Below are 71919 nucleotides of genomic sequence, written 5' to 3'. Positions count from 1 at the left end.
ATTTTTTCTTACTAATACTTTTAATTATTAAAAAAATAAATTCTATTAAAAGACCAATTAATTATATCACATTATTGAAAAGATCAATTTAATTAACTACAACTTTTTTCCTAATAGATATAAATAATATTTGGACATAACTTGTGATAATACAAAATATTACATTTTACTTCTATTACCAAAATCTCTATTGTTAGCTAAATTGATTAGAAACATTAAATCCTAAATTCATAGAATCAAAAAAATTTATAATTATAATTAATAAATTTAATCAATTACTTAATTAATTAAAATTAATAATAATAATCAATAAATCAAAAAATAAATCTAGTAATTAATTTTAATTAATAATAATAATCAATCAATCAACCAATTTAACTAAGAAACTTCAAAAGAATAAATAAGTTAGCATGTATATAATATTCAACCTAAACCATCGATTTATTCATTTTTAATACTCACAAGCCAAAAAATCAATTTAACAATAATTTAAGTTTAATCAATATTTTTTGTTTATATAAATGGACATCAATATTGTGAATACAAATTAAAAAATGATATCATCTTCTTGTAATCTCTATCATGATCTTAACAACAACCAACATCATTATCACAACCACATCTTTTAATAGAAGCTTTGCTAGTTGTAGAATGTTAACAATAAATGTTAATGATAAATCTTTGCAACAGTTATTGTATACAAAGCTAATATGTTAAGACCTCAAATCTAGATATTTTCAATAAGTCTTTTAAGCTTAGAAAATATAATGATAAAAAAATCTATTTTTTTCTTAAAGAAACCATGATTTAGATTTTTAAAAATCCTATTATTAGTACCTAATTTTATAGCAATCATATACAAAGTGCAACACCTACTAAGGCTTAAAAAAGCATAGCCAAAGACTTAATATTTAAAATTATATAATAAATTAATTATTATTTGATTATTTCTTTTAGTTTACAAAAAAATAGAATTAACTTATCCTTCATCATTAAAGACTATTACCTTTTTTCTTCTGAAAACATGTACACAGCAAATTTTATAGTTATAAAATGAGAGATTTCAATCAATAACAATATGGTTAGAAACAAAGCCAAATTATGATTTAGACATCACAAAAATAAACTTCTATAGATACTCATAATTTAATAGTTTCTTGCCTTGTGGTTATCAACTTTGTTACATGAATAACCTCTTTTAAAAATTAATGTTTAGATAGACATGTTTTTATCAATACGAAAACTCTGGAATTTTATTTTTATTTCAATTACTTCTTTGTTAGAAAAGAAATATAGATAGAGATCTTTTTAACAAACAAACCATATATAATCAAGAAATCTACACAATATCAAAAGAAATTGGTTTGCATAGAAAGGACCTCTATTTCAACTACCTCTTAAAATTTTATAATCTTATAAATGTAGATACTAGTGATCCACATTTATTATTTAAATAAAAGATTATAAAATATCAAGGCCTTAACTTGCAAAAAACTCTTAATTTATTTACCATATGCCTTTATACATGCTATAATAGGAATTGCAAAGAATTCTTTTGACCAAATTCATGCAACCTTTGAAGAATACAATTCTGAGATTGGCCAAATAATTTTATAATTTTTTTTTTTTATATTTCAAATCTAAATTACTAAATAGAAAAATATTATGTCTAAATTTTTTTGAAAGACAATTTACATAGAATAAGACTAAGAAAAAAAAAAAAAAAAAAAAAAAACTATCTTGATTTGGCTCATATGGCATAAAAAATAATTGAAAAAACTTAGTAGCAAAAATTTAAAATTTCTATTGATTGTAAATATATGCTTTGAGTCTTAAGAATAAGAAAAATTATTTTTTATTCATTTTGAAAGTACCACCCAATTTAGAGATTATATGAATGGCATACTAGTCTCCTTACTAATGATATCTTTACTATGCAATCTATAGTCCTTGATATGTACTAAAATTACATGAAGACTTTTACAATGATGTAATTTTTTAAATAACAAAAATAAAATTTTTATAACTATTAATTTTTAATTGTGGTACCATGCTTCTAGATAATACAAGAATAGTTTTATGCTAAAATCCTCAATGATAAAATATGATCCTTAGAATATATTTTTTCTAAAATCCTATAGATTTTTTTTCTAAAATCCTCAATGATAAAATATGGCTACGTTATCACAAAGAACTGCAGAGATTGAAGGAGTGGTGGCAAGGCTTCATAATGATGGAGTATCTGGGATAGCACAATCTAAACTGCACCAGCCTCAAACTTCTGCACTTGGAGAAACAACTTTACCTCAGGTTCGACAAGAACCACTAGTTCTACAACATAAGGAACCTCGAGTTAGCCTTCCAGATAAGTTCGATGGAACACGTTCCAAGTTTCGAGGATTTGTCAATCAAATCAGGTTGATAACATTTTTACAGCCCGAACGATATCCAATGGAGGAATCACGTGTTGGACTTGTTGGAACCTTACTTACGGGAGAAGCCCTATCATGGTTTGCTCCTTTATTTGAGAAACGATCATCCATATTAAACAACTTCGAAACCTTTTTGGAAGCATTTGTGGAAGCATTTGGTGAACACGATAAGGTTCGATGGACTACAACAAAGATCCGGTCGCTACGATAGGGGATGCGTTCTACATCAGTCTATGCTTCGGATTTCAAGCAATTAGTATGTGACATCAATTGGGATGAAGAAGCGTTGATGAGTCAATTCTATTGGGGTTTAAGAGATGATGTGAAGGATTTGCTGTTAACTCTTCCTAATCCACGAATGCTCAATGAAGCCATTAGCCAAGCTCTGAAGTACGATAATCGCCTATTCCAACGTCGCCAAGACCAACGCTCAAGACAACATATAATTCGCCATGCTCCAATTATATCGGCAAGCAGTGTGAATTCGCATTCAGAGGTGGAAGACATGCAAATTGATGTGGTACGTGTCAAATCTCTTACTATAGAAGAAAAAAAGCAACGTATGGAGGAAAATTTATGCTTGTATTGCGGTGGAGAAGGCCACAAAGTCGGAAACCGCTCCAAAAAGCAAAATCGAGGCATAGTCAAGACTAGGGGAGTATTTGTTCAAGAAAACGAGGATGCCCAGCCACAATAGAAATCGTGCGGCTGGACAATGAAATATCCCAACAACAATCAAGTTCCTTTCTTTCTGCCCAACCTGCACTTTGTTTTACAATCCCTCTGTTTATTGGCCCTCAAAAACTGAGAACCTTAGCACTACTAGACTCAGGAGCATCTGCTTGTTTTTTAGACGAAGAATTTGCAAAGCGTCATAAGATCCCTTTAGTACAAAAATCAAAACCTGTTCATGTTGAGGTCATAGATGGGCGACCTTTATTGTCTGGTAGCATCACCCATAAATCAAAACCTATAGAAGTAACGTTTAAAGACCATAGTAGTCATATTATTTTTAATATTATTGGAACCCCATCAAATCCTATTATTCTTGGTCTTTCTTGGTTGGAAAAACATAATCCATTGAGAGATTGGAGGTTGCAGAAGATGACTTTTTCCACAAAATCATCCAAGAAAAAACCTAGTAAAAAACCTCGAAAAAAGAAATTTTTATTCATTAGAGCAAGAGCATTTATAAGATCATCTAAGGAAGGCACTCCATTTGTCATTTATGTGGCTCCAACTACCGAGGAGAAGATCTCAACAACAAGTATACCGGAGCAATATAAGGATTTGGAAGATGTGTTTCAAAAGAAGAATGCCGACATACTACTGGAACACCGACCATATGATTGTGCCATAGACTTGCAAGAAGGAGCACAACAACCTTTTGGCTCAATCTACAATCTATCGCAAACAGAGTTGGCAGAGTTGCGAAAGTACATGGACGAGAATCTAGCCAAGAACTTCATTCGTCATTCAAAATCATCAGCTGGAGCACCCATCTTATTTGTGAAGAAGAAAGATGGATCATTACGGATGTGTGTGGACTATCGAGGCCTCAACAAGGTAACAAAGAAAAATCGTTACCCCTTACCCTTAATTTCTAGTCTCTTAGAACAACTTGGACGTGCGAAGATCTTTACAAAAATTGATCTAAGGAGAGCTTATAATCTCGTACGAATCAAGGAAGGAGATGAGTGGAAGACAGCATTCCGTACAAGGTATGGTCATTTCGAGTATAATGTCATGCCTTTTGGTCTTACCAATGCTCCAGCAGTTTTCCAACATATGATGAATGACATCTTTCGAGAACACCTCGACAATTTTGTTGTCATCTACTTAGACGATATTCTAATATTCTCTAAAAACGAGGAAGAGCATGAGAAGCATGTTCGTTTGGTCTTAGAGAAACTATGCAAGCGAGGACTATATGCCAAATTAGAAAAGTATTTATTTCACTAGATGGAGATGGAGTTTTTGGGGTTCATTGCGACTACAGAAGGTTTGAAGATGGACCCCAAGAAAGTAGAAGCAATCATGTCTTGGGAGGTTCCAAAGACGGTTAGAGACGTACAATGCTTTCTTGGTTTTGCTAACTTCTATCGGATCTTCATCAAGAATTATTCTCAAGTTGCTACTCCTCTCACTCGATTAACATGCAAGGATAAGTTAGAATGGGGACCTTTGGCGGAGAAGGCATTTCAAGACTTGAAGACAGCATTTACTACAGCTCCAATTTTAGTACATCCAGACTTTACAAAGGCCTTCTATTTAGAGACTGATGCTTCAGATTTTACTTAAGGAGCTGTGCTTTCACAAATGAGTGAAGACAAGAAGCTCCATCCAGTTGCATTCTATTCTCGGAAGTTCTCTGCTGCTGAAATCAATTATGATATCCACGATAAGGAACTTCTTGCTATAGTGGATTCTTTCGAAGAATGGCGTCACTTTCTTGAAGGAACTATACATCCAGTGACCGTATATACGGATCACATGAATTTGGAGTATTTCATGTCGGCTCGAGTTTTAAATCGACGTCAAGCTCGGTGGAATATGTCGCTATCTAGATTCAATTTTATTATCACTTATTGACCTGGAAAGCAGCAAGGACTATCCGATGCTTTATCAAGGAGATCGTATCTTGCACCAAAGGTTGGAGAAGCAGCGTTTGATCAACAATGTACAACGTTATTGAAGCCAGAGAGATTTCAACTTTGTGCTACTATTGTATCATTTGATGCTGACTTCCTAAACCAAGTATGTGCTATTACCATTAAAGATTCAGTAGCCATTGATATCAAGCAACGTACCAATGACGACAAGTTCAAGGTGGAGGGAGATCTTTTATACTTTGAAGAGCGATTGTACATTCCAAAAGGACCAGCACGACTCCGAGTTCTTTAATCTCGCCATGATTTTCCAGCTGCGGGACATTTTGGATTCAGCAAGACCTTGGAGCTTATTTCTCGAGATTTTTGGTGGCCCCAAATGTGGAAGGATGTGAAAGATTTTATCTTCTCCTGTGATATCTGTTCAAGATCCAAGAATCCTCGGCATTGCCCTTATGGACTTCTACAGCCATTGCCAATTCCACGTCGACCATGGTCTTCAATTTCTATGGACTTCATCATGGACTTGCCATCATCAAACTCATTTGACAGCATCTTTGTCATGGTAGATCGACTTACGAAGATGGCACACTTTGTTCCTTGTAAGAAGATATCGTCCAATGAAGTCACAGCAAGACTCTTTCTCAATAATGTGTATCGATATCATGGACTACCAGATGATATCATGTCAGATCGAGGTACCTAGTTCGTGTCAAAGTTTTGGAGATCTCTCTTTGGAATATTGAAGGTGGATATCAAGCTTTCTTCTGCTTTTCATCCTCAAACTGATGGCCAAACGGAACGGGTGAACCAAGTTTTGGAGCAGTACTTACGATGCAGCATCAAGTATCAGCAAGACGATTGGACTGCATATCTATCGCTAGCCGAGTTTGCATATAACAACACCCTCCATGCATCGACTCAACAAACACCATTCTTTTCCAACTATGGGTATCATCCGAAGCTTGATTTATTGAGTCTATCAACAAATAACAATCCAGCAGCTGAAGGATTTGCGAAGCAACTATCAGAGCTTCAAACTATGTTGAAGCTTCAATTACAATCCGCTCAAGAATCCTATAAGACCTCTGCAGATAGATTTCGGAATCAAGCACCTACTTTCAAAGTTGGAGACAAAGCCTGGCTTCTTTGACGAAATATCAAGACCAAGCGACCATGTGATAAGTTGGACTATCAAAGATTGGGACCATTTATCATCCAGAAGCAAATTAATCCAATGGCATACCGGTTGGAATTACCGGCTTCTATAAAGATATATCCAGTCTTTCATGTTTCTCTGTTGGAACCTTATCGAGAGTCATCTTTTCCTAGAAGAGTGCAATGTCCGCCACCTAGTATTGAAATCGAGAACCATGAAGAATATGAGGTTGAAAAGGTATTGGATTCACGGCGAAGGTGGGAAAAGTTAGAATATCTTGTTCATTGATGCGGCTATGACATTAATGAGCGAACGTGGGAGCCAGCTGAAAATCTTGCGAATGCGCCACAAAAGGTACAGGAGTTTCATCAACGACATCTTGATAAACCTGAATCAATTTGACGATAGCTTCTTTTTGAAGCTTGTTCTCCCAACAATGTAAGAAAAGGAGAGAGCACCAATAAAATTCGTAGTTGATATAGTTATTTTCTCTAAGATAGATCGTAGTTTGGTCTTTTGATATGGATAGCCAAGAGATAGATACTATGCTAGTCAGAGTATCGCAACCGAGTAGCTCACGAAGGTGATCCCGAGATAAAGAACTACATGTACCACGACGACGACGGAGGATACCGAGTAACCGATCACTGGTGATCGTATTTGAGATCGAGCCTGCTTACGATGGTCAATCAGAAGGCGTGTTTGTAGGACAATTTCACAATGAGGACACGAAAGTTCATGCTTGGTCAGAAGTCGAAGGCATGGGCCACTACCGTTGGCTTCAAGGGTCGATGAACCACTTGCCTCGTGAACAACAGTTGGAGTTCATAGCAGAAGTTATGTGACAGATCTTCATTTTCTTGCTTTGGTACTGATCAACAACATTGCTTCTCAGAGACCTCGAAGCTAAAGGAAGGGGTGATGTTAGGGACATATTCCTTAGAACTTTCTAGAAGAGAAGCCTCTAGAACCTTTTAGAAAGAAGTTTCTAGAAGCTTCTAAAAAGGAAGTCTCTGGAAGCTTATAGAAGAGAAGTTTCTAGAAGCTTCTAGAAAGGAAGCCCGTGGAACTTTCTAGAAGCTTCCTAGTTAATAGAAGTAGCTCGAGAAGTTTCTAGAACCTTCTAGAAAGGAAGCCTCTGGAACCTTCTAGAAGCTTCCTAGTTAATAGAAGTAGCTCGAGAAGCTTCCTAAGTAGGAGTACATATAGGGATCGAGGCTGAAGAGTTCTTCAGTCTCGACAACACATCTCTTGGAGTTCTAGCTCACCTTTTTGGTGTTGTTCTTGTACTCATCTGTTTAATCTAGTTCTGCCACTTTTTCTTGAACTTCTTGTTAGATTTCAAGTCTGTATTTTGTGTCCGTGACACCAACCACCAAAAGATAAATTTTAATATGGCATCACTTACTAGCATATGGTAAAATGAATTATTGCATAACTAGAGAGAAAATTTACAAACATCCCTTAATAATAGTAGAGTTCAGCATTAAAAGATCAAATTATATTTATAAATATGTATATATATATATATATATATATATATATATATATATATATATTATAAAACATTATAAGTTATATTTATAGATATACATATATATTACAATATATAAAAAAATTAGAAAAAATAATATATTATATATTTTAATTAATATTTTAGACTTATAATATATTACATATATAGATTATAATTTTTAAAATATATATTTATTATTATTTGATTTTTATATTTAAAAAATATATCTTAAATATAAAAGTAACCTTTTTCAATTTTCATTTATAATTATAAGTTATAATTACTATTCCTAAATTAATGGTTTTGGTTAAATTTTATAAAAAAAAAATTTCTTAATTTTCATTGTTTTTTTATTTAGATAATTATTATATTTTATTTTAAGATGATTTTTGTAGTATATAAATATATTTTTTTGATCATTTTAAAACAAATTGGTTATATATTTTCATATTTTTAATTAATTTGTAAGACTAGATTTTTTATATTCTAACTTCTTATTTATTAGTAACTTGAGCCTTGACTCTTGTTTCCAAATGCAACTAAATAGAGAAAGAATTTTTTTATTGAAATCTGAGGATAACTTGGTCGAATTATAAACAATTATATAATTTTACATCCATTTAGGTATAAAATCTTAAGGGTCTTAATTCCATATTTTATAATATCATTTTTAAATTATCTTTTTTATTCAATTATATTTTTTCATGTTAATATAAGAATAAGATAGTTTTATCTTAGATAAGTTACTATTGGTTAAAAGATAATAAAAGAATGAAGGTAAGTTACTAATAAAGTGGCTAAGATTTTAAGTAGTGGTTAGGTTAGGAAGAATCTAGGGTTTAGTTAGATGAAGCAAAGATGGATAAAGATGATTATAGATGAAGTTTAATAATAATAGATGTAAATTTCTCCTCTAAGTAAAAGATATTTGAAGTAAGAGATATCTCATTCTACACTTTTCTTGTATGTAACATTTTTGATTTCTACTTACTTGTATCTTCTTTTTTGTATTTCTTCAATAACACACTTTGTTCTACCATTCAAATAAGTTGATATCATTCTTTAATAGTTTTATTTTCGTAGAATAGATCTTATGGTGTTTGCTGATATTAGGATTTGTAAGATCTAAACTTATGAATTGGCATGAAGAGGTGCTGATTTTGACCTTATAGATCTCTAACATTGCTTTGTGGATTCTTAACTCGTAGGATTTTGAGTTTAAGATCTTATAGAAAGACCTTGATAGTGTCTTTTTATATTATTGAAGTTGTTTCATTTATCTTATATGTATTGTAAAATAGTTTGTTTGAAAGAGCAAAAGATCTTAATAATAAGATTCATTAGAATGTACATACTTATTAGAAGCTTGAAAACTTAAATTGAAAGTGTTTTGAGTGAAGAAGCATTCAATTTTTCACAAGAGGGCATTCTGAGATTCTGTTAGTGTAAAATTATTTTGGTAATTTTGAGCACATAAAGTCTTTTTTTTTTTGATATTTTTTAATAGATCTCTTCTTAGATATGGCTTCTAATAAGAATTAAGGTTTGAGAGTGATTGAGATGTTTAGAAGGGGAAATTTTTACCATTAGAAGGTCAAAATAGAGCTTTTATGAACATCTTTAGATCTTTGAAACATTATAGATGAAAGTAAAGAGCCTCCAAGAATATATGCAGATGATAAGAAGAAGGACTTTAAAAGACATAAAAAGAAGGCTTTTGGCATAATTGCTGCTAATTTAGATGAAGCCAATTTTTCTCACATTATTTCTTGTAAAAATCCAATGGAAGAATAAAAGACTCTTTGCAATATATATGAGAGCAAGAACTTATCCAATATCATCTTCATAAGGAAGAAATTCTTCTTTGTAAGATAGAAGTAGATAAAGACCTCATGATTCATGTCAACAAGGTAAAGGCTCTTACAAACTAACTAGAAATTATTAATAAGCCTTTAAAAGAGAGTGATATTGCCATGATCTTGCTTATGAACCTTCTTAAGACTTACAACTACTTCATTGTGGCATTGGAGTCCATTAAATTAAAAAAATTTATAATCGACTGTGTGATGGTAAGACTTGCTTATGAAGTAATCAAGAAGAAAGAAAAAGAGCCTTAAAATAAAGATTTGGCTTTCTTTTTAAGACAAGGTAAGGAAAGCTATTCTATTCAACGTAATAATGTGAGAATTTACTCATTTGTAGAAAACAAGGTCATTTTGTATGAAATTGTTACAATGCAAAGAAAGAAGAAAAAAAAGTACCAACAATGTATTTGAGTAATTTGGAGGAAATGATTTTGCATTCATAGCAAGTGAAGGCACTTCCATGGTTGCTATATCTAAGTGGATTGTTAATTTAGGTACTACTAAGCATATGAATCCATGCAAATGTTCATTTGACATTTATGAAGATATTTTAGCAATAAATATCTTTATGGGAGACAATGGTTTGGTATAAGCCATCAGAATGGATTCTATTGTAGTAATAATTTTTGTGAAAAGACAAACTAAGAAGATCAAATTGAAGGATGTTTTGCATGTATCCAAGATCAAGAAAAATCTCCTTTCAATAAATAAACTAGTTTCATATGGTTATAAGGTGCAATTTAATAAGAATGAATACTTTGTAAAAATATTGGATAGAGATGATTTGCCAAAGGCTTTAGAGATGGCAACCTTTATTTCATCGAGTATAAAAAAGTGAAAGGAATTGAAATGGCCACATTTGTTGAGTTTCATATAATCAACATAAATTTGATATTTGGCATTGATGCCTTCATCATTTGAATATTAAAGGCATGAAAGAACTCTAATCCATAGTAAGTAGCTTTGATCTTAGCCAATCATGTAAAAATTCTATGCTTCTTGCTTGTAAAGGTTATATCTAAAGCAAACAACAAAAGACCTCATTTTCAAGTAGAATTGCAATACTTGCAAACAAATTGTTGGAGATTGTGCATTCGGATGTTTGTAGATCAATGAAGATGCCATCAATTGGAAGAAAATAAAATCATCAAATCCAAAAATGAGTACTTTTTAAGGTTTAAGGATTTTAATACATTTGTAGAAAAAATAATATGAGTGCAAGATCAAGGTGTTGTACATGGACAATAGAGATGAGTACTTATCAAAGCATTTTGATGAATTCTTAAAGATTCAAGGAATTGCAAGATAAACCTCTACCCCTTACATTCCACAACAAAACAGAGTTGCTGAAAGAGTAAATTGAACCATTATAGAAATAATAAAGAATATATTACATGCTCAATACTTTGAGCATGAGGTTTAACAAAAGCCGTGGTAAATGTGGCATATACAAGAAATAAGTACCCTACAAGTGCATTCATATCAATGACTCTATAAGAAATATGGAATGTAACGAAACCATATGTTTTACATATGAAGAATTTTAGATACATTGCTTATGCAAAAATAATAGATTATATGAGATCAAAACTTGATGCAAAAGATACAAAAATATATATTTGTTGGATATTATGAAGGTACCAACGCATATAGGCTAATGTATTTGGATATCAAGAAGATCATAAAAATTATGATGTAGAATTTTTAAAGCATAAGAGTGCTTGTAAGCACTTGGAGATATATTCAAATAGAAGTAATGGTGTGTTTGTGGACATATCTTCAAATTCAACAAAAAAAGAAGAACAAGATGATTAAAATGAAGATGGTAGAGATGTGAATAAAGATGAAGAGATAAAGAAGATAAAGAAAAAGGCCTCTAAAATTTCTAGAATCAACAATGAAGATATTGAAGATTATGATAATGAGGATGATGAAGAGTATCAACCTTTGAATAAAAAAAGATAAGTTTTGAGGGAGAAGAAGCTTGGAATAGAGCATTGAGTGTAAAAAGATGAATCTTCTTTAAATGAAAGGAAATATCCTTTGAAAGAAAGAAGACTACATGGTGAATGGTGGAAGAACTACATCTTTCCTCAAGTAAATAAAAAACATGCCAATGTTGCATTTTTTTATTTTTTATTTTTTTTAATCCATTGAATTTGTATGATGCAATAAAGTCCACAGATGCTATGAAGTAAAAAAAAAACATTGAAAGAAGAGTACAAATCACTCATGGACAATAGAATTTAAGAATTGACTCAATTTCTACTAAATTGATCCTTAATTAGTTGTAAGTGGGTGTTTAGAACCAAAAGAAATGCAATGGACAAAGTTTTAAAATATAAAGCAAGATTAATTGCCAAAGGCTATTCATAAGTTGCTGGTGTTGATTTCAATGAAACATTTGCTCTTTTAGCCAAATTTACCACCATTAGAATCATTGTGGTAATTGATGTAGTAATGGACTTTGAAATACATCAAATAGATGTAAAGATGGCTTTCTTGAATGGAAAGTTGAAAAAGACATCTATATGGATCAATTCCAAAGATTTGTTGAAGAAGAAAAATAACACCTTGTTTGTAAGTTAAAAAAAAATCTTTATATGAACTAAAATAATCACTAAGGCCATGGTATCAATGTATTGACACATTCTTTGTAAATGAGGGATTTGTAAGGAATGAAGTTAATCATTCCTTATCTGTGATGCAATCAAATGATTTCATATTGATTGTTATCTCTTATATTGATGATTTAATCATATTGAGTAAAACCATGAAGAAGATAGATTGATTAAAGGTAAAATTAAAGAAGGAGTATAAGATGAGTGATTTAAAAGAGCTCTATTATTATTTAGAAGTTGAATTTGTAAGAAATTGTTATAACAAAACTATTACAATGAGCCAAAATAGGTTCATTGAAGAAGTATTGAAATGATTTAACATAGAAGAGTGAATGTCTATTAAAATACTTTTAGATACTACTTTGAAGTTGATAAAGCTTATAAATTAGGAATTTGCTAGAATAGAAGATGAAATGAAAGATTTTCTATACAAGGTAGTAATAGGCTCACTTTTATATGTAATGATTGACATAAAGATAGATCTTGCATATGCAGTGAGTGTTGTGAATCAATACATATTAAAGGTTGGACCAATCTATTGGATAATTATCAAGAAGATTATGAGATACTTGAAAGATAATTTGAATTTGAAATTGTGTCTTAGAAGAGATAATATTACATTGTATTGTTATTATGATACAAATTGGGCTAGAGATGCAAATGATAGAAGATCAATAATAATATAGGTATTTTTTGTTGGAGTAAAAGCAATCTCATAGAATTACAAGAAAAAACCAACAATTGCATGGTCTAGAATGAAAACAAAATATATGGCAACAAGTCACAGTACAATGGAAGCAAATTGGCCAAGACAAGTTTTAGAAGACATTGAAATTATGCAATTGGAAGCAATTTCAATGAAGTGTGATAACCAAAGATGTCATGCTTTTACAAAGAATCCAAAGCATCATTTAAAAATTAAATACATTGACATTCAACATCACTTCATAAGAGAAAAGATTAAAATGGAAGTGATTGATATAAAATATTATATAACAAAAGACATGCTTATTGATTTGCTAACAAAAGTATTAGTAAAGGATAGACATCAGAAGTTGACTAAGACATTAAGTTTAAAAACCTTTGACCAATAATAAAGTAAAAGTGTTAAAATAAAAATAAAATAATATTACCTTAGATAAATTATTAATGGTCAAAAGATAATAAAAGAATGAAGGTAAATTACTAGTGTAACAACTAAAGTTTTAAATAGCAACTAGATTAAGAGAAATCTAAAGTTTAATTGGATGAAACAAAGATGAATGAAAATTATAGATGAAATTCAACAACAATAAATATAAATTCTTCCCATAAGTAAAAGATGTTAAAAGTGAAAAGTATTTTTATTCCACACCTCTATTGTGTGCAACATTTCTAATTTCTACTTATATCTTGCTTGTTGTATTTATTCAATATCTCAAACCATATGACATTTTTTACATTCATAACCATTTTCATAGCTATTGCAACTAGGTAATCTAACCACTCAAGCCATTTTGATGAAACCCACATACACATAAAATTTAGACCAATTCAGAAACAATATCCAAATGGGTTCTGCAATTCTTTCCAGAAGGTGAACAAAAACTATGTGATGGAATTCTGGAATAATTTCATAAGCTAACAAAATTGCAAGGAAGTTTTGTCATAAACAAATGGCTCCCATATCAAGGGTGTCGGCAGTACGTGGGACCTCTTCATCACTTGGGTGGTGAAGGCCTTTCGTCATCTTCACCTTTTGTTTTCTCATCCTGTTGGAAAGAGGCTCCTCCACCCTTTACACGAGGCACAAGAACAAAAACGTCAGTAACAATCATTCAAGGTTCAAGGACGACCGTTCTCTTCACTGGTTGCAAGTCTGCAAAATTCCACATGTAAAATTGAAGAGGGGGGCGGGGATAATGTTGACATACCTGGACATATACGCTGGAGTAGTCCGATTTTTTGAAGTGCCACAGCAAGACTTGTACTTTTTCTTTGAGCCACAAGGACATGGTTTGTTCCTGCCCACACTCTACCATAGCATGATACTCAAATTAGTAAAAGATCGCATTGTCAGACAGTATACAGTATCCCACACAATCAAGCGTCGACTATAACAAGAATTGAGGTAAAGTAGTACACCTGAGAAGACACGGACGACGCATTGCCAATCCTCCCACTCTCACTGGCAGTATGAGAGCTCAAGGATCGTGCCGATTCAGCATCATCTGACACGGATATTCTGTTTTGATCACCTATTCAAGTCATCTACAAACTTTAGTCCATATTCTAAACTAGACGATTGATTACGGAGATCCATTTCTGACACTGACCAGCAAGTTTGTGTAAATGTGAAGATAAGAACCCTTTGCAGGACACTGAGAACTAACATATGAATCACAGACGCACACCAGTAGCTGCAGAGGATCCAGGATCATTTTCATCTGAGCCGGTGGAGCTGGCATCACCGCCGGCTTCTGCAATTAAGTACTCTATAGCTGTATCTGCATCGCCATGCACGTCGAGTAAAATCTGCACAAATAGTATCGACGAAATGGGAAGGCCTTAAATATTTGTACACCGAAGAGTGGTATGATTAGAAGTGCAAGTCTTAGTGTAGGATTCACTTCTCTAGAAAACCATACAGCAACTAGGACACATCAGTTCTACTTGAAAACCTGTGATTTGAGATATTTGTTCACAGAGATTATCCCGCCTACCTCTCGTACTCGCTTCTCGTTTGTGCAGCCACTGCTTCCCATTATTCTTTTGATTGTTGCTGCCTCCACTACCTTGCTCTTGTCCTTAATATTATCTTTTACTGGTGGTGGCTGAGAAGCAGGAGTAGCATCACCCTACAAACATGAAAAGCGTTTATCATAAGCATTCTTCAAACAAAAGAGAATAAAAGTAAGAAAAAGAAAACTAGATGAATCATTGGCTAGATACGCAAGATCTTGATAAAATTGTACGGTGTTACACATATACAAATCAAGTATCAAAAGGTCAAGCCAATTCAGCTCTTAGCACGACAGCTAACCTCTAACAAGACTCCCTAGTATTCTTCAGAATGTTGAATTTGAAACCATAATCATATGCAAGAAGTCCCACCTCAATAATGAAGGGTTTAGCTGGACCGACTCCAGGATCGTCTTGTCTCCGCACACTATTGTAGTGTTCACCATCATGATATGATCTATAACCAAAATCGATTTAGGAATCATAAATAGATAAATAAATGAAGTCGCTTAAATTAGCATAGCTCCAAATTTAATCGTTCGTAAGAACGTCTTAGTAGATGGACTGAGCAACTTACAAAATTTGGATGTGGAAGGTGCCATCCAGTTGCACTTTCAGTAAATGTTACGAAATTCTTCAAGAAAAGAAAAAATCAACGTACAAGTGGAACCGAAACATACAGATGAATAGTGGTTGTATCTGCAGTAATGAAATTCCGGATTTGCCACCTGGGTGTCTTCAACTGCAAGCCCATTATCAAATAATGTTACTTTTAACAACAAGTACTGTTCTGTGAGATCACCTACTGCAAAACATAGAGGGCACGCATTCTGGCGGAATTAACATCAAAAAAACGAGTGAAAGTGTGAAGATACACCCGTAATGAGTAAAGTACCTGATGAATACAAATATTGGTTCGGGTAACAAGTGATGTGGCTTGTATCTCCATGTGACCTGCCCATGTAGTTTCTTCGCGCATAGTCTTCAAGTACTCATCAAAGGGCACTTCATCCTCCACGAATGGCTCAAATTCTTCCCGATGCTCCTGTTTCATATTTGACAACACCAAGGTTACAGAGTTAGCTTTGTTCCACTCAGACTAACCCCGATGTTTAGACAAACATAAGCAGTTGTAATAATAACAAAGGATTTACAATAGCTCAATGGATCACATGTCAATGATATCATTTGGATACTAACATGCGTAAACGTATTAGACGGCAGAATTGGAATGAAGCAAAATTAAAGCGCATGGATACAAATCACAATATCTGAAGAAGATGGCAAAACCAAGCAATTGAGAATTCGTACTTGTAAGTAGTTCACAACCATTTGCCTGTACCTAGCATGTTGCTCTTCATCCCCTTCTAGTTGTTCCGCAACAGCTCTGCAAACGTGCTCAGAGTCATCAAACCATGAACTTCGCAAACACAGTCTGCGCTTGGTTTCCCGTTAAACCTCTTATACCTTCATTGATTGTGTGCCCATGTTAATATAGTTCAAGGCACATAATATGAGACGCTTTTAAAATAACTAGATGCAAGTATACCTGAAAAAACAATTGCCATCGGCTGTAACCAGAACAACTTTGAGATCCAATAACCCTAATTGTTGATTAAGACTTGCAATCTCCTTCGTCTTATCCTACTCGCAAGAATCAAGACAATAAAATAAAGAAAATCAGTAAGTTTGCTTCATTGTAACCAGCAAGGGTGACACCAGCCAAGCACAACTAACAACAAATTCAACTACTGATCAGCTCGCATTACTGAAACCGCCATAATGGCTCTCTGTCTACGTAATAAAAGTAAAAACTATTATTACTTTTATGCTCATTCGAAAAGAACCTGCTGGTAGAGTGAGCACTAATTCGAGGAAATTAGACATACTTCTCTAGCCCGTAAATCAACACTATTCGGAGCTGGAAAATACACAAAGTAAGAGATAGAAATGCTACGCATGCAGAACAAAATAATACGTGGCATGCTTCATCAAATGGCCTACTAGACGAGTGTATGAAATGGGGAAGTGCCTCTCGGTCAGAAGGTTCCAAGACACAGAAATGAAGACTCCTCAATGGAGAACAAAATTGTACAGAGCGAGACCGCGAAAAGAGAAATACCTTGTGCCGATGAACTTTCACCTTCAAGCTTTGCCCTTTCTTACCCATCGCTTATTTAGGTATCTGCAGAACAAAAGCCCTGCCTAAACAAATACCAATAGAAGGTTTCACATACGAAAATGCGTCCTGCTACCTCAGCTGAATCCAAGTTTCCCGATGACACAGTGCTCAATGCAACGTAGATGTCCTTCGGACTTCCTCAGTTCCGATCGTGTCTCTCACTGCCCCTCCCTAATCCTCACACCTTCTGTCATTCCTACCCCCCGTCTCCGCCTCCCCAAAATCACACCACTTTTCACCATGTGCAGTCTCTCTCCAAAATCATCACATCCCTTACCATCCAAATTACCAAAATTTCTGCGGCCACACAAACACTGTAAGCACTTTAACTCCAAAAAACAAAAACATACACCCTTAAAAAGCAAAAATATCCATCTCGCTTCGCCGTAATTGCGAAGGATGCCCTGATCCATCATCCAACAACACAAGTCACATGAAATAAATGGACCCCACAAGAAACATTGTCGGCTACATCTTACTTACATAGTCTGAGTAGTACCCAGTTCGGCAAATGCCACTAGGGTTGCCTCGAGCCCTACAGAACGGACACAACACTCGTCTGACGTCCATGAACCCCTCGCAACTCAGACACTTCGTTGCAACCAACGGCGTGAATCGGCAACTAGCCCAGCTACAAGTTTTGTGGATTCAAGATGGCAAAAGCAATGAGGGTTGATAGCAACAATTCCAACAAGACAAGCAGCTGAGACAGAATGCAGAATCATGGATCAGAGAGCCATAGAAATGCAAATCAGATGAACCCCGATCTCTCAATCTCTCTCCCGGAGAAAGGAGGAGGTGGCTCCTCCGCTCTGCAATGCCGCTCCCTCACTCACTCCCTGCCTCCAAACTCTCAAGGCTTTTGTTTGTTGCTGGACCTCTGCCTTCTTTTTCCATTTCTGGGTGGAATTCAATATTGTTTGCCAAGCTCTGATATCACCATTGTCAAGGTGTTCTTTATTATGGTATCAAGATGATGAATTCAGTTCTCCCCGTATCAGAAAAAAAAAATATATCTGCTGTATTCTTGTAGGGATAGTCATTCTCATCCTTGCTTTTTTTTTTAAACTGGATTTCGTGTTTGTGTGTGTTTCATGTTTTGTTGCTTATCATTCATTTTGTTATTGTTGTTGTAGGTTTGTAAACTTATTATTCACAAATAAATAAAATAAAAAAAAAAAAACAGTATTCTTACTTGATTTGACACTGTACTTGTTTAAATTAGATGTTGGTACTTTACTCATAACTTTCGAAGAATATTTTTTTCCAAATTTAGTGTTGTTGTTTTAGGTTTATTTTTTTTATTATTACTATTTTCTTTTCAAACTTTAGTCACCATATGTGTCATGCTTGATTTCTGTTAAGATATCTTGTGCTATTTCTCAAATAAAATGGTGTTGATCATATATATGGTCAAAGCATAATTCACCCTTCAGCAATGCACATTAAAAGTGTAGTTTCACTTTGTGAAAATCTTATTTTTGTCATATTAAATCACTTCTTTTTGGTTTTTCTCTTTTTCTCTTTTGGTCATTGATTTTGAAACAATTCAGCAGCACCTCATATCTTATAAATTTATTTTATCTCAAACCATAAATGCATATCTTACAATGTAACTTTAATCTTCTTCTTTTTTTATTTATTTTTTATTTTTTGGAACATCAAGGGGGTTGACCACTTGAGGCATAGGTTCCATTAGGTGTGAAGAAGATTTTACTGCAAGGGATCGAACCCATAACCACTGCATTTGCTTTGGGTACCTTATGCCATTATCTGGTAGTTTAGAGTAATCTTGGACCAAAGTTTAGGGTCATCTTGAACCACTTTAATCACCTTTTCATTGGTGTATTTATGTTTTACACTTTAAAATTACCACTATCGTGTAATTATCAAATCATCACCTAAATTGCCACAATGGATTTGATTTGGTCTAGCAATAAATTAACTCATAAAAAATGTATTATTGATAAATGTTAATGTAAATACATAAATTAGTGATAAATAGACTTATAAAAAAAATTATTATTAAAGGTTTTTATAGAGATACAAATCAACGATTTTTTTTATTTTTTTATTTTTTGGCATAAGTATAGTTTTGTTCTAAAATAAAAACTAAGGTCTTTTAATTTCAAATAAAATAATAAAATATTATCCAAGACTCATAAAGTTTTAGTAATTATAAACTAATAATATACCTAATCTTTTATTATTTAAAGAAATAATAAATATTATAAAATTTTGGAAGAAACATTCTAGAACATTAAGATTATAGAATTTGTTTTAAAAGTACTCATTTAGAAATAAAAATAAAAAAGCTTATAGCATACTAGAATTAAAGCTCTTCTAATTAGTTATAATTTTAAAGAAATAATATAATATTTCTTCTTTTTTTATATATATCATAAATTTACAAAAGGTCTTGAGAAGTCTTTAAAATTAGAAGAAAAGATGAAAGAACACAACTTTTAAGTCCTTTGATTGATTAAACTCAAGAAGTCTTATTTAGTTGACTTAACATGTAAGAAGATCAAGTGAATCCTAAAATGCAAAAATAAGGTAGAATGCATTTTTTTCCTACTTAGCATAATCAATTTTGTTCTTTAGATGAAGCAATAGGTCTACATCAACATGTGGTTTTTACAAAAATTTAAAAATCTATGTAAAAAATTGCTAAAAAAATATTATCTAATAATATAATTGAAGATTGTAGTCATCTTATCTTATGCATAATAAAGACATCAAGATAAACTAAAACCAATGACCTTATTTACTCACAATTTTGCATGAGTAACATGATTTTTGATATATTTCCTATTGAATTTTTTTTATTAATTACAACACACATTAAACGTGGTATAGAAAATTTAACATTTTGAGATTATGTTTTTATCTACGGTTTTACTATACTAAACATCTCTTAGTACAAAAATATGTATATATATATATATATATATATATATTTTTTTTGTAAAATAATTTGTTAATTATATTTAATTTTTTTTATATATAATATGGTATTTTATTGGTCTTGTACTAAGGTAAGTAGGCTAAAGTCTGCTTTTTAAAATTAATAATAAATTAACATCCAAAACAGAAAAAAATATAAAATATTTTTGTTACAAATAATTTTATTTAAAGAATATTTTCTATTAAAAAGTGTATTAAAATTTACTAACTTTTCTTAAATATATCTATGTGATTGTATTTGTTGCCACCCTCGAATCAAAATTGTAGTAACAATTAATAATTATTCTTTGTTTCGATACCTTAAGAGTCTAACCCAAACATTCCTCTAAAACCTACTACAATCCTATGCTTCTACAAGAACAAACAAACTCCAATCTCACACATGTTTGAATTATTTTCACCCACAAATTTCCAAATGAGCACGCATCAGAAAAAAAAAGAAAAGAAAAGAAGGAGAAGAAGAAGAAGAAGAAGAAAGTAGTGAATCAGAAGAACCTTTGCAACAAACATGAGCAAAAGACAAAAACAAAACCCAGTGGCAACATCAGCAAAGAGGCAAGAGCGTGTTGGCGATTGAACAAAAGCACACAATCGAATGCAGCCTGACCCACAATTTGAGCAGTGCGAGAATCGCCGAACAAAGTAGCTTCTACATCACACAAACCGAAACTGCAACAACAACAACAACAACAAATTCCAAAGATGGGCAGAAGAGAAGGGAAACATCATCTGTGTCTACTACTGTTGGATCCAAAAAGAAACAATAGTGCTAAAAGAACTAGAAGCGATCTAGAAACAAAGATGGGGCATGTCTATGGCGGATGGATGGAAGAAGGAGCTTCTAAATCTCCACCTGCAGGTTTCCAGAGCTCCAAACCTCCCGATGGTTGCTGTTCAGAATCTCCGACCACAGCAATGTGTCGGTATGGAATGAGAACCCGGACTGAGGATGATGATGATGATGAGGGTGGTGATGGTGGTGCCGCAAGCTTTGATAATGGAATCTGGCTTCTTGCTCATCATCTTCATCATCCTCACGAGAGCAATTCGTCCCCTCGGAATCCATTCCCATGTTACCTTCGTTTTCAATTGCTTCTTGTTGCCCTGCAGATGGCCAGTTGTTGTCTTCTCTTTGTGAATTTGCACCCTCCCGGAGATCTCCGATTGTTGATCTCATTGTTGAGGTCGTTTGTCGGGGTTTTGGCAGTTGGGTATTCTTTCTCTGGACAGTTGTGGTGTTCTGTTCGTCGTTTCCAGAAGGTTTTGTTTTGTGGGGAGGGTGTTGGGATTTAGGGTTTTGGGTCGACGTGCATTGGCTTGCAACCCTTGTTTCGGTGATGTTTGCTTGTGGTTTTGGAGCATGGGCAGGAGTTGGTCTAGATCGAATTCTTCTTCGAGAGGTGCTGGAACATGTGTGTTTCCCGAGGTAGGTGACCTCGAAGATGCTGGGGTTTGTGTCTGTGGGTTGCACCATCTTCTTTGCTCGGCATTCCTTCATACTACACTTATAGTACCCTCTGATTGCCACATGCACTGAGAGTGAGAAATTTCATCTTTCTCGAAGGGGAGATCAAACTGTCAGCCCTAGAAAATCCAATGTTGTGCATGCTTCCTCGTACCTGCAGAAGGTTGAATTCTGGATTGCTTTGTTGCCGTATTTCTTCCAGCATCGATGGCCGTCGTCAGGTATCCCCTTTTTCATGTCATCTCCAGGCTTCAGCTCTTGGAAGACAACGGACATGGTGGCGCCCCTCTCTTCTGTCTGCTCTCTGAAATACCTTGCTCGAGAAGCCACGCACCACAATTAGTTCACAACTGCGAAGTTGTGAAGCTAGCTTAACCTACGGTGAACCTCACAACAGTAGCATTGAAAGGCCAAAGTTCATGGCTAAGTCCCAATTACAAGTAATGCGGGATGTAGACGAGGAACTGTGGGCACCTGTCTCGTTTTGGCCCACATCTCGGCCGAAGTCCGCGACTATTGAGCTTTGTCATCAATCTTCGGTCGTTTGGGTTGTCTGCAAGGTCTTGCACATCTGTACTAGCAATGCTGTCATTACATGAGGCCTCTGGTATATGCAAATGGCAAGTTGATGGGCTCTGCCGACCTTGATCCATCAGTGCAACTCCAGGAGATGGTGGCAGATCCGATACCGGAGCTTCTGACAGCATGTTCCAGTCTGAAACTAACTCTAAGCTTGGTAAGCTCGAAACTCCTTGGTTTTGTTGAGTTTCTACCTCAGAAACTAACAAGCTCATGGACTGTTCATGCAGCTCCTCATCGTCACCTGCAGAGAATATCGATTTGGGATAATGTAGAACTTACTCGGCAAAGATCATGACACAGAAAAAGTCTGAGAAGGTGGTAACGGTTTTTTTAGCAACAGCGGCAGCTAAAGCAGCCGGAGAATTAATGGCAAAATGATCACTCTTACAGGTTTGAGGTCCAGATGACAGCTGCGAGAGCTCGTTTAGAAAGAAGCTTCCGACGTACGTATTCCACTCCTTCTGCAATTCAAGATTCTCTGGTGATGCAAGTGATGGGAGAGAAGTAGTTTGGACCATGATGTCTTTTAGCCGATTGAGAGCTGAATTACACGAATCCATAGAGTTCTCTAGCTTCGACTTCAAGGATTTTAAGAGTTGAGGAGGGATCAAATCTCCTTGCCTCATCTCCCTGGTAGGATCACTCTCGGTCGATTGGACTACAAGTATGTCCCAAAGATCTTTCTGGTAGTTTATAGCTTTGCTCAACATCTCTTCTACCTTTTCTACTGCATTCGCCGGCGATGTCCATTGGCTTATTCCTAGAGGACTCATGTTTCTGTGCACGTCTAACCTTAAACTTGCGGCGTCCATAAGCCCGGCAGATCAACCCAATGGCGAGAACTAGAAGGGGGGCAATTAGTGCTATCTGTAAGGCACCGGTACTACTTCAAGTTGAGGATGGAACCCCTCCAATTCTGAACTCTTTGAAGACCAACAATCGCTCCTCCTTCAAGGAATGATTCTTCGGTCCAGCTCCAGGTCAGGACCGGTGATCACTTGTAACTGAAACCTCATGGTACCGCACCTCACCGTAAATATCTGCATGAAAAAGTTGCACAATACACAATACCGATTGTAAGATTACAGTTCTTATAAGACACGAACCACGCAATTCTTTCGATGTCAGTGGAGACTATCCCAGCAAAGCATTGTTGACCCAGTTCACTGCAGAGGGTGTGGGGGAGGGAATCGTGTAGGAACCGAATGGTTGATCAAGCAGTATCATATCGTTGATCGCCTTGCTCATCGTTGGTGACATGAGTACTGCAAGCAAGTTTTTGCCATTGTGCTTACACATGCAGTTCTCAACACTCTTCATCAGAGGGAAAAGTATTTAATCCTCTTCAGCATGGTAGAGCTCAGAGCTCAGAGTCTTGTTTTATATTGTTTTGTTTTTATTGCGAAGATGTCACATTGAAGAAGAGGGCAGGAGACACAAATGTACCTTGTGCCTTTGAAAAACTATTCTTCCAGCGCCTACAACATCTTGTCACTCATGTGTCTCCCCCAAGTTTCTTTCTAAGCACCTCATGTCAACGCACATCCTCGCAAAGTAAACACTTTCCGCCCCCTGCAACCCTTCCATTCCTCCGAACCTGTTCACAAATGCTTATCACAAGTGCTTCTACAAGCCCATCGAGATGTACTTCCATTCATTCACAACCAAATGAAACTAAATATATATACGTATGCATATATACCACCTAATGAATCGTTTTCTTATTGCCCCTCAAGCAGCCGTTTGATCCCCAATCTTGAAGAAAATTAGAACACAACTGAAGTGTCGACTGCCCGCACACTTCGAGGCCACCGGATCGCAGCGCGTAAATGGATAACAGCGTTCAAACCGATCAATGACAAATCCCAACATTTGAAGCATCTTGTAAGCCCATTACTAGAGGAAAGCACTCACTTGGGGTTACGGAGGATGGCTTGTGGGGCACAGTACATAATTTCCCCAAAAACCAACGTGATTCTTTTGGCATGATTCAAGTACAGATATAGTAGCTCGACGACTTTGGCGTCGCAACAACTGCTTTTTAAAACAATTTAGGCGCTCGTGTCACCTCTTTCTAGGGAATGTAAACCAATAAACTATACTTTTGAACGGATAGGCTGGTCAATAATCAACGCGTGGGTCTCTCAGGAAACTCCCCGTGGGTTCTAACCCCAATCATGTCTAGAAATCGGAGGCATATATACCGATTGTCTAGGAGCTCTGTTCCATAATAAAACAGATAATCGGTGTCAGATGCGGAAGAATGATCCTCCCCCACACAGTGGTTGTTAGCACAGTACCTTCTGGAACTGCAGGGATAGTTCTGAAGTCTGTCCCCTACGAATTCATCGTCGAAGGGTACAGATCAGAGAAAATCTGTCGTGCGTGATGTGTGCGTGGAATGGGATGAGGCACATCATGCATGAACACACCATGATGAGAGAGATGCGGCACTAGAGTTCCCCCTGTTTTCACAATCCAAAACTGTCGTGAAGGTTCCGGTGCAGGTCTTGGCCACTGGCACTGTTGTCTCCTTCCTTGCTACCTTTCCTTCATTGTCGTATCCTGGAAGTTGCGGTGGTACAGACAATTGCAAGTCAATGCGGATTATCTCATGTAACTCCTCCTCTCAACTTCATGTTTGTCACCCACCTGTCCAGCTACTATTGTACACCTGAACAATCTACAACGTCACTGACCAGCTGTAAAAAAAACTCCACTGCAATGCTTCACAAACCGCATCAAAATTATAATCTTCACAAAGGTACGAAACATGTGTAGCCTGTGGTGAGATACATGTTGATCAGTGAGAGTAACAATGACCAACGATCTATGTCAGACCAGTAAATGCAACGGAAAGGGAAGACGTTCTATTGCCACGCTGAATGGCTGGTAAACATCATGATTCATGAGTCGTGAGGACCAGGATATATTCATTGGTTAGTCTTTCTCTCTCTCACTTGCTCGCCAGTGACATGACTATACGATTGCGGGACGTCAGACACTTGGGTTTAATACACTACCGCTAATTCTGCTTGTTGAACCATGAACCAAGGCTGCCCTTTTCGTATTGTTTTGGACATGTTCTGATGAATGAGCTCACCAAGCTTGAATTTGAACATTTCAGTCTTCAGTTTACTCCCATGATGGTCTGCAAGTTGAGTTCCAATCGTACTCTCCTGCACGTCGACCTTGATAGCATTTCACTCCATCGGCTGCTCACATGGCATAGAGAGTTGTTCAGGAACAGATATTTATCGCCCTTCCTGTGGGGCCACATCGTTGTAGTTTCATCAGCCCTAGTTATGACGACAATGATGCACAATGGGGTCGGATTTCGCATGGGTTTTGCACACGGCAGAATGACACAATAGTGAACAGAAGCTGCACCTGCATTTATTTGTTTCATGTGCACACGAGAGGGTTGCAGAGTCGCAGCTGAATTCCTCTCATACGGTTTCAGATCCAGTTCAACTTCTTCATTAATAAACTGGTCTTTGTTTGGTTTGTCTGCACTATACCTCAACAGGTTTCACCGTATCCACTCTCTGTGCGCTTCCAATTCGCAACCAAATACGACAAACCCCAAAACCAACGATCATAAGAAGAAGGGAAACAAAAAGAGAGTAATAAACCCTAAAACCCTAAAACCCTAAAACTCATGGTTTTTTGAGGGATGGTTGCATGGTTGGGGATACAATTGGCCAATTGGGTAGGAAGCTTTTTGTGCATTGTATAACCTCAAAAACTTTGCTTAAGACAAAGATTTAATTGTATCTAATTGTGTTTATATAAAATTGTATATGACATGGTATTGGTAAAGTAAATATGTATATGACACGGTATTGGTAAACCCACCTTCAAGGTAAGATGTGTTTCATCAATTTTACAATATATCTTGTTTTAGTATTGACATACATAGCTCAATATGTAACATCACATCTATACAAAAATTAAGTTTATTTTTGTTACACATGGGCATATGTTATGTTGCATAAGTTAAAATTAATGGAATAAATTTATGTGAATTCAGTATGCTCACCCACTATATTAAACTGTATTATTTTACAATCATTTTGATACAGGACAATTATCTGTGTGCACTAAGTGAAAAATGATATTCAATGTATATAACTTAGTAATGGTTTTTCTTTTCATTAAAATTTAAATTGATTATGAAATAGATTCGATTTTGAAATTTTTGAAATAAATCAAATAAAAGGTGTATATTTATTGAACAACTTCAAAAAATTGCATTATATACAAATTTTAAAACAAGTATATATAATGGAATATACTAATCATTTTAAAGTTCAGTATTTAGGCACAGTAAGTGTGTGTGTATGTATACATGCACACACACTTACATATGTTGGAATGTCAAAAATGTACAAAATAGTAACTAATTGTATTTCTTTTGCAGAACACATTTGTTAAATCTTTTACGAAATATAAAAAAAATCTAACAAACTTGTTTATTTTCATTCATACTTTTTTAAATTTAGAAGTCTATAAATCTGATTTAAAAATTCATCTAAATGATAATATTTTATGTATGTTCACATTGCAGTCATCTACAATATGTTCAAATGCAATCATTTTAACCTAATAATATTAACATGTTTTAGTATTTTCTTTAAGTGTTTTTATGTAATTGCAATAATATTTTTATAATATCTGTTTCTTTAATGTTATTCTTTGTACTTTTTCATATTAAAAATGTAAAAAGTAGTACATCAAACATACAAAAACTAATGTACTGTTAAGTTTTTGAGTATCTTATATTCTAAATTCATGCAAGATAATAAAATAATTTTAGGAAAATATTAAATCAACCCCACCTGCTGTTATTTCAATCCCACCATGATAACCAGCAATGGGTCTCCATTTCTTATACCAATCCCATATCCTCTGTTCTCATTTCCAAACTTGTCTCCCATTCCCATCCCTAGCCTGCATCCCCTATCCCATGTTCCAAAGCTTCTGAACATTGAACTGTGTATATGAGTTTCTTCCAAGGATGTCGGTTATTAGCATATCACATGTATCATATTTGACAAAAATGTGCTCTACACATGAAGGCAAATATGTGGAGAGAAGTCATGAATGTTTAGTTGGATGTGGTGCTTTTGATGTCAATTTGTAATTTTGATGAAAGACATTGCGTAAGAAAGTTTCTAAGTTATGTGAGTTTGTTATCATAAGTTTACAATCTTAGAAAACTTGAGTAAAGAACATGAGCATGCATGTGAAGAAGCATGTAATTCTTGTATCATCTTTAGAGTCTTTCATAGTTGTACATACTAAGTTTAGCAAGAGCTTGCAAGGAATAACAGAGCTTCATTCAAAGAAGCGTAGGCAACGTACCTTGAGCACGATGGAGTCAATGAGGATTAGAGGCATCTTTCATGTACAAATTGAGTCCAATCTCACAAAAAAGGTAGCAAAATCAGGAAGGGCTAGGCTTATCTAAAATCGAGTTGTTGGCATGTAATTCTTAGATTTGATGAATTGCAAATATGGTAGATTGAATTATTTATTTGCATCCATGCTTTGAACTTATCTACTATAAAGAGAATTAGAAAATTATAATATGGGGTGAAGTTGTGAGGGGATATGTAGCTTCAAATAAATATATTGATAATCAATATCTTTGGAAGAAACTCGCATATATAATCCATCATTTGAAGGAGCCAAACAGAGTACAAAGATCCATTGTTGGTTCCAATAGTGGAGTCAAAATAATGGCAAATATATTCAAATTAATATTTATAAGCTATTAATTTATATATATATATATATATATATATATATATCAAAAATATTTTTTTTATTAATAATTTTTTAGATAATTATCAAGGATATAAATCTCAAAGAAAGAAAATTCAATACATTCTTATGTCACTTAAAAAGACTAAAAAATAATTCAAAAATGATAGTATATTGAATTAGAATGGCTATTGCCAAAAACAAGAAGACTAGAAAGTCTTGAAACAAGACTTAGGACTAAAAAGGCATTGACAAAAGTGAAGAGGGCTTCACTCTTACTTCCATATACACGCTATAACTAGGAGCTATGTGATAATCTTCTATATGACCTCTAATATGTGTTGATTTTTCTAGATACATGTTTTAACTTGTTATGTAAGTTATCTATATGTGCACATATAGTTAGTTTATTCTACAAGCTACCAACATGTGTGGTACATGGTTAACTTGTTAACTAAGTTTCTAATCTATGAATCAATTATAAATGCATATAAAGTCAAAATTGTGTCTATAAAGCTTTTAGGAATTTTTCTAAAAGATATTATGAAATTAATATATATTTAATTATTTTTATTTGATAATATATATATATATATATATATAACTATTAGAATAAATATATATGTTCCTATCATTACCATCCTTTTTAGGAACAAATTTTATGAAGAAAAATTATCATCTTTCATGGATCTTGTAATTATTCATGTTCATTTTGATGGATGTTATTGATGAAAAGCCTTAACCTTCTTTGTTGCATTTACAAGATTCTTTGATGGCTCTTATGTGCATTCACTAATATCATATCCACACCAATGAACAAGATATTCCAACCTATTTTGGTACTACCTTGAATCTAAGACTTCTTCAACTTCAAACTCTTGGTTATTATCTATTTCTATAAGAAGAAGTGGCATTTATCTCCTTTTTAAGATATTTATTGTCTTATATGGCTTAAGAAGAGACACATGAAAAATAGAATGGATCTTCATAGATTTTGGTAGATATAATCAATAAGCAACATGATTGACTTGTTCACAAATAGAAAAAGTTCAAAGCCTACAATAGTCCAATTTGTCACAAAGATAAGTAGTCTTACTATTGCAATAAAGTAATCATAACTTGTCACCCACATTGAATTATAGTTGTTTCTTGCAATAAGCATCCGCATTGATTTTTTTCATTTTTTTTGTTCTTAAGTTTCCTTTAATTGAGTCTTTATTGTTATATGTAACTTTGACAAATGATTTGTCGAATCTTTTTTTGCATAATTATTAACATTTAAAAAATAAAAAGTATCAAGTTATGAATAATAACCATAATTAGTAAAAAAAGGTATTTATTGAGTAGAAGAATATATCAAATTATTGTACACAAATTTCGCTAATGATAAATTAGTTGTCGAATCATCTTGATGATAGTTGATGGTATGTCTCAAATACTACTTCAAAACTTAATTCACTTATTTTTTTTATCCATTTGTTTGAGGATGAAACGCCAAAGAGAGCTTTATATCTATCTTTAAAATCTTAAAAAGGATTTTCCAAAATTTTGATTTAAATTGAGTCTTCTTATTTGATATAATATCCTTGGACAATTTATGATAGCAATAGACATTGTCAAGAAAAAACTCAATTCTTTCTTCACTTGTGATAGATTTTATACATGGTACAAAACATACCATCTTGATAAAAAGATTTACTATCACAAATATAAAATCATACGAATCTAAGATTTGAAGTTCCTAATATGTGTGTCACATTGCCAACTTATATAATAAATGACCAACATATATAATATGTGGCCAACTTATCAGTCAAGTTTTTAACTTTTCAATTACTTGTAATCACTTTAAAAATCAAATCCGAGTGTATAGAGCTTCTAAGAAGCTTTTCTATAAAATACTATTAAATTTATTTATTTATTTTCTAATTCTTCTAATCTATGTAATTACTAATGTAAATGTTTATGTATGTAATATTAACACTTTTGGCAATGATATCAAGTTCTTGCATTTAATAAAATTAAATCTTATCAAAGATGTGAAGCTTCTCTATTTATTTGGCAAAGATTTTAATTTTTGTACCTACATATATCAAGGCTTATTAAAGATGTGAGACTACTAAAAATATTTCAAAAAAATGATAAGTTTGTACATTTTTTAATAGTCGACCATTGTAAATTTTATAATTATTATATTAAAAATTTTAATATATTTGATAAAAAAAAATTAATAATGAAAGCTTAAATTTTATATAATTTAAATGTTATAATTTAATATTAAATTACAAATATACTTATGAAATATATACATCATCTAATCAATCAAATTAATTTTATTTTTAAAGCAATCAATTAAAGAAATAAAATCCTAATAAAATATATATATATATATATATATATATATATGTATATATATATATATATGTATATATATCTTTTAATTATCATCGTTTTTTATTATAATTATTATTTGAAAGATTTTTTTTTTAGTAGTACACCAAGAAAGAAAATTTAGCTTTATAACATCCAATTAGAAATTGTGTTTTCTATCTTTCAAGTTAGTCACAAATACCTCTAACTTTGGACGTTGCTAAGAATTTGGACTCTAATATTTTACAATCAATACACTCAATTCATCACAATTTGATGGTAAGTTTGATTTTTCTCCTTTTCTTATTCTTTTTTATTTTCAATTGACTTTTCAATTCTACAAAATGACCCTTTTCTGAAAGAATCTCAAAAATTACCATTGCAAATGAAAAAAATAAAAATAAAAATACTTCTGAAAGATATGTTTTTATTGCTTTATTGTTACTTAGGAGCTACATACTTTGATTTACCATTCATAATTTGTTTAGTTTTAGCTCTTCAATTCCTTCCCACATCAAATTTAGAAGTGAAAAAATCACCAATTTTGATAAATACATGTTATAAAGCATTATAGTTGTTTTTTGTTTTTTGTTTTTTTTTTTTTTTTTTTTAATACTAAAACTAATAAACACATTCTTTGGCTTAAGAATGATTAGATGATGCAATAGATTTTATATTATTAGATGATGCAAGTCATGCAAATAATACATCTTTTTTGCAACTTAATACATAATATCAATAAAAAAATTGTATATCATTGATTTTATCTTCTTTAATAATTTTTGCAAATCCATATCCATCAACTCTATTACTATATACAAAGTTTCATCATTGCCTTCTATATTATTTGTTCTACCATATTTTTTTTTATTTTCTTTTGTTGCAAGAAAAATACCTAACAAGATTGATATGGCTAAAATTAGCTAAAATATCTACTTCAATAGGAAAATATTTTTTAAAAGTACCAATTATTTTCTTTGTAGTGCATATGAGCCCAAAATACTCAGATTTTTAAACACCTTCACAATCATCCTTGCATATACCATCACCAATTTGTAAGCTTTCAATATTGTTTAAAAGTTTCAAATTATTCAATTTTCCACTTTCAATGTGCTACAAGTCTTTCTAACTTTATAGTATATATTTAGCTAATCTACAATCTATAATTCTTAGATCTTGGATTCTATTTAATCTCTCACAAAGGTATTCATTATCTCTATCAACTTCATCAAATACAATAGGTTCATAGTCTCCAAATTCTTCTAAATAGTACTTTGACAATACATCACTTGATGCATTACAACAATGCTTCAAATTCAAAAGAAGTCTCTAAAATTTTCTTTGTTCTTAATTTGAAAGATAGCTTCTTTGTACCATTTGTCATCTCCACAATTTTTTTTATCAACAAGTAGATTTTGCTCATTTCAAATATAATTCATCAAATATGAACCTACAATTTTTAAGGTCATTAATAGAAGTTTTCAACTTTTTAAATACTTTTGTGGCAAGAATAAGTTTCATATATAAACTTGTACATTGATTCTTGTTTAATATGCATTTTTCTTTCAATAATACATTTATTTCTTGAATCCAATTTTGATATTCAAAAAAATTATGTTATACTTTATTATGTTCTTTTCTTCATGATGATGATGCAAATAACAAACTGAATAATTTGTCTACTCTTAACTCTTATGCCCTTAAGTCCTTAAGCTAAATTCATAACCACAACTAAACCAATTGTTTAACTCTTTAAAAAATTAAATTTATCTCTTATCCAAAGCCATAGAATTGGATGAAAAATCATTTCAAAAAATCATACCCTCCTATTGCCTAGTATGGAGGTGGGTTTATCCTAGCTTCTTCCATGCATTGATTTAGTGTTTAGATATAATTTTCATTTTGATTACTATTGGAAAAACTTCCTTACCAACTTTGGCTAATATTTTTTTGATAAGCAATGAGCAATATACTTCAAATCTTTTGGCATATTATTAGCTCACATAGATTTCTATAGATGCATCTAATAATAAAACTTTATATTTGACTACTCACTAAATAAAAAATTAAGGTATTGATCTAAAAAATGTAAAATTTTGCAATATGTAAAATTATAGCAAAAAAAATGGAATATTCTTTAATATTTATTTTAAATGTGTTTAACATGTATGAAATTGATCATCCATAACAATTGCTTTGATTTGGTGGCATTATCAAAAAGAATTGTGATGATTTTGAAGACTTGAAAATTATTGTTATGATTTAAAATAAGAAATTAATAGAATATGTAACCAACTATTAGAAGTTTGATTATTTAGAACTTTGATTGTTAAGCTTGCAACTCATATCGAATGGAGTATGATCACCAATCTCATCAAATTCTTTGTATACTCTTGTTCATTTCTCAAGTGTAAGCTTTCATACATGATACTTTCTATCAGATATCTTAATAGAGTAGAATAGCTTAATATATGTCCTTTTACTTGTACATCGTTTCTATTCAAGGTTGTTAAGTTTTGTATGAAAGCATGAAGAGCTACCACTTTCAGTACTTCCAGGTAGATTGGGTGCATGCACTCACTTTTTCAAGAAGGTAGTGTGTCGTCTCCAATGCAGAATCTGGCACTTACTGTTACTTGTGTGCTTCGTTTCGAAGGTATTCATAATGCGCTCCGCAATTTACTGAAACTCAACATATACCTTCGTATTTCAAGAATTGGTAAGCGTTTCCTTCAAGCGGTCCCAAGAGTGTCTTTACACGTGAAACTTTCATGGCATTCTCGTGAAGAAGGTTTGAGGTAAATGTATGTACTGAAAGACTGTACAACTGTCAAGCAAGTAGGGACTGAAGAGGAATGTAGATCAGTAACTCACTCTTTGTCAACCACAGGGGCAAATGGAATGGGCTTGTAAAGCACTCAGAGCGTAACAAGATAGGTACCCACTGTGGGTTTCCAAGGGAACGGAGGCAGTTAGCAGAAACATACGTGGTGTGAGGAAAAAGCTGCTGAGACACAAGAGAAGATCGATGGATTGAACGAGGGTACTCATCCAAAGCTGCACTGCAACCAAGTTCACATGGCGGGTTGAAGCATGAATGTGACTTAACACACGCACACGGCGAAGTCACTAATGACAGGTGGTTTTTCGCTGTAGAGAGTATCATAAAAGGTGATAATAGTCAAGTGCTGTGGTGTAAGGTTCGCTGCACAACGGAGAAAGCCACAAAAACCATGGCGAAGCTAGTAGTTCAAGACACAATGTACTATCAACATGTGGATCAGATTCAAACTATCAGTGCGCTGCATAGAATGATACAACCCAAGAAGAGTGGTGATGCACGAAAAAGGTCAGTGCCATGACTAAGAAGAGAAGTATACTCCACGATGTGTAGACATTAAGACATGCGAATTATCCTTTGCAGCTTTGGAGATTTTTCAAGACCACTATGCCCTTAACGTCTCATCATGCTCGTATAATTCGCCCACTTGGATAATAATAAAACATCAACATGCATATACCAATATGAATGCTAAAATTATAAAGCGGAAGAAATACGAAAAAAAGAGAAACGAAACACTCGATGTGGATGATTGACCGATCCATCCAATCGCACACAATGAGGCGCGTCAGTAGACGCACCATTCCAAAATTCAATTCACCTATCAAAAACCAATATGACACAACCGTTGACATACAATTCGTCATGCAATCAACAATAACCAATGCGGTATCCCGAAGAACATAGACTTGGATTGAAGATGAATAAAAAAAAGGCAAGTACATACTATCAGATCAGAAACACAGAACATTTTGGCAAAGGCAAAGAGAGATGTAAGCAGGTAAGGCATACCCAAGTATTAGAAAAGCGGTTAACCCTAACACCAGAGGGAAAACGTAGGAAGTGAATTGACAGAAGCTCTTCAATACCTGGCTGCCGGATTAGGCACAGCTAGGCAACTACAACCCCAGTCAAAAAAACCCCGAAGCGCAACCCTGCTATCCAGAATGAAAACCTAAAGGGACTTCCGTTACTTCTTCTTCTCGGCGTGACCACCAGCACGCATCTTGCGCAAAACGGTCGTCATCTCCTCTCTCTTGCGCTTGGCACGCAAATGGGTGCCGAGTTTCCTCTTGGCGACCTTAAGAGCACGCTTGTCCTTGCCGACCTTAAGCAGCTCCGTGATCCGCTTCTCGTACGGAGCGAACCCAGCGACCTCGCGGATGAGGTTGCGGACCATGGAGGTGCGCTTGCCGAGCTTGCCTTTGCTGGCGGAGGGGCGCTTGGCGATGTCTCGCTTGGTAACTTGGTGACCCCGGTGCAGACCGACGGCGATGCCGTTGCTAACCACGGAGGGGGCCATGCTGCGACGACGATGGTGGGGCAACAGCAGCAGCTCGCTCACTCACACCGAGAAGGGATTGGAATGCAAGCAAGGCAACGTCAAAAGAGCCTCATGCTCCTCAACCCTAGGCTTTGTCCTCCTCCTGGCCCCTTCTCCCATCTAAGCCCTAAATCGACTATTTTCATTAATCCGTTGGATGTCGTCGGCGCATTCTTCGTGGATGAACTACTACTTGACATCGTATGAAAGGGCAACCCACTTGTTCTGCTTCACTTCCATATTCAGTGTTTCGATAAGATTTAATTTTTGGGTTTTTTCTATTACTCTGCTGGCTATGTAGAGTAATGTTCAGCTAGAGCTACATTGTACCTGATATTCTTCCTACTTAACAAATAAGATGATTTCTTTATTTTGGACGAAATGTGATTAAGAGATTGATATTAAACCTTCACATTTTTGTTGTTATATTTACATATATAGATATGTATAGATATAGACATAGACATATATACAAACATATATATATATATGTCTATATATATGTTATTCTTTTGGTACAAAATGATTTATTGAGTATTTCATGACATTGTTGTATCTTAGAATGAGTGCAAGTACATATTGTAGTATCTTTGAAAAAAATCTTTACCACTTAGTTTATAAATAATTTTTTTCTTAATAATCAATATACTGTATGTGTATAAATATATATATATATATATATATATATATCCATAAAATTACGTATGCATTTTATTTATCCTTGGATATCCATATATTTCTGAGCATTAGAATAGTCCTTTCCACTTCTCTAGCATTGTAAAACTCATCCCATGTGAATAATAATAATAATAATCATAATAACAACATTAAAATTTAGAAGATGCATATACATGTATCTAGGATCAATTAAATGTATAATTTTTATTTTGATATTTATATTTGTAAAATTACAAAATCCAAACTTTGATCTGAAGTCACATGAATTAAATGTCGATGTGATCAAGTTTGAATACTTGCTACTTGAGAGTAGTTATGCTTCTGGGCAAGAACCACGTTCTTAGTACATGTTCCAAAGAGTACTACTTGTATGATGTATTGGTACATGAATATAATTTATACTATAAAGTTGTTTATAATATTAAAATAACTTTAATAAATAAAAGATACATCATATTTGAGGCCGTTATGTATAGTTCTGTGTGTATATATACTACATTACATAAGTTATTTTTAATCAATTAATATTGCATATTTGTTTTTGATATTATATCATTTATAGCTTATTATATTATTATTGAAGATCTTTGTTAATTAACAATGTATGCCAACAACCTCAAACCTAGAACGACCTAGTTTAGTCTAGTTAACGTGTATACTGACTTACTGCTGGAATTAATTGTCTATCCGCTGTACCAATTCAACACCGAAGTAAGGTTGGTCACATGTTATTAAATTGATATCTTATTGAATGTAGAAGTAAACAGTACATAAAAACTTAGTGGTTTAGAATTTCGGTGCATTGTCAAATTATAAACAATTTGGCAACAACAATTTATGAACCCAATTGCAAATTCCACTTCTAATTTAACACAACAAGTGCTTAACTTGCACTAGGTCACACGTGGATAAGCATCAACTTATAAATGATTAAGCACAAGTTGAAAAATCTGTCTACAAAAACGATAACTGAGACGACGGTGCCGATGATGAACGATTGATTCAATAGAGCAGTAGTCGATCAGATAGTGTGCCACAGATGCAAAATGGAAAAGACACAAAACAAAGGTTCTTAATTGATCCCAATTGAGTGATGGTAGACCATGGAAATATACTACAAGCAATCCAACACTACTCTTCGGTTGAATTCGAATGTCATGAGAAGATCTGCTGAAAACTGTTCGGACGCAGAACCTACATCGCCTCAGTGATATATTACAGGATTCTGATTAACGCAATCCTATACACTCCGAAATACCTCTGACCGCACTTTTTACTGATGTTTGGTTTCGGGGTTGTGGGTACTTGAATCACATTGTCTAATTCAATGACAAGAATCAGTAACTCCTTCGGTGCCGAATCGATGTCCCAACTGGCTGACAGTCTGGCACCGAAAGGAGAGACTGTGCAGTTCAGCTTCATGAAGTCCAATGGGCAATTTCTGCGTCTTGTACTACGCTGGAGTAACGGATCATCATCAAGAACTTTGAGCCATTGCTTTTGGGGAGGACTATCTGGTAGAAGGTACAATGCGGATCGGTTGATGCTTTTTTCCTTCGAAGCGAGAGGCCAACAGGCTAATCTCTCTAGCTTGCACTTAGCCCTAGCTCTTGTTTAAATGCAACCAAATAACAGGAGGAGGCTTTTAGAAGTTAGTGGGGACGTGAAGCTGTGAAATCCGTGCAAGATGCGCCTCGGACCCCAGCAACGCTTCTCGATACGCTTTCCTAAAATTCTGCAATTGTCAAGAGACGGCAACAAAACATGAAACTAGAGGAGTTGATAGTGTGGAAACGTGCTAACAGTGACGAAAGGGGACACTTGGGATTTCGTATCAAAAGGAATAATGTGTGAGTGCGATTATACCACAAATGTTGCTGGTGCGGCTACTGAGAATATTGAATCAGAAAGTGTCGTCGCCGCCGAAGCTTCTTGGGCTGATGCTAGTGTCAGCCACATGACACTCATACTTGTGCCCATCGATCCAGTGCTTCACTTGGCATTCCCGAGAGCTGAATACATCAATTGATGTTACATCGAAAGGCTCAATTACATTCAACCAGGGATGTAAAATGCTAAAGTGGACAGGGGTGGAAAGTACCAGTAACTGCTAACTTTGCACCGTGCGCATCGTCTTCTTGTAGGCTTCTGACAGACGGCACATCTCGGTGTCGACGAAGATTGCGTTTGTCTCACAGACTCCTGGGTATCTTCATTTACCCACCTCCTTCGTTTCTCATTTTCAGATGCCGCTGATTGTCTCTTCCGTTCTTCCTCCGCCTCTCTCCTTGCCTGAGTTTCAAGATCCGGCCTTCTCTTCTCCCATTCCTGCTTATCCTTTACTCTTCTCACCTCATCGTGTTTCTTGTCAATGTAATCTTCACTTTCGGCTTTACTTCTACGGTTGAACTCCGTTTCAGGTGCATCGTTGTTTCCTACGATACTCCTGCGATACTCCATGACTTCAGCTCGCTTAGTTTTGGGAGTATCGACCTCAAGATCTCTCCATCCTCCAACATCACCAAAACCAACGCGGTCCTTTCCGTACTCATGCCCTGGTGCTCCTGTGGCACTGCGATTCACTCCTTCGCCACGAGATTCATCCTGCTTGTTACGCCCATTATCGTTTTCCGACTCTCTTTCAGTCCTGTCGGCATATCCATATCCTGGTACTCCTCTAGTACGGAAATTTCCTCCTCTGCCACGTGATCCATCCCATGTGTTAAGCGCGTGGTCGTTTTCCAACTCTCTTTCAGCCCTTTCGAGCTCCTCGATTGCCTTACGCTGGAGTCGCTGGAGTTCAGCCCTGCGAATATCGCTAGACTTCGCATTCTGTTGCAAAAAGAACCACGCTGCGAACATAGCTCCTAGCATAGGTATTAGGAGTGCAGCGGGTATGGAGAAACTTAAAATCTCCCACATCTCGTATCCACTATCTTCCCCCACAACTTCTGTATCTGCCCACTGCGCTCCTAGACCTTCCTAACACTTGCGCCCCTCAATTCGTTCGATCGCAACTCTTCATATGCTACAGATCCTAGATCTAGTTTACTCAAAGAGGAGTGCCCTGCAGAACTGCATCCAATGTGTGACAAGCGAGATCAGCAGAGCAATTTTTCTACAATACATGAACCAACTACGTCGTCAAGCCCACTTAGCGTTACACACATCGAGTATGCATGGAATCGACGTAGTCGGGAATCGATGCACGAGAGAAAGATGAAGCATTGTGCTGTAACTTGACATTGGGAATGTCCGTTTCAATTCTTTTGATCCTGTTCTTGACTTTCACACATCTAGAAACATCCGTAAAAATTCCTGGCTCCCAATAAGGACCACTACCAGACGCCTCGAGGGAGCAAATCCGCTGACCAACCAAAACTTCGAAAACAATTAAAAGTGGTTACCAAGGATCTCGACAGGAAGTCACAGCTGACGCTCCAAACGATGCTCCCAGGGACGAAAAAGCTGACACCCCCACACTATCAACCTTGAGACATTACGCGTTCACGAGGAAGGTTCTCTAGAGAGACCTGAAAAAAGATGACACAAGTGCCCGGGACACCGCAGGCACGGCTCAATCGTAACGAGATGCGTCGACAGCAATCCGAACAGGTCGAGTATAAGACTGAAGAGCTTTCTGGATGGCAGCTCGAGGGACATCGACTACAGGATGACAGAATTGTAAGCTAGGAGTGCAACGGAAACAATCGACAAATATGATGCACCGGGAGAGGGGGCGAGGAAGAGGAACGACCTAGCGTCGTTTCTCTCTACCATAAAAAACCGCGCGTGACGCAACGGCTCTGCGAAGAGGTCGGACCCAGTAAATTTTTTAAAAAAGGAAACGGACCCAGTTGCAGGATTCCCACTCGTGCGGGGGCGGTGGGGATTTGGGTGGTGGCACTGCAATAGCAGCTGTGGATTAGCGTTGGTTGCCGAGCCATGGAAATCCCTGCAGATTTTCGCCGCATGCCCCACCAGTCACCTTCTCCATCTCCTCCTCCTCTTTCACGTTGGGGGTGGGGTAGCACACAATTCTGCGTTGCTATTTGGAAGCCATGTTTCGTGATCTCGCCGCCGCAAGTCCCCTCGATCCGCTGCCGACTTAGAATGCCGTTGGAGGTCTTGTTAGCAGTGTATGAAGACGACAAAACAGTCGAGCTCAGACTCAGAGCTGATACCTTCGGGGTTTGAGGATTATGAAATAAAATAAAATAAAATAAATATGAACATCAACAATGAAATGTGTGATTCTCTCATTTTTACATTTATATATAGACTAGTGGAAACCTGTGCTATTGGCCACAAACAAGGTGGTCAATTGCAAATATTTGTTGGTTTATTCATTTGTTGGGTGTTTTTGAGCTTAGTGCCTAGTGATCTTGCGGTGCTACTCTAGACAATCTGCAACAACATGCAGATTTTGATTTGAGGTTGATGAAAGGTTTAGTTATTGCTTTATTTTTGATGAAAATAATGAGATGTGCAGCCAATCAAAGATGGTTTTTTTTCTCCTTTAGTTTATCTCATTGGTTTATCTCCCTTTAGTTTACTTCATTGGTTTATCTCCCTTTAGTTTGTATTACATAAGAGATTGGAAGATACAAACATGGATGTGTGTGTGTTTGTTTCTATTCGGATCGATAAACAAAAGTGTCACAAAATGTTGAATTGTTGTAGAATTGTAGTAAAAGTGAAATAAAGTGATATGTGAGAAATTGGAAAAGGTGGAGAGTTGATTTGGTGTACAAGTGTAATGGATTGCAAAACTAATTAGGAAAAAAATTATATAATATTGAAAAAAAAAAGTTGATTATTAATGTGATTCAGTGCATTTTTAAACACTATGTGGAAAATAGATCATTTTGTTAATGTAATGCATGTTCAAAGCACATTTTAAAAAAATATTTTTTTTTGTGTTAATTTAAATTGTTTTGTTTTGTTTTGTTTTGTTTTTTTTTTTTTTGGTGAATTGATATACAACTTTGCAATCTATAACTAAAGTTGTGTTTCCAATTTTTGAATTGTTTTTAGCAACCAAAAAAGAGTTCTACAAAATACATGATAGAATTTGATTTTGTGGTAGGGATTGCAATGCAGACGGATTATTTTGTGAATATGATGTTTGTTTGTGTATGGAAAATATTAAAGTGATGTTTAAACTATATAAGAAAAGAAAAGAAAAGAAACAAGATAAATCATGTCAAATTTGTAGACAGCTTAAAAAAAGTATTAATGCATAACTTTATAACATATATTTTATCTATTTTAATCTATTGTATTAAAAATTCACCATTTTTTTTATACAAATTGTATTCTATTCTTGAGTGCTTTATACAAGAATGTTTTGCAGAAGGGTTATAGTGTGATGTTGCATATACATATAAAGTGTATATTGCATTTGCTAAGTCTGTTGCAAAATAAATTTGAAGACCCTTGACCAGGTAGAATAAATGTCATATGTTTGTATAATTTATTGATTATGTTTTTAGAAAACCTTTAGAGTCATGTAGTAATACTTACAAGCTGTAACTTGTTTAATTATTTTTTTTGTTAGAAAAAAGAAGTTGTAAGTATGTATTATTTTGCACCAAGCAACCAATATGTTAACAAATTAAATAACTCCACTGTATAAGTATAAATTATTTGTAATACTAGTGTTTTCTTAATGCAAAGTATAAAAGACTTGAATATAAAAACTTACATAATAATTTTTGAACCCTTCTAGACAATTCTCATGTTGATTCACTACATTATTTAATAGTGATGAGCAGCACAAGCAAAAACTATATATAAATCATGTCTTGAGTTCTAGTTGTCATTGAACTTTCCAATATATAAGGTTCTTCAAATTCAAGATCTATTCTTACAAGAGTCTAGAAATCACATATATTCTAAGACTTATGTCCCAATATTCTAATACAAAAAGAAACATACATAAAATTTTTTAAAATAAATTAAGTAACATATTTCAAATATTTTTGTCACTGTAATTTAAAATTTGATGCATCAAAACACTTGAAATGCAATAAATAAAGTAAAAATAATTTTGAATCTTATGTTAATTTAAGAGCTTAAGTTGCTTGTATTTTTTGTATTATGAAATATTTAGGTGAAATACAAAAAACTAATACAGTGCAGTATATTTAAAAATCCAGATATAGTTTTCAAATAGAATAGAGTATCTTTTAGAATAAGCTAATGATTTAAATTTTATTACAACAGTATGTTTGTATGTATCTAAATATACATACATACATTATGAATATCTAAATAAATAATCATTCCAAATTTTGAGAAATTATACCAATTGTTGTTTGTAATATGTTTTAAGAAATAATTAAACTTGTAAATAAAATTTATTAGTTTCAATGCTACTTGGAAGTCCCTTGTTATCAATATGCTACTATTCATATTTTATTATTCATATTTTAGATTATATTTTTTTATAAATTTTTATTATTTTTATCAGATTATATTTAATACTATATTTTTTTGCATATAGATAAATAGTAAAATATTATTATTTTTTAAAATATTCAAAGACATTTGTTTGTGTAAGTTCTACTACTTGCATGATCAACCATAGTTTATTTAATTTAATTCCTTTTTTGTTCTCCTGTAAATTCTTTCTTAATAATTCAAATATTATAGTTTAAAAACTGCTCTAGCAAATTTGTATTGCATACAGTTTTTTCATTACAGTTTTGTCAAATCTACAAACATTTGCCTATATTTCAAATTAAAATGAATTATACATAGAAGGTGTTCACTTTGACCAATATATGAATAATTTCTTCAAATATAAGATTTTACATGAAAGAGATAGTTGCATCAGTTGAAAATGTTTAGGTTGACATCTAATTAAACAAAATAGGTCAAATAATCTACACCTTATCATATTAACAATTTGTATACTTTTAAAATAGTAAACATAGGTATTTTTTAAATGAATTTTTAAAAATTCTCTTATTTGTAAATTAAAAATCTAATATGTACCAATAGATAGTTAAATAATATTAACTAATCATTTATTTCAATTTATTGTATAACTTCTAAAACATAACAATGAACTCAGTACAATATGTACAACACATTCTTTTGTAGTATTGAACTTAATTCTTAATGAATAGGAGTTTAAAACAAAGATTGTTACTCATTGTAATTATTTAGTTTTTAGAAAATACATTATTTTGGATCAAAAGGCCCTTGATATTTATAATTTTGGATGTAGTACATCTTTAATTGAATTTTGTAAGATCACCATAAGAAATGGAATATAAGCATTTAAGTAAATGAAAAATTAGAAAAAAAAATGGCTTTTGAAGGCGAATTATATATTTTTTTCTTACTATTAGTTGTCAAATAAATATAAAAAAATAAAATTTAAAATTTTAGAAATATGTATTTCTTATTTAAAATATTGATGCATTCTTTTAAAATACTAGGTTTTTTTATACAATTTTTTTATTAAAATAAGTTATTATAAATATATGATTTTAAATGTAAATTATAAGGCTCTAGCAAGTAGTATGAATACATATTATGCTATTATAATTTAATCTTAGTTTTTAAAATTAATATTTTAATATATTTTTAGAAATTTTGTTAATGTAAGAAATCTTTACGTTGAGAATTCAAACATAAGAAGACTTTTCTTAAGTTATTCTCAACTCGTCTTATTTATTTTTTCTTATATGTTACATATCAAAGAATATACATATATTTATATCCTCAAGATAATTATATAGGTATATGTCATTAGATATTTAACGCTAATATGGTCTATCAATCTTTTAAAAAAATTAAATATATTTTTTTGAATGTCTTCAAAGCATTATTAGATTAAAGATGATGAAAAAGATTCTATTTTAGATCTACAATGAGTTTGTAAGAATTTTATATCGTGTTTTATTTTTTTATAATTATATACTCTATTTCGTTTTTTTATTTTGTACAAAAAAATTGGTTGATTTTTTTAAGTATATATATATATATATATATATATATATATATATTTATACATTTAAAAATTGTTTGTAGAACTTAGAATTGTTTCTATAGATTATTTTTTTGGCATAATGTTACAAAAATAAAATAAAAAATAAAAAACATAACAAAAAGTGATGGACATTATATTTCTATTGTAATTCAAAGGAATTTTATGATTATTAAAGGGAAGAAATGAAATATATTTTCAAAAAGTTTATATTATAAATAATGTTCTAAGAAGACAAATAAATACATATTTTCTTAAAATTATCTATTTGGATTGTGTATTATTGATGCAATGATATCTAAACATCTCAAAAATGAAATAGCAACAACCTATATCAATCTATATTAGCAAAAGTAACAACATATCATTTTCCTTTGACAATATTTTTGCAATATTGGTTGCTTTTATTTTACTATAAAAGCAAATTTAATCACCCCCTCTAAATGCAATTTGTTTAGCTCCTTTCATAACAAGAGGCATTTGAAGCTGCTCTTTTGTCACACTTGATATCAAGAAAGAATAATTATCTAGAGTTTTTGAGAAATTCTCAAAATTATATTCACAACTCCTAATTTGATGACCTTTTGGTTTTGTCAAATTACTTACAGTATCATTCTAGTGCACATATTCCCCAAAAAATGTATCTTCTCCAATTTCTCCTCCCAACACAACATAATTTTTTTTATTTAATATCATAAAAATAAGTAATTAAAAAAAACACTTCACCACTACCATTGGGCTCAAGAGGTGCATAAAAAAACTAAACGTGGGGACTAAAAATTCGGGTCCACGACACTTCAGACTAGATGAGAACCGGCTACCACCAGTTAGACGGTCACACTAGACCGACGATAGCAAGTTCGCGGACTCTTCCTTTCACACTGCAGGTTTCGGATTCTGGTCCGCTTCACTTTGTGTCGCTTGTATTCATTCACGCTGCGGTGCGGACTTCGGGATTTCAATTAATCTCTTCGCGTTTGAATGCAGAGATTTGTTGCTAACCCTTCACAACTTCTTTTGGGGTTTCAGGGATCTTCAAGAAGGCTCGTTTTCTGGTTACAGGTCTTGTTTTTTCTTCTGCAGATTCGGCTTTTTCTTGCTACATACCGCATATTTTTTAATTAGGGTTTTAGGGAGACGTCGAATGTTTGTAGGTTTTCTGCTTGCGTTCTGTAGGGTTTGGGAAAATTCTGTGTTCTCTGTGAACATTGTCGATCAGGATTTTGGTGATCGTTCTTCTGTAGTGTTGGGTTCTTTCAGGGTGATTTCAAACGTTTTTTTGTTTTGTTTTGTTTTGTTTTGTTTTTTTTTTTGTTTTTTTGTTTTTTTTTGTTTTTTTACTTCATGAGCTGATCGTTTTTGTGTGCAGATTTAGCTTCTAGGGTTGCGAAATTGTTGTTTGCAAGACGCGCTGCTATGGCGTGGGGTCGCCTCCTTCAGCTTGGGAAGTCCTTAACTCGTACACCACAGCTGGAATTTGTACCAGTTTGGTGGCGTTTACATTCCTCTTTTTCACAGTCCGTTATGGATACAAGCGGTCTTGCTCCAAGGTTGGTTGGACCTGAATCAGGGTCGCAGGTTATGGCGAGCTCAGAGGATGGCTTAGACGCAGTCGTCTGTGGGAGAGGAGATAAGAAGACCAAGCGTGGGAAGCGATTTAAGGGCTCTTTCGGAAACCCCAGGGAGAAGAGAGGAACAACCACACGGCGGCTTCGCAAAAATTGGGAACTTTCATACGACCCTCTCCTACCTGTGCATGCTCAACCCTTTCCTCCCATGCTTGCGTAGAGTATCCATGGTCTGATGCTATCCTGGTGCAGCACCACAACAGTTAAATCCTCCGCTTAGCATTGATGATTCATTTCAGCTCTGAAGCTCGGAATGCGCTCTTGAGACACTGGAATTTAGCACACCAATTCTTATTAAGCTGCATAGCTAAGAGGTTCTAAGGCTTGCTCAGTACTGGTTCTAGTTGAGGTAGAATTCTATGCAGTTCAAATGTTTTGATCGTAATTGTATGCAATCGTTATTCCACCAATTGAGAAATTCTGAACGTCACGCCAGTGAGCGGACTTAACTCGTAAACCTCTTTCAGTGTGCTGTTTAATTCTACATCTATGGAAATTTGATGACAGTTCTAGTGTGGAAAATATCCATATGATCATTGATTTGAATGCTTTATATCCGTAATTAGTTATGCTTCTGACCCAGAATCATGTTATATTATATATATATATATATAGAGAGAGAGAGAGAGAGAGAGAGAGAGAGAGAGACTTGTTAAAGCCATTGTTAAAACCACCCCACTAAACCAAGTGATGATTAATTTAGTCCAATTTCACTCCACCCCCACACTCCATCATCATCCTTCATCAGTGCAAAGGGCAGCCCGTCCTTTGTGCCTGAGGAATCAATTCTGTGCCCAAAGCACTGCCCAAGAATGTGGAGGGCAGCCCTGCCGATCAGGCCAATTCATCCTTGCTCGTTTGGCTTGCGAGTGAGAGGTCGCCTCTTCCCTCGGGATCGGCCAATCTGCTTGCTGTTGTGGAAGTGTTTGACGAATTGGTGCAGTCTAAGGTTGTTAGAGTGTTGTCTACCGCGGGCGTTCGAGGCTATTTTGTATGTCATTTTGCAGTATGAGGTTCCTTATGATCGCGCTCCGAGCGAGAGAAAAAGAGAGGAGAATATCTGCGGTAATGCATAGTTTGAGGCATGAAGGAATCATACTTTGTTGAAAGAAGGGCAAGACAAGATTTTTACCTTCTCCTGGAACATATTTTGGTGAATGCGCATTACTTGGTGGGGTACAAATACACGCAGTACCTCAGCCTAGTTTTGACTTCAGTTTTATTGCACAGAGGAATTCGGGCTTGGGCATTACAGTCAATCACAGGCTTTGATGCCCAGTGCGGTGTCGTGGAAAGTAAAAATTTCTACCGAGGATATCAAGCTATAAACGCTTAACCATGGTTGGAATGACAACATTACGATGTCGCTCAGGTTAGAGTATCTCTCATGCTTCACAGGTTTCATAACGGTGTTTCATCTTTCCCTAGGGCCTTCAAGCGGATGCTTCTGTCCAAAAAGTGTCTTAAGCTCGTGTCCAATAAATCTACATCTAAACCATTTTTAAAAGGAGGCTATTCAAGCAATAATTTTGTTCATGAGAAACCTATGAAGAGTCCTCAGGTTGCACCTCTAGGATCACCAATAAGTCCAAGAAAGTTGTCTTTGATTGTGCCAATACAGAACTGCATCGAAAGAGCGAGTTGAAAGTTGGTATACAGATTAAGAAGATCCTCGCGATTAATTGGTTCCGGTAATAGTTGAGAATCTTCCAATTAGCTACTTTTGAAAATTCTGAATCCGAAGAAGCTAAACAGGACGAAAGAAGCTCCAGGAACTAATCAATAAACCGTGTGTACCCGTTATGAGTACACATAATGCCTGCGAAGGTGAGAAACACATACAATCTCTGTAGCGTCAATCCGGGTTTATTTGTTCCCGTCTATTTGTTCCGAATCCATATGGTCATACCAAGCTTCATGTTGAAGAGATGATGCGCGATATTACTTCTGCAGATTCAGGTTGGCGCTTAATGAAGCAGTCACGAATCATCTAGGTTTGCGATTGCGATTATTATTATTCGTATTGTTGTTGTTGAAATCTTCACTGTCAATACTTGAGACCGCGATGCTGCAGTTAACGGCTGAATAGTACTGGTCGACAAGCATCAAAATGTGCTCACCAGCCAATATTTGCGATAAACTTAGTCTTCTGAATATATTTCTTGAAGTCTCCCCTCTACTTTATGACCCTGCATTCTTGCACAATTGAGCCTGTTTTCTTCTTATGACACTCCCCAAACTAAGTGGTGCTGGTATGTGTTAAATTGATCGTATGGGAGCTGACTGGCGACGCTTTCTTGACTGCACCTCTGAGTTGGAAATATTCTTAAAGAACCATGCCTTAAATGTATGTGAGCCTGATTTCATCAAAGCGTGAATTGTCTTTTTTGCAGGCTAGTCTGAGTACCCGTGCAAACCAGTGGTGGGCAACCGTGTCTTGTGTAACAGCAGGAGTGGTTCATGCATTGTGGCGTGAAATGACGATACCTCTCAGTCGAGACACCCTGTGCTTGTTCTCAGGCACTTCCTGCAAGAGATCCAAAGCAGAACAATTAGATTCATACATTTGCAAAACAAGTCCAGAACGAACAAAGTTTAAAAACTAGAAAACAAAAAACATAAATTTGCAGGCGACATGGTCATTGTGACATTGAAGTGCAGTCCGTGGAAATAATTAAATAAGAACTGAATCGCATCAGGTGAAGCGAGAATAATCAAGAAGAAAGTTAATCGATCGAGGTGCTTCTGCGGGGCTGAGGTGATTCTCAAAACTGGTACATCCAAGCTCCGCCTCAACATCACATTTATGCCCTATGAAGTGATGGAGGATGAAGATGATGGAGTGTGGGGGTGGAGTGACATTGGACTAAATTAATCATCACATGGTTTAGTGTTGTAGTTTTAACAAAATGGGGGTGTGGCTTTAACAAGTCCATATATATAGAGGAATGATAAAGCGACCCAAATTTTTATTAAAGCAATTTATTTATCTTAACCATCATTGCATCCTTGCAACCCCCATCCCTATTCCTAGTTGTTCCCCATTTCCATCCATTGCTAAGGACAGGGGCAAGGGACTAGGATCGTCGAAATAGGGGCAACAATTGGGAACATAGGGACCGTTGGGAACATAGATGGGGTTGAAAGGATACAATAATGGTTTAAACATGTGGGTTGATTTAGTAAAAATTTGGGTTGCTTTTATCATTTTTCTATATATATATATATATATATATAATGATCATTTTTTATACCAAGTTCATTGTTTATTTATTTATTTATTATTATTGACTCAAATAACTACTACAAACATTGTATTGCACCAAATGAAGAAAAGTCAAAATAAATGATGCAAGAGTTTTATTATTTTTGTGAGAGGAATTTTGAGTACATTGAACCAACTTCATTACTATCGTGAACCAAAAGAAGCATATCAAAGAAGCACTTGAGACAGAAGAACAAAAAGCTATTAAAACGCTTCTTAATGCTAAATTAAATTAATAATGTTTATAAATGGAAAATTTTAATGACAATTGAAGAAACATATAAGATCCATTATACAAAGTACAAAATATGGCTTGTAATATATGCCATATTGAGTGCAAAAATTAACATTTCATTTTTGAAGAAAATTGTACTTATTATTTTTATATTTTTATGGTTTTAATAGTACTTTCAAGATATGATGTTTGATTTGAAGAAAATCTTGGACCTTTAATTGTGCGTCAGAACTGATGGCATTAGTATTAAATGTTTCTGTCATCCAAAGTATATCAGTGATGAAGTGGATTATACATCTGTGAGGACATACATGTGGTTGATTGCAATATTAAATATGCTAAGTAATTATTATGTGGAATTCATTATCATATTTTCTACCACAGACCTTGAGTAAATATTGCTAGCCAATGTTTTCATAAAGATGTTAGATTTAGATAATTAATAACTAAAAATATTCTACACATTAAGAAACAACATTTAATAAATTTTATTATCATGGGTGCATTGTGTTTGATGTGCAATATCAGTTCTATTCAGTATTCATTTCCATTTTTTAAAAAATTATTTTTTGTTTTTTACTCAATGTCCCAAGAAAAGACGCCATTGTACATACGTTGGTAAATGTATTTTTGATTAAAAATATTCTTTCAAAAATATCAACAATTCTGATAAAAACAATACCTTGATAAAGGGGTTAATTAAGAATTTATATAACACACTTTTTCAAAGATGGGATTGTTGCGTTTGGGTGCAATAATATTCAGAGATATCGAAAATCTTAGAATGCTTAATACAACTTTTGAGTCGAACAGCACCAAGACTATTTTGAAAAAGTTCCCAAAATAGAGAATAATTTCAACCTTGTTCCATTTCTACCATCTCGCTCTGAAAATGTTAATTGACTTTATTTATGGTTACACGCACGATGATCCATCTAGAAAGGTCTCAGAATACATGCAGATTAAGGCTTCCAGATAGAATTCTTCCAAAAGCATCTCGACTAACTACTCAGGGTATTCAAGAAAGTTGTAGTTGCGCAAAGATTGGAAACTGTGATAGATTGGTGTCCATGCATACATTATCGTGAAGACTGCAAATATTTCTTGTGGGGCAGATTTTGCACATCGTGGTCGCCTTATCAAGGTGATCCAATGACGTCAGTTTGCCAGGTAAGTTTCAAGATGACAGTTTCAATATTGGGTTGGGGATATTTTGATGTACCAATATGGAGATCGAAGGTTCGCAATAGCACAAGGGAATAAAGCTTTAGAATTTTTACTCCTCTTATTCTGCAATTACAGGGTTCCAAATACGCAGAACTTTGATATAAAGAGCCCAAAAGTTCCATTTAGTAGAACGGTTTCGCAATTTTCAACAGAACCCTTCACTCGTATGGCACTTCCCAAGTATTGGAATATGGGATGAGAAAATGAATAGAACTAAGGAGGTACATTGATGAACATAGCTACCCTCAATATCAAAGTTATTGTAAGGTTGTATTTTATCATTAATTGGTGCATAACCATGTCATGGCAATGACTGTTCTCTGAACTCGTTAACTACAACCAACTCGAAATAAATTTAGACTGGACCCACTCAATAACAGTCGCAAATCAAATAATCAAAAACATCGCAAAAGATACAAATCATTCCGCAGGGGTTCCCAGGATATCGGATCGTCATTGATGTAGTATTAGTGAAATACATCAACTCGGACAAAATAGAAAAAGAGAGTTTCGAGAGGAAAACTATCACATCTATTCGTCCTCCTGGCTGCGAAGACGGGCACTTCCGTTGGTCAACGCAATGTTCAACTGTGCTGCGCGCTCCACAATCGCCTTCCTTTTCAAGGTGGAGACGTTGTGTGCGATTTCAGCGCTGTACTTCCTGCATTGACATGTAAACCATTTTCACAAATTTAACCATCGATACATATCTAATGTGTGCGCCACTGAAAGACGACATAAAATCTGAAATGTAACCAATAACCTCTGGTATTTGAAACACTTACTGAATCTCACCGCAATCTAAGAATCCTACTTAGTTCTATGGGCAATGACTATAGACGGGTGTTCACAGAGATTCCCAGGGTACCTCATCGACTCTGACTACATGTACCATCTTCCTGTTTACCTTCCAATCAGCTTACAATTCAGTGTGTTAACACACACATACACATCAAATCATTAAGTGACTACATCTTTTTAACAATATCCAAAATGTGTATCAACACATAATTCCTACAGCGGGTAAGATAAAACGGGGAGTTTCGGCAAGCCACTCACCTGTTGTGCATCAACAACAACTCGACGTCCTTCACATTGTGAACCAAAAACTTAACGAAACCGCTGGGCAGCACATGTCTCGTCTTCTTGTTGGATCCGTAACCAATGTTGGGCATCAAAGTAGTTCCCTTGAACTTACGACGCACCCTAGAGTCAATTCCCTTCGGCCTCCTCCAGTTCGTCTGAAAAGAAAAACAAACACACATCGACCGACAAAATCAGAACTCAATCCATGGAGACTGAATCCACCTCCAAGTCACCATATTCACAAACAGCGAGAGGAATAAAGCACGTGATGAAAGGACAACTGGAGCTGGGTCTCTTCACATGCATATTAAACAAACAGCCACCCAAAAACAACACAGCACGGAGCATCGAAACAGCAGAACACACGCACTGCAGACACAAAAAAAAACCCTAAAACAGCATGGTGCTCTCATGAACCCTTCACAGGAACTGCAGGAATCCACGAAGAATAAACACAAGAGGAACCCGAATGGGTAAATTGCCAACCACTACGAACAAACCATGGAGATTCCCGAGGACCCAGAGGACCCAAAGTGAGAGTGTAGAGACTGTACCTTGACGCAAATCTTGCGGTCAGACTGCATGCGCTTGAACTTCTTGACGCGCTTCTTGATGACATCGCGCTTGACGAGAGGGGTCACCATGGCGACGGACTGGGCGCGGCTGCGGAACAAAAGGGTCTGCAGCAGCAGCGGCGCAACACAACTCAACACGACACAGAGAGAGAGAAGGGTGTGATTACTCTTCCAAAGAGGGCTTCAGAGACAGGCCTGGCCCTGCTTTGAGCTCTCTGTCGTTTCCGCCCTTAGATTAGGGTTTTAGCCCCCGTTCTCCTTCATCGTCACCATGGATGGATGATGTGCGCTCATGGATGCGTTTGGATGAATGTATGGATGTAGTGTTCTGTTGACGAATGAAGGATGAGGGGTTCTGTTTGGGTTTCTCTCATCCAAATGGCCGGGTTGTGTCGTGCCCCATTGCATTGGGAAGGAATACAGTTTGGATATTTGAGCCCTATTCGGATGTATACACGAAAGGATGAATTTTCTGCATTTAAATATTTTTGGAGTTTGAATTAATTATATTTTATTTATTTAAATTAATTTTTATTTTATTTAAGTTAATTTTTATTTATTCAAAATTAATTTTTATTTATTCAAAATTAATTTTTATTTATTCAAAATAAATTTGTAGATTTTAATAGATAAATAGATGTATTTTATGTACTTAACAAAATACACAAATACACTCATTTAAGCATGTTGCTTAATATTAATTAATTAAAAAAATATAAATAAAAATTATTATTACCATTTTTATTTTTGATTTTTTTCATGAATATATAAATATATATATATATATATATATATATATATATTACTACTACTACGAAATTAAAGTATAAATTAACATGAGTAATTTAAATTATTTAAACATTATAAGAAAGTTAAGGACTCAAGTTTAAATTGTAGTAGAATTTATTTTATTTTTATTTTATTTTATTGTTGAAACATTTATAATGCTTCACACTTTCTTTTACTTTTTTGTCATTGAATGTCGCATCAATCAAAGTAAATCAAAATATAATACTTTCTTTATTAAATCACATATTGCAAATAAATGCTCGCCTTACTTACTTAAACAGATTGATTAATAAAGAGTTAGACTCTAAACAATAATTAAATATATTTAATCTTCAAGTTCTACCATAATGAGTTCTAATTTCAATAAATTATTTCCAAAATTACTTATGTAACACAATCTAACAAGCAAAAAATAGTTATACAACACACCAGAATTAATGTGAAATAATTTTGCAATATAAACTGTCTGACCAACAAAACCTATCTAATGAATGAGCTTAGAACTACTCAAGATTAAAAATAGATGGACAAAACTACTATATAAGAAAATTGGCTACAACAATGTTGTGAAACCCACAAGCAAAGACCAACAAGACATACCAAAAACATAATAAAGTATGTTTAACAAACTTTTATCATTATAAGATGGTCAATAAAAACATTATGAAATGTTAATCATCCCCTCTAGTACATTTGTGTCTTTACAAAGTCACAAAGTCACTTCAAGTGGTCATTTTACTCTCTACATAACCACATCATTGGACGATTATAATGTTCCGGTCTATTTTCCACCCTCGGCACTCTTGTGCCCAAATACTGATTTTCTTGGTGACACAAACACTAAATTCTTTGTGATGCAATAACTAGTTTCGTACATTTTATTTGGAAAACCCCATCCACTTTTCCATGATTTGCAATTGAATAAAATACTCGATATTCGTTTCCCATAAGGCAGTTTTTTAAGCATTAAAACGAGAATGTAGTGATGTCAGATCCCTGAGACAAAACAGTTACGTGTTTTGGGTTCTGTAGCGCTTAAAAGCAAGAGGAGATCTGGACATACACACTCAGCTGAGTGCAAAATGATCGATTACAGCTTGGGCTCTACTTGATACAAATCCAGGTAGTTCTGATCTCCCCTGGAGAACACCCACCATCTCCCACTACGAACTATACCAGAAACTTCAGCGTGAATGTACACTTGGATGCATGATCAGACCATCTTAAATTACCTACAATAATGGTCGTAGCAATGTCCAGTATGCAGTGCCTTAGCGAATATTGAGCCAACAAGAAACGCCTCTATTTACCCATGCTTCATACATTAAGATGTTTGCCCTGAAACAACCCTTAGTCCCTACCCAGGTGCTAGCTGTCCCATTTGAACAGACAACTGCTCGACACTAGGCTTCTTACTCCACCAATTTTTCACTTCCCCACCATGTTCGTCACCAGCTAAAATTTCAACTGAATCCCCCACAATCTCATCTCCATCAGCCTCTTTGTCATGAGGACCTAAATCTAAATCACCATCTAGTTCGTGATCTACTCCTGATGGAGTCTCACTCAAGAATTGCTCCCAAAATATATCGTTAGCAGCTGATACGGCTGGGCTGCCGAGGTTCGATATCACTTCATCTCCCTCTAATGAAGTTCTGCCTCCTTCTGAGGCAAATTCCATGGACTCTCCAGTGATATCCTCGGGCTTGATTTCTGCACCAGAGTGAATACTCCCTTTGTTCATACTTAGGGCACCTGGTCCAAGATGAAAAAATTGCTTTAGAAAATAAGAACTAGTTCCCATGAACAAGTAAGTCCTAATCCATACGGACATTCCACATTATGTCTCACAAAGTTCACTAATAGACCTATTAGATGTTTGGTATATTCTGATTCCTGTATGGCATTATATAAGCCCCTAAACCAAACATACTCAGACATTAAATAAACTTCAAAGGATTTTTAATTATCCAGAAGACTCGATGCCTCAATTATAGCAAAAGAATTGACGGTTAAAATCATCATCTCAACACCAATTCGTACAAAAAGGAACCGTTGGGTGTCAATTACACGACAAAATGGACAATTCTCGTAAAAGACAATAATCAAATAAAGCTCTTCCGCAGATGCAACCTTCCTAAACGGTGGAACAAGTACAAACCTTCTAGTCTTGGAATTCGACTTGTCAGATGTTGGGGCATTGGCAGGTCAGGAACTTCAGTTGAAGCATCCATGACAGCCGGTCCAGGTAAAGCATCACCAAGGCCGGATATATTCATTTCAGTGAGCGTGACGCCAGATTGTCGATTCAGTGCGTCAGGACCAGAAGGGGCGGAGCCTAGATCCCTAAACAAGGCTTCAAGGGGACCACTATCAAGACTAGGTGCGGATGCAGCATCTGTTGAGTTGAAAAACTGCATAATCATAGCCCGAGCTCCATTAGCATCTGCATTTCCATTAGAATGGAAAGCCACAATTTGATTATCAGCTGGGGAATCTGAGCTAACTGAATCATCTGCACTAGAATCCTGTTTAGGAAGACGCCGTTTCTTCCGAACGGTTGCAGCAAGTCTCTTATTCTCTGATTGTTGCATAAGTTGAGCCAAAAAGCTTGGATTCTGCATAGCTTTGGCAAGAAAAGACATCATATGTTGCTGCCGATTCTCTGTTGTAAGCAGCCGTTGACCCATTGCCTGCACAAACGACTTGCAGTCTTCAGCAAGCATTTACGAACAAGTCTGCCAATCTGCTTGTTGAGAACCGAGTATTAATATTTTACTAAGCACAAAACTAGAATCACCATCACACCGGAGATCCTTTACGGTTGATGATCCTAGTAAAAGAGCATCCGTTTCGTTAACACATATACAGACCTACTCGTAAAATTTTGAGAGATAAGCTCCGAGAACATGACTCTCGCAGTGCGATTACATCTCTATTAAGAAATTCGAGGTTGTGATTAGGAACAACTATCAAAAAGGAAAACGAGACTAAGCGATCCGCTGGAAGATCTAAATCCCAGTTATAAGTTTGCCAAATTCCTTTCCCATACGGTCGACGGGGTCGACGTTGTCACAGCTTTCTCTCACTAACATGAACTTTATAAACCCCAACTTACAAGGATATGCTTAAACAATTTAGACCAAACAGTGACAGAAACTATCACTTTAAGCAATCCTTGCGCCGATGAAATGGGAATTGATGCCACATTTTATTGCTGAACTGGACTTTCTCACGGCTACGCAGCATCTGCACATCCAGTGAGGCAACAGAAACTTGTCCAAACTCATCTCCACATCCGCTTGAAAAGATCCACCAAAACAGACGCATGCCAAATAACATATGCAAAAAGAAAACTGTGCGGAAAATTCAAGTACCTGCAAATCTCGCTCTGTATTCTGCTGCTGTTGCCGTAATCGCACCAGTTCCATCATCAACACGTTTTTGTCCCTCTTCAGCCTTTCAATTTCACCTTCAAGCCCAAATTTCCCAACTTCTACACAGGGTCCCACAGAACCCTGGTCGGTTTGCTGGTGCTGCTGTTGCTGTTGCGCTGATTGCTGAGAGTGCGTCGCTGGTTTGCGCCGATGAATAGTCCTCAAAAGATCTCGTCTTCCACGCAAGAAACCCTCGTTAGCAAACTCCCAACGATCCGGATCAACCTTACGGAATCCCTGAACAAAATTCATCCAAATTTGCGTCAAGAAGTCACGAACTTGCCAATTTCTTTTGAACCATAACTACAAAAAGGTCAAATCAAACTCGTAGATATGTGTGTAAGGTTGGAAAACAATTCTACACGAATTAGCTTGTCAAACAACTCCACGCACAATTGTGGAGATGTCCACGTGATTAAATTACGAAATTGCCTCCTCGGGCTGAATGATTTGGAGGTAAAATGCTTTGCTTGTAAGAAATGATAAAACTACTTATATACCACGAATTCAGCCGCGTCAAGATTGAAGAGGAGATTTGCAACACTCCGACCTTACAATAACAAGCAGGGTATCATTAATTCTTCCCAGTACTTTGATAGCTGGGCTCAGATATTAATGCTTGAAACTTACGTAAGTGTTCAGTTGCCGAACGAAGCTGGAAAAGTTGTTGTGCTTAAAATACTTCGGCAACAACTCCTGAGCGAAATCAGGAGGGTTCCACACTATGAAGCTGTTGTGACCAGTACTCCAAGAGACTACGGGATCAGTGGCAGGATCATCCACCATGTCATATGTCTTCGTCAGAAACGGCGGGGGCGCGGTACTCTGCAAGCCATCCATAGGCTGGGGCGCCGACAAGTTATGAAAACCGGGAACGGAAGACGACGGCACGACATCCGAATTCAATGAATACCTCTCCTGTCCCATACTCTCTTCCAAAGGAGGCCAATGCGGATCCGTCTTCACCACCTGCGACACCATTTCTCTCTGCCACCGATCTCACTCACTATCCCTCACTCGCATAATCCCTCCGCCTCTCACCAGGTCCCCCTCCGCGATACCACACAAAAATGACAAAAGTGTACAGACCACCAACTCCCCCCCCTCTAAAATTTCAAATAAATGATAATGAAAATGAAATGAATACAAAACATAAGGGGAGGGGAAGCAAGAATAAGTAAATAAATAAATAAGTACGGAGTCCTTGCAGCTGGAAGGCCACAAGGGCACCAAACACCGATCAACTGTTCCGAAGAAACAAAAACACTACCCAAAAAACAAAAATCCCTACACCTCGGTCCTCCCGCAACCTATCCCGATTTCACTCTCCTAATCCAAGATCACGCCACCCTCGACAATCCTCAACCTATCCGTTACAACAACGCTCCCCTCCTCGCCTCTGAAAAAACCTCCCTCAAGCTCTACCACCACCACCACCGGCACCGAGTAGAAACCATCCCGTGACAAGCACTCCCGAACGCAAACCCCATCGCAGGCACCGCGCTACTACCTAGCTGCACCCCTCCACACGGCCAACCAAAACCATCAATCAATCCCCACAGTCGCCGATGACGATCATCAAAAATTCCTTTAAAAAACGTGTCAGCAATAACTCGGGGGAAGGAACCGAACGCGCGACGAAAGCAAATTAGCGTCGCATTGCGATGAAGTAATGGAATAACCCTAAGCGAAGAGGAAGGAAGCAGGAAGAGCAGGAGAAGAAGAGAGGAGTAACGAAGGCCGTGAGCAGGAAGGAGGAGCACAAGAGGAGCTCCACAACAACAACAGCCCCGTCGCGACAGCCGCCCATTGCCCATTAGTGGGGTTCCGATTGGTGGTGGGAGTAGGGCTGGGCTGGGCCGGGTGCGGCTGGCTAACCTGCTCCACCCGTGCTGCGACCGGCGCTTCTGTCGGTGAAAAGCGCGGTGAACCGCGTGCGAAACCTGGGCGGAGTCCGGCAGTGAGGTGCTGACCTCAAACAGGCTGTGGCCCTCGCCTGCACTTTATTCGTTGGAGCGTGCGGGGAACGACGAGCGGCATCTCGCGGATCGCACATTTTGGCACTTTTCTCATCTCGAAAGAGGAAGGTGACGATGAACTTTTTTATAGTAACTACTGCGCGCTTTATCCATCGGAAAAGTACATGGGTGTGGTAAAAAGCCCTGGAAAAAGTAAAAAGTGAAGTGCTTGAACGTGCCCGCACCCATGGTCCCCACCCCCCCCTCCCCCACTAATCTTACTTTCCATAATGAAATGTGTTTATTTAAAAATATGGGTTGGATGTGTGAATGGATTAGTGGGTGTTATAGTTGATTGGATAAACTAATAGAATGCATTAATGAATGAATCGGTTGTCTGTACCCAACTTAACTTTGTGATTCTATTTTATCAAATTAAAACTTGATTGAGCATCTTTTATTTACTTTTCACTTTTTATTTTATTTTAAGGAGAGTATTAATAATACACTGGTATGGCTTGAAATAAATGTTATGAACATCATATAATGATGTCGAAAATAATCTTGGCCGATTTCATAATTTTATAATCTATTTCCCGATGGTTTTATTTTTATCATTGTTTTTTTTTTATTTTTGTAGATTGTAATAAAAAAAATTAAAATACATAATTATCAAAATATTGTAATTTTGAAAAAGAAAAATCATCTTTGATACAACCTAATGAATTATCCTAAATTGTTATGATGGATTATTTTGAATTGCAATGAATTACTGTGATTTGATGTAGTGGCTGATTATGATAAATTATTCTGATTTTTTTTTTTTTTTTGATAAGTTATATATACATATATGTATTATAAAATAGAGTAATCAAACCTGTCGTGCCAAAATCAAACAAAAATAAATAAATCAAATATTTCTTATCAAACCTCCACAGGATTTCTGAAACATAATTTTTTTTGGTTAAGTTTTTATATGTATTGCATGATAGAAATGTGTGGTCAATCATTGATACAGATCTATATATTTTTAATGAATGTATTTATAATATATTTTTGCCTGTTTTGCTTCTAATTGTAAGTTTGTTTGTTTGTTTGTTTGTTTTTTTTTTTTTTGTTGTTTTTTTTTGGTCCATAAAATAGAATAATTTTTGTTTATTTGTTGGAATATATGATATGTAAAGATTCATTGGATTTTTTGTCACAAAAGATATATACATATATATATATATATATATATTTGTGCATGTATTTTAAATGTTTTATTTAAAACTCTAGAAGTGTTTTGATAAATTGAGTTATAAATGTTTAATAGAAAAAAAATGATATAATAAAAAATATGAAAAATGATATGTATTAGAATTTTTAGTATTTATTTTTAGTAACTACTAGGTGGATACATCCCTAAGATTATGTAAACACTTCTTTTAGTCATATATAATAATTTTTTTATTTGGAATTATTTACAATATAATAAGGAGTTTTTAGGATTTTTCTAAAATTGATAAATAATACTTAGCACAATTGGAAGCTTATTTAGATTATTCAAGATTGCTAAGAAGACATTTCTAAATACCATTGTCGTATTAAGTGTTATCTTGTTTGGAAATGCACCGGGCACCTAACTAAGGAAGGTGAGGTTGTGTTTCACAAGTATCCAAGAAATCCTAATAGGTTTTACCCATATGACAAGAATATAATCCAAATTTCAATTCAAAAGTGCTAAAAAACACACTTCTTAGTAGCTTCAATCATACATAAAACCCAATTACCTTATTACTTTCATATTTAAGTAATTTAGATTTTTCTTGCAAGCCCTAAGCATAATCAATTAGCTTTGACAAGGTATAACTTCTAATGTGACTCTCCACTTGATGTGAAGTTTATCATGCAATTGTCAATATAAGTCTTCTATATGCTCAAGAAATATCAGCTCAATCCAACTTACATATTGTGAGAAAACATCCAAAAACTGCACTGATGTCACTCGGCCACTAACTTGAAAGATGATGCATAAGTTCTAGTAGTGATTTCTCCTTCTTCAATTATAAACTTCAACTCAAAATTGGTGTATAGCTTAATCTTCAAGTCTTCCAATACCATGCCAAGTTTCACTTTGATCCGACTAGTAAATCTCCAAATATCATAGAAATCCTATCCAACTCCAAGCTACTAACTATTGCTATGTTCTTAAACCAAAATCCAGATATCTCTCAATTATAATATTAAATTATCACAAAATTTTACATACACTTAGAACACCTAATTAATCAAGCACTATCAAAATTTGAACTATAGATGTAATACCAATTTTACAAATTAGTCAAGAGTGCTAGTCCTAATTTCATTGCATAAATTCCAAGTTGCCAATACAAATCCTAATTTTCAACAACAATTGCCAAGTCCAAAAAAATCCTATCAAAAATAGTCTTATGTCTCTAAAAGAAGCTCTAACCTAACTCTCAAATCCTAATCTTTGATCTTCAAATGAGACCCTATTTTACCCTAGGTGATCGTTTTAATAGCTAGAGGTCTGATTTTGATCCTATCTCACAAATCGTTGATCCTTGAGTATTAATCTAATCTATCCTAAGGATTTTTTAGCCCAACCTTATCTTCAACTTAATCCTAGTATCAACCATATTAATTATTTATCTCTTGTAACCTCATTTTATCAATTTATGGTTTTTCTAGGGTAAAAAAAGAGTCTCTATAGCCTATGAGGTAAAGGTACTAACCAACCTTCAACCTACTAACTATTAAGATAAGAAAATAACCTAAGAGGCTTTCATAAAAGCCATATTTAGATACTTTGAGTTATTATTGGATCAAGATAATTAGATATTAATTAAAAATTAAATTTTGATTTTAGTTTCACTATATAGTCGTATTACATCACGACACTACATGTATTGTTTTTGTATTATAATTCAACCTTTAAAGAAAGATCGAATCCTTCTATAATTAGATATATAATATATTTCCATGTTGATTTTTATAGAACATAATATATTTGGTGATTCCAACATAATTTTTTTAATATAGAAGTGTTTTGTATTTTTTTTGTTTATATGAAGTTTATAAAAAGAAAGAAAAAAAAATTGAAGATATAGCAATGGATGGAGCTTCATTTAGAGCTTTAAGTAGAATTATAAGTAGAAGTATGTTTAGAAGATAAGATATATATTTTGTTGAGAAATTTGTGAGCAAGTTTGAATATTTTTTATATTTATACAACAATAATAGAATAATTTTTGCAAAGAAGGTTTAAAAAATAAGGCTTTAGAAGTGAAGGTCAATAAGATTGTTCAAAATAAAGACAAATATTTTAATGATAACTCAAGGTGTTGTATAAAAAAAATTCTACAAGATTATAAATGGCATCTTCTTCTAAAACTTGTGCCTTATTGTTGCCTTTATCATCTTCATTTTGTCTTCCAAAGTTGTGTCTTTTTTTTAATTACTTGAATTAAAAGTAACAAATATTTTTCTACAATAATCAAAACTCTAATTACTTCCTAATTCTAATATAATTTATTCTTATTATTTTGAAAATTAAACTTTATCAATTTAAAAAAAAAAAAAATACTTATAACTTTTTAACTTATGAATAACAAGAAAGAGGCTCTCAAAATTGACCTACTAAATTATAAAGAGAGTATGCCACTCTTTACTAAAATTAAAGATTTCTCTCTTATTTAAACTTTAAGTATTAAGATTTTATTCCTAAAAAAATACAACAAAAAATTATATTTTTTATCAATTCTTTAAAGATTTTATTATAAATATTAAAAGAAAAAATAAAAAACCAAAGTCAATTATAAAACTTAATGAAAAGTTATTGTAAATTTGTATATTAACTAAAAAGAACAAATCTTGACCAAAAAAATCTTCAAGACCTCAAATATGTATGACATAATACGTAAAAGAAAAAGGTGGCCAATATTTCCATCCTTGAATTTTAAAGATTCCAAACTAAGATATAATTGAAAAGGCATGAAGTTCTTTTTTGTGCATCTTCTACCTACTAACTAGCAAGTATAGATTATGAATAAGTATATCATATAGATATAGAACCAAAGTAAATATTAGTCTCAATAATTAAATATTTATTTTTACATTAAAAAATAAATACCAAACCAATTAAGATAATCGCTTTAAAGACTTACTAAGTCTATTTTTATGATATTTTTTCTAGTACAATTCTTATGACTTATAAATCTTTCTAAATTTTAATAAATATTTAAATAATAAAATAGATATTTTAATATTAATATTATATATATATTAAAAAAATTACCAATTAAGATATATTGATGAGACTTACATTATTATATCTTTGGTACAAACTTGTGATTAACATGACAATATAAGACATTGTATGGATAGAAATTTATGTATCTTAAATTAATCCAAGAAGGTAGAGGATTGATTTGTTTGATATCTTGATGTTAAAGGATACATATAATTATGCAACAAGTTTGAATTAGTCAAAAACTTGTATGGTAATAACATTAACTCTTAATCTACTATTTAGGATGATATGATTAAATATTGATTACCAATTTGGATCTTAATCATTAAAAAGTGATGGCCAATTAGAATTGTTGAGCCAAACAAAATAAAAGATGGCTTTGGTGTGAGAATTAATAAAGAATCAGGAACTTACTTATTTTTCAAGATTTTATCTATAAAACAATCAAGATCCAATATTTTCTATATTATAAAAATCATACTACAATCATTGATATTTGAAATAAAAAATGGTTGGAATTAGACATATATGTATTTTTTTTTATGTGATTTTTACAAGTCATCCTTTGATATGTCAAGAGTTGATACAAAATTATTTTGTCTACAAATTATTGGATTAATATAAAAAAAAATTAATTACATTAATAGGTGGATTATTGTTGTGGTTTGTAAGCAACATAGTTTCTAATATGGTGGTGAATTTTGAGTTGTGTAACATTAGACAAAGATGAGATTAATGATTCAAGATTTTACATCATATACAAGCATAATTTTCACATACTTCTTGTTGATTGTGTTATGGTAGTAGAAAAAGTATCACAAACATATGATGGAAGAAGTTTTTGGATGGTTATAGAAGATTCTCAATGATTTAGTGTCAAGGACATGAAATAGAAGAAGATGCATAAATTTGGAAAATTTGTATCAAAAGAAAAGTGAGAAAATAGCAATAAAGTAGTATATGTATTAATAAGAAAATAGAATGGTTATTGCCAAAAAACAAGGAAACTAGAGACTCTTAAATCTAGACTAGAAGTAAGAAAAAAGTTGATAAGAGTAAAAAGAGCTTCATTCTTGTCTCTATATATACTATCTAACTAAGAGATATGTGGCAATGTTCTATAGGACCTCTAAAATGTGTTGACTTTGCAAGACACATGTATTAGCTTATAAGGCAAGTTTTCTATGTGTGGGCCACATAGTTAGCTTATTCTTCAAGCTTTCAATATGTGTGGCACATGGCCAACTTATTGATTACATTTCTAACCTAAAAAGTCAATTATAGACATCTATAAAACCAAAGCAGCATCTATAAAGCTTCTAAAAAGCTTCTATAAAAGATATTATAGAATTAACCTATTTTTATTTACTTTTATTTAATCATAGAGGTAATTATTGATTTAAATGTGTATGTCTATGATATTTAGAAAAATCATCAATAGATTCTAGTAGGTTTTTTAGAAGCTTTCAAAAGATCATAGAAGATTTTAAAGAATCTTAAATAGTTATAGAAGATTCTTAGAGATTTAATTCACTTCTAAGCATCAATTTATTTTTCCAAAAGAAGTCACTTGCATCTAATAAATATAAGAGACAAAGTTAAAGAAATCTTTAGTGTCAATAATACAATCCTTGTAGCTTTGGCTAAGCCTTTTAGTCTTTTTTTGTACCTTGTTGTAGTTTTTTGTTTGTAATATATAATAAATATCTTTTTATTTAATTTTTTTAAATCTTAAAAACTTCTTGTATTCAAATAGTCTATTTGTAATATTATTTTGAGATTAACAAAATCAATATTATAGTTTAGCCTTTTCAATTTGAAAATAGATTCTTATCATCTTCACTATTATTATTTTTAATTTCTTGTATATTTTATTTTTATTTTATTTTTAGAATAAAAAATAAAGAATTGAATATAAAATTTCTAAAAAAATAAAATTAGATTCAATTGTAAATGATCTTGAATCATTTACAGTAAAAACAAAGATATTATTTTAGTAAAATAAAAATCTTTGTTTGATCACACATAATGGTCAAAGAAAAAAATCAACCTAGCTACTATTTTAAGTTACTTTAAAAATTCTATTATCAAGATATATTTTACTAAAAGATATTTATATCTAAGACACAAATTCAATGTTTAGGAAAAAAAAGAAAAAAAATACAAAATTGGTCAAATTTAAGAAGAGTCAAAATAAATCCAATATAATCTTCGAAAGGCCAAAGATAAAATTTATATAGCAAAGGAGAAGAATATGTATGCTAAAGAAGAAATTTGATAAATTAAATAAATATATAGAAAGCTAATTAAGGATTTGATGCACGTATTATTTTTTTATCCAAAAAAGAATTTCAAATCAAAGAGATATAAGAGTTTTGGAATATTAATCCAAAATTTTTGAAAAATATAGAACTTTAGATTTTATCAATACAATAACATAAATCTTCATTAATAAATCACATAATTAAAATAATAGCCAATTTTATTTGTTAGACATCAAAAGCATAAAAGACTACCAAAGAATTGATAAAATAAATAGTGAAGGTTATTATCATAACTCTATGTTTTGTAAATGCAAAGTTTTTAATCAAGTCAAAGCAATTCTGAGTACTACTATCAAAAGAAGACAATTTGGACTTAAAAGAGATTTAAACATCAAAGAAGAAAAAGAGGATGTGTTAAATACAAAAAAAAAGAGGATGTGAGAACTTCAATCTTATTATTAAATGACGACATCATAATACTTATAATTGTACCAATACAATTTAATTGATTCAATTATTTTTTATAGCTAAATAACCTCACATACTTAAGACTAAAACACCAATCAAGCCTAAGTTTCCATATGTAGAAGGAAATAAGGCTCAAAAATAGGCCTATTGCATAATTCAAGTGATTATTAAACTATTAAGTTGAACACTTCATAGCATAGCCTCTTATGCTATGAAGATCAAAGTACATCAAATAACAAAAAAATTAACAAGTAAATTAAATTTATATTTAGAAATCAATATAATATTTATATTAAAAGGCAATGTTAAGTGGAGACTCTATGCATTTTTTGAATTCTTGCTATCAAATTTTTAGAAATTTATAATTTTGAAATAAGATGATAATATAATTATTGAGATTCATGACCTTAATATTATAGATTTTGTAGAAATATTGTGTTGTAGTTATGGTGATGAATATAATATGGTATTTTTTATCTATTAATGGTATTAATTATAGGATGTCAATTCAATAAGAAAAGTCAGTGGTACAACTTGAGTATATTGCTAGTTGACTTTGTAATAATTTATAGTATTTAAAAGAAGCAAACTGCTAAAGAGAGGTAGAGGATGTCTTCTCCTATTAGTTGAGATCTCTTTGAATAGATAATAAGAAGACAATTACAAGCCAAGTAGCAATTAATATAATTAGAGAAGTCACCTTTTAATCTTTTTTGTATCTTTCTAAAGACTTTGGAAGCAAGCAATACATAAGAATAAGAAGTCTTGTCAAGTAGTAGGAAAGATCTACAAGAAGCAATTTAAACATCATAATCTATATCTTGTCCTTATTAATATATAAAAACATTATAAAAATAGGATGAAAGCATGAAAGTAAGATGGATATTATTTGTTGCTAATAAAAGGTTCCAAAAGCCCAAAAAAAGGTACTTGTGATGTCTTAGTTAAGAGCTTGATAAATCATAGCTTTTCATATATATAATATGAGATATTTAATATTCTTTTTTTGGAAGTGGGATTTAATTCTTTATTGAAATAAGATCTAACATATTTGAAAAAGCTAGAAACTTATCTCTAAAAAGAGATTTAGTAAAGATATTTGCAACTATTTACTTTGTGGGACAATACTTCAAATCAATTTATTCTTTCTCAATATATTATTTAATAAAAGATATTCTAAATTTCAATGCTTTGTACGACCATGGTATGCTGGATTCTTGGCAATAGCAATGGTATTCTCATTATCCTCTTAAATAAAAATATTTTTATTTATTTTTGTAATGTTATAATTCCTAAATATTTTATAGAGCCACAAAGTCTCCCTTACTGTAGCAATCAAAGGTACATATTTTTTTTTGTTGATAAAACAAAAACTAAATATTGCTTCTTGCTTTATCAAATGATAATCACCTTACTCAATATAAATACATAACCTCCTATTAAACAGTGCATCTCTATACAATCTACTCCATCTATGTCATTGTAGCCTATAAGTTATAAATTTATTTTATTTCTTCCATATTGTATTACCAAATATTTTATTTCTTTTAGGAAAAAAAATATTTTTTTGATTCCTTATCAATGTGAAACATGTAGATATACCATGTATTGATTAAAGTATTAATAAACAAATATAATGTCATACCTTGTACCATTTGTAAGGTACAATAATGAACTTAAAGTCTTTTAATAAAGCTTTATATTTTTTGCATTCAAAAAATTAATATTTTCATGCTTAGTGATATGACTTTGTACTATTGGTGTAGCAACTACCTTTGCATCTTTTATCGCATATTTATCTAATTTTTGACAAATATACTTAATTTAGCTTAAATTAATTGTACTATTTTTATTATCTTGTAAAAAATCAATGCAAAGAAAATCACTAGGTTCACTAAGATCTTTCATCTTGTAGCACTCTTATAATTCATTCTTATATTTTATAAGAATCTCAAAGTTCTTGTCACTAATAAGTACATCATCAATATAGATAATTAGTACAAGAATTAATCCTTCTGTGTACATTGTACATAAATAAGTGTCTGATTTTGAGTACTTCCAACAAAAATTGAATAAAATTTTATCCAAACTCTTATTCTATCCATGTTTATATTGCTTCAAACTATATAAAGTCTTTATCAATTGCAATACCTTGCCTTTGTATTCTTATGGAATTTCCAAATCTTCTCGAATTTTCATATAAATATCCTTCTCTTTAAGTTTACCATTTAAATAAGCTAAAACAATATCAAATTACAACATATTCCAATTAATGATAGCTTCACTTGCAAAAAGTACATAAATTGTTGCAAGCCCAGCAATTAGTGCAAAAGTTTCTTAGTAATTAAGACCTTTCACTTGTATAAATTTTTTTGCAACCAATTATACTTTAAAATGTTCAATAGAACCATTGCTAGCAAGCTTTTGCTTAAAAATCTATTTTGAATCTATAGCCTTTCTACCATTGGATAAAAATAAAAATTTCCATATACCATAATCTTTCAAAAAATCAAGTTTTTCTTTCATGGGATGACTCCATTCTTTGTAAAAAAGTGAATTCATGGCTTGCTCAAAAATCTTTGATTTTATATATTCATCAATATGAATTTCATCCATTGTTTTTATCAGTAAGTCTTATTCTCTTCAAATAAATTTTTTGTCTTTTTTTCAAGGCGTGCGACACATCCTACTACTACTTATAATATTTGTTATGTCAATGCTACCTATATAATGACATCTTGGTGGTAGAGCTTGAGTGGTTGCCTCCACTTCTATTTTTCTATTCAATCCATTCTACTTATGTAATCTTAAAGCTTGAAATTGGAATATTTTTAATTCATTTGGATGTTGAAAATTTAGTATATCAAAAAAAATTCTATCATCTATATCTTTTCTAATTTTTTTCTTGAGAAGTTAGTGGCTCACCAAATAATCCATCTTTATTATTAAGAAATATCACATCTTGATTAAGAATCATCTTTTTTTTCTTATATAGAAAAATTTCATATCTTATTTTTACTTTTAAAATCCAACAGAAAACTCCTTCCTTGCCTTTGAATTGATTTTTTGACGTTTTTTCTTTAATCTATGATACTAAGTAGAAAAACCAAAGCAATGAGCATTTTAAAGAAAATATTTTTTTATCATAAAAAATTTCATGTGGTATCTTACTATTGAGTCTTACCAGTGAAAGGTGATTGCAAGTCCAAATCACAAATTTTACTACAAATGCCCAATACTAACAATCCAACTTCACATTGTTTAGAAGGGTTTGTGCTCCTTCAAAAATAGTCTGTATCTTATGCTTTGCTATGTTGAAAACTTCATGTATATATGCAAGAGCGACCATGTCCTAAATACCTTTAGTTTTTAAGTGAGAACCAAGCTTATTATTCAAGAATTTAGTACCTTAAACAATGTTTTTTTTTTTTTTTTTTTTTTTTTTTTTTTTTATCTTTCTTCTAATTCTTTTTTATGTCTCCACTTTCTAAGTCTTATAAGCAACATATACTTGGTCCTTAGTTTAAAGAAATACAAGGCTAAAATATCCAAAATATTTATTAATTTATATAACTAACCATTTGGTGCTATAAAAGTTAGCTGTATTAGAATAATTAAGATCAAACATTATTACATCTAAAATATTATTGATATGTTTATGCTTGTATGAGAAAGGTTGCCTATGGGCCTTGCCAATAATGCATGATTCACATATAGATATTTTATCCTTCTCCCTCTTGATCTTTAATCCTTCAATACAATTTATCTGCTCTGCCTCTTTCATTGTGTGTATTGAAGCATGTACTAATGCTTGATGCCATTCAATAAGTGTATGACTTAAAATAGATGAATTATAAATTGTAGCAACTTCTTAAATTTTACAAGGTATAAAATAAGCTTTACTTGCTAGCGTGCTTGGTGTAAGTAAGTCACTTGAAAATAGAATCCAATTGACTTCATTGACATTTAAATTAAATTTACAATCTTTCTTGTATAAATTTGCAGCTAATAACAAAGTATTACGTGCTCTAGGAATTCAATGGACATCCTTCATAACCATAGGAATGCATTTTTCTATAAGGTCTAAAAGTATGAGATGCAACTCACTTGAGCCTTGTGATTTGCCAATGCTACCATCATAGACTTGAAATTAGATAGTTGCATTTTAATCAAAATTGAGAAGCTCACTCTTATCTTAGATGTGTACATCTGTTGTATTATCCATGCATACATAATGTCATAATTGAGATAATAATGCAATCATTATTTTTGAATTAAATGATATCTCTTGAATTGATAGAACAACAACAATGCTAGCATTTACTACATCATTGTTATTTGTTTTAGGACATTCTGCATCACCTTGTCAATGTCTTTTTTGTCGATAAGCCTTATAAGTACTTCTAAAGTTATCTGTTTTTGTTGTAGATGGTGCTTCTTTAAGACTTGTTTTTTTCTTGCATGTACTATTAAAACAAAAAATAAAGAATTAGTCTTTTCCTTCTCTTTTTCAAGAAAAATAGATTGTATTACTTCTTCTATAATCTCTTCTTTTTTCTTTAATGCAATCAACTGAATATTTAGATTTTAAGATTCTAATAATATAGTAAGTATAAGAAATTTCAAGCTCTATTTTTCTATTTCACTATTGGCTTTAATATATTGATTTCAAAGATCAAAAATCTTTTAATTTTTTTTTCCATAAATTCTTAATCTATACATCAAAGATTATATAATTTCTTCATTAAAATATTTCAATAATAATTCTTGAGGGCTTGTAGGTCTTAGTCAATATATTCCACATCTTCTTTGCAATATTACATTTACATATATGAGTTAATTGAAAAGGTTTAATATTAAGTCCAATCAATACTTGTACTTTTGCTTTACTTGATTTCCATTTTAATTTTTCATCAATATCTATAGGATATTTTAATTTCCCTTTTACATACATTTAGAGCTTACAAATATGCATCAAGTATTTTATAACAAATGTCCATGTGCCATAGTTTTTCTCATCTAATTGATCAATGCAATGATCTATTGAAGATGCCATTACCAAATACATTTAATGCAATAGCAATAAATAAATATAAGAAAATAATTAAAAAAAATCTATAAAATGTAATATTTGGAGAATAGAAGTACCAAGCTATATTAAAGCAAAAAGACTCATCTTCACCACGAGCAACAAATAGGTTTTAATTAAGTAAAAATCAGCATTAATAGAGTTTAAATTCCAGTTCTAGCAATTCCAACAGGGTTCTAAGAACTCTTTGGCTTTGGTAATAGTTTAGCAATAGTTTCATCCAAATTGACATTCATCCATAGTATTATTTATTCAGATTGATATTCATTCATAATATTATTCATCTAAATTGATGTTTATTCAGTTGTGATACCAAGTTACAAAACCATGATAAAATCATGAAAGCAAGATGGAAATTATTTATTGTTAATAAAAGGTGCTTAAAGCCAAGAGATGGATACTTCTAATGTCTTAGTTAAGAGCTAGATAAGTCACAGCTTTTGATACATAGAATATAGGATATTCAATAAAAAGTCATGTTCTAGATTACATGTGAAAGTAGAAGTTTTGATGGCTCTTAAATAGCTATTGAAGACATGAGATACAAAAGAATAAGAAAAATTATTAAATAAAAAATTATAAACGACAAAAACTCAATAAAGAAAAATAAATAAATGAAACTTTTTTCAAAAGAAAAAAATAAAAAAGAAAAAAAGAAAGTATGTATATTCAAAAAAAAACTATGATGGCTATTCTTAAAAGATAAAAAACTAGAGATCCTTGAAATTAGACTAAAATCAAGAAAAGAGTTGTGAAGAATTAAAAAAGACTTCATTTTTACCTCTATATATACTATCTACTTAAGAGCTACATGACAACATTATATAGGACCTCTAACACATCTCCAATTTGCAAGATACATGTCTTAACTTACAAGATAAGTTTTTTATATGTGTACCACATCATTAGTTTGTATTACAAGCTAATAATATTTGCAAGATGTCACTAACTTATTGCTCAAATTTCTAATCTATCAATGACCTATAGACATATATAAAGAAGAAATTGCATCTATAAAGCTTCAAGGAAGCTTTTGTAAAAGATATTATAAAATTAATATATTTTTATCTACTTCTATCTATTCATATTACCTAAGTAATTATTAGAATAAATATGTATGTTCATGATATTATCTCCCGTTCTAGAGATGAATTCCATAAGAAGTAGTGATTATATGTTGATGAAGTCGAAAATGTGACAAATTATATTTGCTATATATTCTCATTATTGTTTCCTTTGAAGGTAGTTGATAGGTCTTCTTAGCCACTGATAATGTCCTATTTCGAGGCGAGAAGACCACCTTCTTATTTGATTATTATTGAGGACTTTATAATTTCCTTCAAACAAATCATTTGTTATACCATTAAGAGTCATTTATATCTTTAATAAAATCACTATACATTGAAAGTCTCTTCCAAGGTTGTGATATCAAACTCATTGTATCTCACCATCTATTTGATGAAAAATATATTGTTCTTAAGGATTTTTATCTCAATTATATTGTCTTGACAATTGTAATGCCTTGTTTAATAAGTCAATAAAGAATGAATTTTAAATTGAATGTGTTGGTTATAAATTCTCCATCTTGTTAGCATCACAAAATACAAAGAATTCACAATAAAAGATAGAAGATAGAATATAATCTCCATTGAATATTCTTTATTTTATAGTAAAGAAATTACTTGATTCTTCATCTTAATTTTGATGGATTTCATTGATGAAAAGTTTTAACCTTCTCTGTTGTATTTGCAAGATTCTTTATTGGCTCTCATGTGAATTCACTAATATTATATCCATGCTAATAAAAAAAATATTCCAATCTATTTCAACACCACTTTAAACCTGAAACTTCTTCCACCTCAAACTCTTAATTATTATCCATTTATATAAGAAGAGTAGCATGATTTGGTATAAGATGTTGAAGTACCTCCAATCATCTCTATATCTTTATTACCTACCAATCATCTCTATATCTTCACTACTTACCTATAACATGATATAGATAAGATAATTATATAGATAATTAGGACCATAGAAGTTTCTAGAAATGGAATTAGGTTAGTAGATTAAGTAAGATCCTCCATAGAATATTCTAGAAAGAATTTAGGACGGTTATTTAGGTAGGTCCTATCAAAGAATTTTTTTAAAAAAAGCTGAAGGTAGAAGAATTTTGGATTTTTGAGATAGTCTAGTCTTGTTTCATTGGTATTAGAGCGAGTATTAGACTACTTACTTTTGATAGCATGTCAATAATTACCATCTAGCCTAAGGTCAATTGTTGTGGTCATAAAGGATCTTATATTGAGACTATCACAATCTA

The 71919-nt window shown here is 33.3% G+C and overlaps 7 protein-coding genes across 14 annotated transcripts; 1 reads left to right on the top strand and 6 right to left on the bottom strand.

The window, feature by feature from the left end:
- Positions 1-13696: 13696 nt before the first annotated feature.
- Positions 13697-17957, bottom strand: LOC112295267 (OVARIAN TUMOR DOMAIN-containing deubiquitinating enzyme 7). Of its 3 annotated transcripts, none has more exons than XM_024546596.3 (12): positions 17589-17957; positions 17046-17402; positions 16473-16567; positions 16235-16310; positions 15819-15968; positions 15604-15665; positions 15296-15380; positions 14905-15039; positions 14596-14716; positions 14327-14439; positions 14116-14216; positions 13697-13977 (listed from the first exon to the last, which is right to left on the bottom strand). In XM_024546596.3, the coding sequence occupies exons 2-12, from the start codon at positions 17091-17093 to the stop codon at positions 13848-13850; spliced, it is 1116 nt and encodes a 371-aa protein (XP_024402364.1). In that variant the 5' UTR covers positions 17094-17402; positions 17589-17957; the 3' UTR covers positions 13697-13847. The 3 variants fall into 3 exon arrangements, with proteins under 3 accessions (XP_024402364.1, XP_073388435.1, XP_090100924.1); XM_073532334.2 differs by having other exon boundaries at positions 17046-17108; positions 17589-17927; XM_090244798.1 differs by lacking the exon at positions 16473-16567 and having other exon boundaries at positions 17589-17944.
- A 2829-nt stretch (positions 17958-20786) lies between these two features.
- On the bottom strand, positions 20787-23952 carry LOC112279136 (uncharacterized). 4 transcript variants are annotated; one of them, XM_090244792.1, is made up of 6 exons: positions 23825-23946; positions 23566-23716; positions 22508-23159; positions 22012-22360; positions 21692-21841; positions 20787-21589 (listed from the first exon to the last, which is right to left on the bottom strand). In XM_090244792.1, exons 3-6 carry the CDS (start codon positions 22929-22931, stop codon positions 20914-20916), a joined length of 1599 nt encoding a protein of 532 aa, XP_090100918.1. In that variant the 5' UTR covers positions 22932-23159; positions 23566-23716; positions 23825-23946; the 3' UTR covers positions 20787-20913. The 4 variants fall into 4 exon arrangements, with proteins under 4 accessions (XP_090100918.1, XP_024369048.1, XP_024369049.1 ...); XM_024513280.3 differs by having other exon boundaries at positions 21692-21850; positions 23566-23952; XM_024513281.3 differs by having other exon boundaries at positions 23566-23952.
- A 10039-nt stretch (positions 23953-33991) lies between these two features.
- Positions 33992-34698, bottom strand: LOC112279206 (large ribosomal subunit protein eL36x). Its single transcript, XM_024513411.2, has one exon. The coding sequence runs from the start codon at positions 34620-34622 to the stop codon at positions 34290-34292; it is 333 nt and encodes a 110-aa protein (XP_024369179.1). The 5' UTR covers positions 34623-34698; the 3' UTR covers positions 33992-34289.
- Positions 34699-36372: 1674 nt separating this feature from the next.
- LOC112293941 (uncharacterized) lies at positions 36373-39374 on the bottom strand. Of its 3 annotated transcripts, XM_024543969.3 has the most exons (4): positions 38729-39350; positions 37423-38396; positions 37188-37333; positions 36373-37056 (listed from the first exon to the last, which is right to left on the bottom strand). In XM_024543969.3, the coding sequence occupies exons 2-3, from the start codon at positions 38241-38243 to the stop codon at positions 37225-37227; spliced, it is 930 nt and encodes a 309-aa protein (XP_024399737.1). In that variant the 5' UTR covers positions 38244-38396; positions 38729-39350; the 3' UTR covers positions 36373-37056; positions 37188-37224. The 3 variants fall into 3 exon arrangements, with proteins under 3 accessions (XP_024399737.1, XP_024399729.1, XP_090100906.1); XM_024543961.3 differs by having other exon boundaries at positions 37423-39350; XM_090244780.1 differs by lacking the exon at positions 37188-37333 and having other exon boundaries at positions 37423-39374.
- Positions 39375-44291: 4917 nt separating this feature from the next.
- Positions 44292-45408, top strand: LOC112295605 (uncharacterized). Its single transcript, XM_024547408.3, has 2 exons — positions 44292-44385; positions 44693-45408. The coding sequence occupies exon 2, from the start codon at positions 44740-44742 to the stop codon at positions 45109-45111; it is 372 nt and encodes a 123-aa protein (XP_024403176.1). The 5' UTR covers positions 44292-44385; positions 44693-44739; the 3' UTR covers positions 45112-45408.
- A 4704-nt stretch (positions 45409-50112) lies between these two features.
- Positions 50113-51506, bottom strand: LOC112293398 (large ribosomal subunit protein eL32z). The gene is made up of 3 exons (XM_024542730.3): positions 51319-51506; positions 50738-50919; positions 50113-50339 (listed from the first exon to the last, which is right to left on the bottom strand). The coding sequence occupies exons 1-3, from the start codon at positions 51406-51408 to the stop codon at positions 50210-50212; spliced, it is 402 nt and encodes a 133-aa protein (XP_024398498.1). The 5' UTR covers positions 51409-51506; the 3' UTR covers positions 50113-50209.
- Positions 51507-53409: 1903 nt separating this feature from the next.
- Positions 53410-57369, bottom strand: LOC112278867 (heat stress transcription factor A-1b). The gene is made up of 4 exons (XM_024512728.3): positions 56196-57369; positions 55506-55802; positions 54290-54821; positions 53410-53883 (listed from the first exon to the last, which is right to left on the bottom strand). Exons 1-4 carry the CDS (start codon positions 56544-56546, stop codon positions 53486-53488), a joined length of 1578 nt encoding a protein of 525 aa, XP_024368496.1. The 5' UTR covers positions 56547-57369; the 3' UTR covers positions 53410-53485.
- Positions 57370-71919: the final 14550 nt, after the last annotated feature.

Source organism: Physcomitrium patens, chromosome 2 (assembly GCF_059467195.1).
Source record: "Physcomitrium patens ecotype Gransden chromosome 2, ASM5946719v1, whole genome shotgun sequence".
In the NCBI taxonomy this organism is placed as follows: domain Eukaryota; kingdom Viridiplantae; phylum Streptophyta; class Bryopsida; order Funariales; family Funariaceae; genus Physcomitrium; species Physcomitrium patens.
Note: the sequence above shows the minus strand (reverse complement) of the source record. Positions and strands in the feature narration are given on the sequence as shown.

Coding starts and splice junctions, on each gene's coding strand:
- LOC112295267 (XM_024546596.3), bottom strand. CDS start 17,093: ATGGGTAAGAAAGGGCAAAGCTTGAAGGTGAAAGTTCATCGGCACAAG. Junction 14,717..14,904: donor ACGAGAAGCGAGTACGAGAG/GTAGGCGGGATA, acceptor CTATTTGTGCAG/ATTTTACTCGACGTGCATGG. Junction 13,978..14,115: donor ACTCCAGCGTATATGTCCAG/GTATGTCAACAT, acceptor CCTCGTGTAAAG/GGTGGAGGAGCCTCTTTCCA.
- LOC112279136 (XM_024513280.3), bottom strand. CDS start 22,931: ATGGACGCCGCAAGTTTAAGGTTAGACGTGCACAGAAACATGAGTCCT. Junction 21,851..22,011: donor TGTGGGCCAAAACGAGACAG/GTGCCCACAGTT, acceptor TTCTCGAGCAAG/GTATTTCAGAGAGCAGACAG. Junction 21,590..21,691: donor CAGAATTCAACCTTCTGCAG/GTACGAGGAAGC, acceptor TGTGGCAATCAG/AGGGTACTATAAGTGTAGTA.
- LOC112279206 (XM_024513411.2), bottom strand. CDS start 34,622: ATGGCCCCCTCCGTGGTTAGCAACGGCATCGCCGTCGGTCTGCACCGG.
- LOC112293941 (XM_024543961.3), bottom strand. CDS start 38,243: ATGTGGGAGATTTTAAGTTTCTCCATACCCGCTGCACTCCTAATACCT. Junction 37,334..37,422: donor TGCAAAGTTAGCAGTTACTG/GTACTTTCCACC, acceptor TGATGTATTCAG/CTCTCGGGAATGCCAAGTGA.
- LOC112295605 (XM_024547408.3), top strand. CDS start 44,740: ATGGCGTGGGGTCGCCTCCTTCAGCTTGGGAAGTCCTTAACTCGTACA.
- LOC112293398 (XM_024542730.3), bottom strand. CDS start 51,408: ATGGTGACCCCTCTCGTCAAGCGCGATGTCATCAAGAAGCGCGTCAAG. Junction 50,920..51,318: donor ACCGCAAGATTTGCGTCAAG/GTACAGTCTCTA, acceptor TTTTCTTTTCAG/ACGAACTGGAGGAGGCCGAA. Junction 50,340..50,737: donor TTGTTGTTGATGCACAACAG/GTGAGTGGCTTG, acceptor ATGTCAATGCAG/GAAGTACAGCGCTGAAATCG.
- LOC112278867 (XM_024512728.3), bottom strand. CDS start 56,546: ATGGTGTCGCAGGTGGTGAAGACGGATCCGCATTGGCCTCCTTTGGAA. Junction 55,803..56,195: donor TTCGGCAACTGAACACTTAC/GTAAGTTTCAAG, acceptor AATTTTGTTCAG/GGATTCCGTAAGGTTGATCC. Junction 54,822..55,505: donor ATACAGAGCGAGATTTGCAG/GTACTTGAATTT, acceptor TCGTTTGTGCAG/GCAATGGGTCAACGGCTGCT.